Source organism: Passer domesticus, chromosome W (genome assembly GCF_036417665.1).
Source record: "Passer domesticus isolate bPasDom1 chromosome W, bPasDom1.hap1, whole genome shotgun sequence".
NCBI lineage: Eukaryota > Metazoa > Chordata > Aves > Passeriformes > Passeridae > Passer > Passer domesticus.
Window position 1 is genome coordinate 5,363,071 of NC_087511.1, and position 71,325 is coordinate 5,434,395.

Sequence of the window (71,325 nt, forward strand, 5' to 3'; positions counted from 1 at the left end):
CCTGTGGCGGCATCTTGCATCTGGGAGGCATCCTGATCCGTGCGGAATTTCAGCAGGCAGCCGGGCACTCCGGGCCACCGGGCACTGGACACCAACCATGGCCTTTCCCCAGAGAAACAAAAGTCACCAGGCCTGGAACCTCATGTCAGTTTGCAGGAGGCACGTGGCACTGTCAAACCAGCCACAGTTGCCTGTGGGGGCACCTTGCATCTGGGCGGCATCCTGACCCGTTCGGAATTTCAGCAGGCAGCCGGCCACTCCGGTCCTACTGGTCAAGGATATGAATGATGGCCTTTCCCCAGAGAAACAAATGTCAGCAGGCCAGGTTCCTGATGTCAGTTTGCAGGAGGCACTTGGCACTGCCAAACCAGCCACAGTTGCCTGTGGGGGCCCCTTGCGTCTGGGAGGAATCCTCAACCGTGAGGAATTTCAGCAGGCAGCCGGCCACTCAGGGCCACCGGGCACTGGACACGAACGATGGCCTTTCCCCAGAGAAACAAAAGTCACCAGGCCAGGTTCCTGATGTCAGTTTGCAGGAGGCACTTGGCACTGTCAAACCAGCCACAGTTGCCTGTGGGGGCACCTTGCCTCTGGGAGGTATCCTGATCCGTTCGGAATTTCAGCAGGCAGCCGGCCACTCCGGGCCACCGGGCCCTGGAGAGGAACGATGGCCTTTCCCCAGAGAAACAAAAGTCACCAGGCCAGGTTCCTGATGTCAGTTTGCAGGAGGCACTTGGCACTGTCAAACCAGCCACAGTTGCTTGTGGGGGCTCCTTTCATCTGGGAGCTATCCTGATCCGTTCGGAATTTCAGCAGGCAGCCGGCCCCTCCGAGCCACCGGGCACTGGACACGAACGATGGCCTTTCCCCAGAGAAACAAAAGTCACCAGGCCAGGTTCCTGATGTCAGTTTGCAGGAGGCACGTGGCACTGTCAAACCAGCCACAGTTGCCTGTGGGGGCACCTTGCATCTGGGAGGTATCCTCAACCGTGAGGAATTTCAGCAGGCAGCCGGCCACTCTGGGCCAGTGGGCCCCGGACAAGAATGATGGCGTTTCCCTAGAAAAAAATATGTCACTAGGCCAGGTTGCTGATGTCAGTTTGCAGGAGGCACTTGGCACTGTCAAACCAGCCACAGGTGCCTGTGGTGGCACCTAGCATCTAGGCGGTATCCTGAACCGTGTGGAATTTCAGCAGGCAGCCAGCCACTCCTGGCCCAAAGGTCCAATATATGAACCATGGCCTTTCCCCTGAGAAACAAAAGTCACCAGGACAGGTTCCTGATGTCAGTTTGCAGGAGGCACTTGGCATTGTCAAACCAGCCACAGGTGCCTGTGGGGGCACCTTGCATCTGGGCGGCATCCTGATCCGTGCGGAATTTCAGCAGGCGGCTGGCCACAACGGGCAACCAGGCCCTGGACACGTACAATGGCCTTTCCCCAGAGAAACAAAAGTTACCAGGTCAGGTTCCTGATGTCTGTTTGCAGGAGGCACTTGGCACTGTCAAACCAGCCACAATTGCCTGTGGCGGCATCTTGCATCTGGGAGGTATCCTCAACCGTGAGGAATTTCAGCAGGCAGCCGGCCACTCTGGGCCAGTGGGCCCCGGACAAGAATGATGGCGTTTCCCTAGAAAAAAATATGTCACTAGGCCAGGTTGCTGATGTCAGTTTGCAGGAGGCACTTGGCACTGTCAAACCAGCCACAGGTGCCTGTGGTGGCACCTAGCATCTAGGCGGTATCCTGATCCGTGCGGAATTTCAGCAGGCAGCCGGCCTCTCCGGTCCTACTGGCCCAGGATATGAACCATGGCCTTTCCCCAGAGAAACAAAAGTCACCAGGCCAGGTTCCTGATGTCAGTTTGCAGGAGGCACTTGGCACTGTCAAACCAGCCACAGGTGCCTGTGGGGGCACCTTGCCTCTGGGAGGTATCCTGATCCGTTCGGAATTTCAGCAGGCAGCCGGCCACTCCGGGCCACCGGGCACTGGACACGAACGATGGCCTTTCCCCAGAGAAACAAAAGTCACCAGGCCAGGTTCCTGATGTCAGTTTGCAGGAGGCACTTGGCACTGTCAAACCAGCCACAGTTGCTTGTGGGGGCTCCTTTCATCTGGGAGCTATCCTGATCCGTTCAGAATTTCAGCAGGCAGCCGGCCACTCCGGGCCACCGGGCCCTGGAGAGGAACGATGGCCTTTCCCCAGAGAAACAAAAGTCACCAGGCCAGGTTCCTGATGTCAGTTTGCAGGAGGCACTTGGCACTTTCAAACCAGCCACAGGTGCCTGTGGGGGCACCTTGCCTCTGGGAAATATCCTCAACCGTGAGGAATTTCAGCAGGCAGCCGGCCACTCCGGGCCACCGGGCCCCGGACAAGAATGATGGCCTTTCCCCAGAGAAACAAAAGTCAGCAGGCCAGGTTCCTGATGTCAGTTTGCAGGAGGCACTTGGCACTGTCAGACCAGCCACGGTTGCCTGTGATGGTACTTTCAGTCTGGTCGGTATCCTGATCCGTTCGGAATTTCAGCAGGCGGCTGGCCACGACGGGCAACCAGGCCCTGGACACGTACAATGGCCTTTCCCCAGAGAAACAAAAGTCACCAGGCCAGGTTCCTGATGTCAGTTTGCAGGAGGCACTTGGCACTGTCAAACCAGCCACAGTTGCCTGTGGGGGCATCTTGCATCCTGGTGGTATCCTCATACGTGCGGAATTTCAGCAGGCAGCCGGCCACTCCGGGCCACCAGGCATGGGACACTAACCATGGCCTTTCCCCAGAGAAACAAAAGTCACCTGGCCAGGTTCCTAATGTCAGTTTGCAGGAGGCACTTGGCACTGTCAAACCAGCCGCAGGTGCCTGTGGGGGCTCTTTGCATCTGGGCGGCATTCTGATCTGTTCGGAATTTCAGCAGGCAGCCGGCCACTCCGGTCCTACTGGTCCAGGATATGAACCATGGCCTTTCCCCAGAGAAACAAAAGTCACCAGGCCAGGTTCCTGATGTCAGTTTGCAGGAGGCACTTGGCACTGTCAAACCAGCCACAGTTGCCTGTGGGGGCACCTTGCCTCTGGGAGGTATCCTCAACCATGTGGAATTTCAGCAGGCAGCCGGGCACTCCGGGCCACCGGGCACTGGACACCAACCATGGCCTTTCCCCAGAGAAACAAAAGTCACCTGGCCAGGTTCCTGATGTCAGTTTGCAGGAGGCACTTGGCACTGTCAAACCAGCCACAGTTGCCTGTGGGGGCACCTTGCCTCTGGGAGGTATCCTCAACCGTGAGGAATTTCAGTAGGCAGCCGGCCACTCCGGGCCACCGGGCCCCGGACAAAAATGATGGCCTTTCCCTAGAGAAAAATATGTCATTAGGCCAGGTTTCTGATGTCAGTTTGCAGGAGTCACTTGGCACTGTCAAACCAGCCACAGGTGCCGGTGGTGGTATCTTCGGTCTGGGAGGCATCCTGATCCGTGCGGAATTTCAGCAGGCAGCCGGCCACTCCGGGCCACCGGGCACTGGACACGAACCATGGCCTTTCCCCAGAGAAACAAAAGTCACCAGGCCAGGTTGCTGATGTCAGTTTGCAGGAGGCACTTGGCACTGTCAAACCAGCCACAGTTGCCTGTGGGGGCACCTTGCCTCTGGGAGGTATCCTCAACCGTGAGGAATTTCAGCAGGCAGCCGGCCACTCAGGGCCACCGGGCACTGGACACGAACGATGGCCTTTCCCCAGAGAAACAAATGTCAGCAGGCCAGGTTCCTGATGTCAGTTTGCAGGAGGCACTTGGCATTGTCAAACCAGCCACAGTTGCCTGTGGGGGCATCTTGCCTCTGGGAGGTGTCCTCAACGGTGAGGAATTTCAGCAGGCAGCCGGCCAATCCGGGCCAACGGCCCCCGGACAAGAATGATGGCCTTTCCCCAGAGAAACAAAAGTCACCAGGCCAGGTTCCTGATGTCAGTTTTCAGGAGGCACTCGGCACTGTCAAACCAGCCACAGGTGCCTGTGGGGGCACCTTGCATCTGGGCGGCATCCTGATCCGTGCGGAATTTCAGCAGGCGGCTGGCCACAACGGGCAACCAGGCCCTGGACACGTACAATGGCCTTTCCCCAGAGAAACAAAAGTTACCAGGTCAGGTTCCTGATGTCTGTTTGCAGGAGGCACTTGGCACTGTCAAACCAGCCACAATTGCCTGTGGCGGCATCTTGCATCTGGGAGGCATCCTGATCCGTGCGGAATTTCAGCAGGCAGCCGGGCACTCCGGGCCACCGGGCACTGGACACTAACCATGGCCTTTCCCCAGAGAAACAAAAGTCACCAGGCCTGGAACCTCATGTCAGTTTGCAGGAGGCACGTGGCACTGTCAAACCAGCCACAGTTGCCTGTGGGGGCACCTTGCATCTGGGCGGCATCCTGACCCGTTCGGAATTTCAGCAGGCAGCCGGCCACTCCGGTCCTACTGGTCCAGGATATGAATGATGGCCTTTCCCCAGAGAAACAAAAGTCACCAGGCCAGGTTCCTGATGTCAGTTTGCAGGAGGCACTTGGCACTGTCAAACCAGCCGCAGTTGCCTGTGGGGGCACCTTGCATCTGGGAGGAATCCTCAACCGTGAGGAATTTCAGCAGGCAGCCGGCCACTCAGGGCCACCGGGCACTGGACACGAACGATGGCCTTTCCCCAGAGAAACAAAAGTCACCAGGCCAGGTTGCTGATGTCAGTTTGCAGGAGGCACTTGGCACTGCCAAACCAGCCACAGTTGCCTGTGGGGGCCCCTTGCGTCTGGGAGGAATCCTCAACCGTGAGGAATTTCAGCAGGCAGCCGGCCACTCAGGGCCACGGGGCACTGGACACGAACGATGGCCTTTCCCCAGAGAAACAAAAGTCACCAGGCCAGGTTCCTGATGTCAGTTTGCAGGAGGCACTTGGCACTGTCAAACCAGCCACAGTTGCCTGTGGGGGCACCTTGCCTCTGGGAGGTATCCTGATCCGTTCGGAATTTCAGCAGGCAGCCGGCCACTCCGGGCCACCGGGCCCTGGAGAGGAACGATGGCCTTTCCCCAGAGAAACAAAAGTCACCAGGCCAGGTTCCTGATGTCAGTTTTCAGGAGGCACTTGGCACTGTCAAACCAGCCACAGTTGCTTGTGGGGGCTCCTTTCATCTGGGAGCTATCCGGATCCGTTCGGAATTTCAGCAGGAAGCCGGCCACTCCGAGCCACCGGGCCCTGGAGAGGAACGATGGCCTTTCCCCAGAGAAACAAAAGTCACCAGGCCAGGTTCCTGATGTCAGTTTGCAGGAGGCACTTGGCACTTTCAAACCAGCCACAGTTGCCTGTGGGGGCACCTTGCCTCTGGGAGGTATCCTCAACCGTGTGGAATTTCAGCAGGCAGCCGGCCACTCCGGGCCACCGGGCCCCGGACAAGAATGATGGCCTTTCCCTAGAGAAACAAAAGTCAGCAGGCCAGGTTCCTGATGTCAGTTTGCAGGAGGCACTTGGCACTGTCAGACCAGCCACAGTTGCCTGTGATGGTACTTTCAGTCTGGTCGGTATCCTGATCCGTTCGGAATTTCAGCAGGCGGCTGGCCACTACGGGCAACCAGGCCCTGGACACGTACAATGGCCTTTCCCCAGAGAAACAAAAGTCACCAGGCCAGGTTCCTGATGTCAGTTTGCAGGAGGCACTTGGCACTGTCAAACCTGCCACAGTTGCCTGTGGGGGCATCTTGCATCCTGGTGGTATCCTCATCCGTGCGGAATTTCAGCAGGCAGCCGGCCACTCGGGGCCACCGGGCACTGGACACGAACGATGGCCTTTCCCCAGAGAAACAAAAGTCACCAGGCCAGGTTCCTGATGTCAGTTTGCAGGAGGCACTTGGCACTGTCAAACCAGCCACAGTTGCCTGTGGGGGCACCTTGCCTCTGGGAGGTATCCTCAACCGTGTGGAATTTCAGCAGGCAGCCGGGCACTCCGGGCCACCGGGCACTGGACACCAACCATGGCCTTTCCCCAGAGAAACAAAAGTCACCTGGCCAGGTTCCTGATGTCAGTTTGCAGGAGGCACTTGGCACTGTCAAACCAGCCACAGTTGCCTGTGGGGGCACCTTGCCTCTGGGAGGTATCCTCAACCGTGAGGAATTTCAGTAGGCAGCCGGCCACTCCGGGCCAGCGGGCCCCGGACAAAAATGATGGCCTTTCCCTAGAGAAAAATATGTCATTAGTCCAGGTTTCTGATGTCAGTTTGCAGGAGGCACTTGGCACTGTCAAACCAGCCACAGGTGCCGGTGGTGGTATCTTCGGTCTGGGAGGCATCCTGATCCGTGCGGAATTTCAGCAGGCAGCCGGCCACTCCGGGCCACCAGGCATGGGACACGAACCACGGCCTTTCCCCAGAGAAACAAAAGTCACCAGGCCAGGTTCCTGATGTCAGTTTGCAGGAGGCAGTTGGCACTGTCAAACCAGCCACAGGTGCCTGTGGGGGCACCTTGCATCTGGGCGGCATCCTGATCCGTGCGGAATTTCAGCAGGCGGCTGGCCACAACGGGCAACCAGGCCCTGGACACGTACAATGGCCTTTCCCCAGAGAAACAAAAGTTACCAGGTCAGGTTCCTGATGTCTGTTTGCAGGAGGCACTTGGCACTGTCAAACCAGCCACAATTGCCTGTGGCGGCATCTTGCATCTGGGAGGCATCCTGATCCGTGCGGAATTTCAGCAGGCAGCCGGGCACTCCGGGCCACCGGGCACTGGACACCAACCATGGCCTTTGCCCAGAGAAACAAAAGTCACCTGGCCAGGTTCCTCACGTCAGTTTGCAGGAGGCACATGGCACTGTCAAACCAGCCACAGTTGCCTGTGGGGGCACATTGCATCTGGGAGGTATCCTCAACCGTGAGGAATTTCAGCAGGCAGCCGGCCACTCCGGGCCAGCGGGCCCCGGACAAAAATGATGGCCTTTCCCTAGAGAAAAATATGTCACTAGGCCAGGTTCCTGATGTCAGTTTGCAGGAGGCACTTGGCACTGTCAAACCAGCCACAGTTGCCTGTGGTGGTACCTTCGGGCTGGAAGGCATCCTGATCCGTGCGGAATTTCAGCAGGCAGCCGGCCACTCCGGGCCACCAGGCATGGGACACTAACCATGGCCTTTCCCCAGAGAAACAAAAGTCACCAGGCCAGGTTCCTGATGTCAGTTTGCAGGAGGCACTTGGCACTGTCAAACCTGCCACAGTTGCCTGTGGGGGCATCTTGCATCCTGGTGGTATCCTCATCCGTGCGGAATTTCAGCAGGCAGCCGGCCACTCCGGGCCACCAGGCATGGGACACTAACCATGGCCTTTCCCCAGAGAAACAAAAGTCACCTGGCCAGGTTCCTGATGTCAGTTTGCAGGAGGCACTTGGCACTGTCAAACCAGCCACAGTTGCTTGTGGGGGCTCCTTTCATCTGGGAGCTATCCTGATCCGTTCGGAATTTCAGCAGGCAGCCGGCCACTCCGAGCCACCGGGCCCTGGAGAGGAACGATGGCCTTTCCCCAGTGAAACAAAAGTCACCAGGCCAGGTTCCTGATGTCAGTTTGCATGAGGCACTTGGCACTGTCAAACCAGCCGCAGGTGCCTGTGGGGGCTCTTTGCATCTGGGCGGCATTCTGATCTGTTCGGAATTTCAGCAGGCAGCCGGCCACTCCGGTCCTACTGGTCCAGGATATGAACCATGGCCTTTCCCCAGAGAAACAAAAGTCACCAGGCCAGGTTCCTGATGTCAGTTTGCAGGAGGCACTTGGCACTTTCAAACCAGCCACAGTTGCCTGTGGGGGCACCTTGCCTCTGGGAGGTATCCTCAACCGTGAGGAATTTCAGCAGGCAGCCGGCCACTCCGGGCCACCGGGCCCCGGACAAGAATGATGGCCTTTCCCCAGAGAAACAAAAGTCAGCAGGCCAGGTTCCTGATGTCAGTTTGCAGGAGGCACTTGGCACTGTCAGACCAGCCACAGTTGCCTGTGATGGCACTTTCAGTCTGGTCGGTATCCTGATCCGTTCGGAATTTCAGCAGGCGGCTGGCCACTACGGGCAACCAGGCCCTGGACACGTACAATGGCCTTTCCCCAGAGAAACAAAAGTCACCAGGCCAGGTTCCTGATGTCAGTTTGCAGGAGGCACTTGGCACTGTCAAACCTGCCACAGTTGCCTGTGGGGGCATCTTGCATCCTGGTGGTATCCTCATCCGTGCGGAATTTCAGCAGGCAGCCGGCCACTCCGGGCCACCAGGCATGGGACACTAACCATGGCCTTTCCCCAGAGAAACAAAAGTCACCTGGCCAGGTTCCTGATGTCAGTTTGCAGGAGGCACTTGGCACTGTCAAACCAGCCACAGATGCCTGTGGGGGCACCTTGCATCTGGGCGGCATCCTGATCCGTTCGGAATTTCAGCAGGCAGCCGGCCACTCCGGGCCACCGGGCCCTGGAGAGGAACGATGGCCTTTCCCCAGAGAAACAAAAGTCACCAGGCCAGGTTCCTGATGTCAGTTTGCAGGAGGCACTTGGCACTGTCAAACCAGCCGCAGGTGCCTGTGGGGGCTCTTTGCATCTGGGCGGCATTCTGATCTGTTCGGAATTTCAGCAGGCAGCCGGCCACTCCGGTCCTACTGGTCCAGGATATGAACCATGGCCTTTCCCCAGAGAAACAAAAGTCACCAGGCCAGGTTCCTGATGTCAGTTTGCAGGAGGCACTTGGCACTTTCAAACCAGCCACAGTTGCCTGTGGGGGCACCTTGCCTCTGGGAGGTATCCTCAACCGTGAGGAATTTCAGCAGGCAGCCGGCCACTCCGGGCCACCGGGCCCCGGACAAGAATGATGGCCTTTCCCCAGAGAAACAAAAGTCAGCAGGCCAGGTTCCTGATGTCAGTTTGCAGGAGGCACTTGGCACTGTCAAACCAGCCACAGGTGCCTGTGGGGGCACCTTGCATCTGGGAGGTATCCTCATCCGTTCGGAATTTCAGCAGGCAGCCGGCCACTCCGGGCCACCGGGCCCTGGAGAGGAACGATGGCCTTTCCCCAGAGAAACAAAAGTCACCAGGCCAGGTTGCTGATGTCAGTTTGCAGGAGGCACTTGGCACTGCCAAACCAGCCACAGTTGCCTGTGGGGGCCCCTTGCGTCTGGGAGGAATCCTCAACCGTGAGGAATTTCAGCAGGCAGCCGGCCACTCAGGGCCACGGGGCACTGGACACGAACGATGGCCTTTCCCCAGAGAAACAAAAGTCACCAGGCCAGGTTCCTGATGTCAGTTTGCAGGAGGCACTTGGCACTGTCAAACCAGCCACAGTTGCCTGTGGGGGCACCTTGCCTCTGGGAGGTATCCTGATCCGTTCGGAATTTCAGCAGGCAGCCGGCCACTCCGGGCCACCGGGCCCTGGAGAGGAACGATGGCCTTTCCCCAGAGAAACAAAAGTCACCAGGCCAGGTTCCTGATGTCAGTTTTCAGGAGGCACTTGGCACTGTCAAACCAGCCACAGTTGCTTGTGGGGGCTCCTTTCATCTGGGAGCTATCCGGATCCATTCGGAATTTCAGCAGGCAGCCGGCCACTCCGAGCCACCGGGCCCTGGAGAGGAACGATGGCCTTTCCCCAGAGAAACAAAAGTCACCAGGCCAGGTTCCTGATGTCAGTTTGCAGGAGGCACTTGGCACTTTCAAACCAGCCACAGTTGCCTGTGGGGGCACCTTGCCTCTGGGAGGTATCCTCAACCGTGTGGAATTTCAGCAGGCAGCCGGCCACTCCGGGCCACCGGGCCCCGGACAAGAATGATGGCCTTTCCCCAGAGAAACAAAAGTCAGCAGGCCAGGTTCCTGATGTCAGTTTGCAGGAGGCACTTGGCACTGTCAGACCAGCCACAGTTGCCTGTGATGGTACTTTCAGTCTGGTCGGTATCCTGATCCGTTCGGAATTTCAGCAGGCGGCTGGCCACTACGGGCAACCAGGCCCTGGACACGTACAATGGCCTTTCCCCAGAGAAACAAAAGTCACCAGGCCAGGTTCCTGATGTCAGTTTGCAGGAGGCACTTGGCACTGTCAAACCTGCCACAGTTGCCTGTGGGGGCATCTTGCATCCTGGTGGTATCCTCATCCTTGCGGAATTTCAGCAGGCAGCCGGCCACTCGGGGCCACCGGGCACTGGACACGAACGATGGCCTTTCCCCAGAGAAACAAAAGTCACCAGGCCAGGTTCCTGATGTCAGTTTGCAGGAGGCACTTGGCACTGTCAAACCAGCCACAGTTGCCTGTGGGGGCACCTTGCCTCTGGGAGGTATCCTCAACCGTGTGGAATTTCAGCAGGCAGCCGGGCACTCCGGGCCACCGGGCACTGGACACCAACCATGGCCTTTCCCCAGAGAAACAAAAGTCACCTGGCCAGGTTCCTGATGTCAGTTTGCAGGAGGCACTTGGCACTTTCAAACCAGCCACAGGTGCCTGTGGGGGCACCTTGCATCTGGGCGGCATCCTGATCCGTGCGGAATTTCAGCAGGCGGCTGGCCACAACGGGCAACCAGGCCCTGGACACGTACAATGGCCTTTCCCCAGAGAAACAAAAGTTACCAGGTCAGGTTCCTGATGTCTGTTTGCAGGAGGCACTTGGCACTGTCAAACCAGCCACAATTGCCTGTGGCGGCATCTTGCATCTGGGAGGCATCCTGATCCGTGCGGAATTTCAGCAGGCAGCCGGGCACTCCGGGCCACCGGGCACTGGACACCAACCATGGCCTTTCCCCAGAGAAACAAAAGTCACCTGGCCAGGTTCCTCATGTCAGTTTGCAGGAGGCACATGGCACTGTCAAACCAGCCACAGTTGCCTGTGGGGGCACATTGCATCTGGGAGGTATCCTCAACCGTGAGGAATTTCAGCAGGCAGCCGGCCACTCCGGGCCAGCGGGCCCCGGACAAAAATGATGGCCTTTCCCGAGAGAAAAATATGTCACTAGGCCAGGTTCCTGATGTCAGTTTGCAGGAGGCACTTGGCACTGTCAAACCAGCCACAGTTGCCTGTGGTGGTACCTTCGGGCTGGAAGGCATCCTGATCCGTGCGGAATTTCAGCAGGCAGCCGGCCACTCCGGGCCACCAGGCATGGGACACTAACCATGGCCTTTCCCCAGAGAAACAAAAGTCACCAGGCCAGGTTCCTGATGTCAGTTTGCAGGAGGCACTTGGCACTGTCAAACCTGCCACAGTTGCCTGTGGGGGCATCTTGCATCCTGGTGGTATCCTCATCCGTGCGGAATTTCAGCAGGCAGCCGGCCACTCCGGGCCACCAGGCATGGGACACTAACCATGGCCTTTCCCCAGAGAAACAAAAGTCACCTGGCCAGGTTCCTGATGTCAGTTTGCAGGAGGCACTTGGCACTGTCAAACCAGCCACAGTTGCTTGTGGGGGCTCCTTTCATCTGGGAGCTATCCTGATCCGTTCGGAATTTCAGCAGGCAGCCGGCCACTCCGAGCCACCGGGCCCTGGAGAGGAACGATGGCCTTTCCCCAGAGAAACAAAAGTCACCAGGCGAGGTTCCTGATGTCAGTTTGCATGAGGCACTTGGCACTGTCAAACCAGCCGCAGGTGCCTGTGGGGGCTCTTTGCATCTGGGCGGCATTCTGATCTGTTCGGAATTTCAGCAGGCAGCCGGCCACTCCGGTCCTACTGGTCCAGGATATGAACCATGGCCTTTCCCCAGAGAAACAAAAGTCACCAGGCCAGGTTCCTGATGTCAGTTTGCAGGAGGCACTTGGCACTTTCAAACCAGCCACAGTTGCCTGTGGGGGCACCTTGCCTCTGGGAGGTATCCTCAACCGTGAGGAATTTCAGCAGGCAGCCGGCCACTGCGGGCCACCGGGCCCCGGACAAGAATGATGGCCTTTCCCCAGAGAAACAAAAGTCAGCAGGCCAGGTTCCTGATGTCAGTTTGCAGGAGGCACTTGGCACTGTCAGACCAGCCACAGTTGCCTGTGATGGTACTTTCAGTCTGGTCGGTATCCTGATCCGTTCGGAATTTCAGCAGGCGGCTGGCCACTACGGGCAACCAGGCCCTGGACACGTACAATGGCCTTTCCCCAGAGAAACAAAAGTCACCAGGCCAGGTTCCTGATGTCAGTTTGCAGGAGGCACTTGGCACTGTCAAACCTGCCACAGTTGCCTGTGGGGGCATCTTGCATCCTGGTGGTATCCTCATCCGTGCGGAATTTCAGCAGGCAGCCGGCCACTCCGGGCCACCAGGCATGGGACACTAACCATGGCCTTTCCCCAGAGAAACAAAAGTCACCTGGCCAGGTTCCTGATGTCAGTTTGCAGGAGGCACTTGGCACTGTCAAACCAGCCACAGATGCCTGTGGGGGCACCTTGCATCTGGGCGGCATCCTGATCCGTTCTGAATTTCAGCAGGCAGCCGGCCACTCCGGGCCACCGGGCCCTGGAGAGGAACGATGGCCTTTCCCCAGAGAAACAAAAGTCACCAGGCCAGGTTCCTGATGTCAGTTTGCAGGAGGCACTTGGCACTGTCAAACCAGCCACAGTTGCTTGAGGGGGCTCCTTTCATCTGGGAGCTATCCTGATCCGTTCGCAATTTCAGCAGGCAGCCGGCCACTCCGAGCCACCGGGCCCTGGAGAGGAACGATGGCCTTTCCCCAGAGAAACAAAAGTCACCAGGCCAGGTTCCTGATGTCAGTTTGCAGGAGGCACTTGGCACTGTCAAACCAGCCGCAGGTGCCTGTGGGGGCTCTTTGCATCTGGGCGGCATTCTGATCTGTTCGGAATTTCAGCAGGCAGCCGGCCACTCCGGTCCTACTGGTCCAGGATATGAACCATGGCCTTTCCCCAGAGAAACAAAAGTCACCAGGCCAGGTTCCTGATGTCAGTTTGCAGGAGGCACTTGGCACTTTCAAACCAGCCACAGTTGCCTGTGGGGGCACCTTGCCTCTGGGAGGTATCCTCAACCGTGAGGAATTTCAGCAGGCAGCCGGCCACTCCGGGCCACCGGGCCCCGGACAAGAATGATGGCCTTTCCCCAGAGAAACAAAAGTCAGCAGGCCAGGTTCCTGATGTCAGTTTGCAGGAGGCACTTGGCACTGTCAAACCAGCCACAGGTGCCTGTGGGGGCACCTTGCATCTGGGAGGTATCCTCATCCGTTCGGAATTTCAGCAGGCAGCCGGCCACTCCGGGCAACCAGGCCCTGGACACGTACAATGGCCTTTCCCCAGAGAAACAAAAGTCACCTGGCCAGGTTCCTGATGTCAGTTTGCAGGAGGCACATGGCACTGTCAAACCAGCCACAGTTGCCTGTGGGGGCATCTTGCATCCTGGTGGTATGCTCATCCGTGCGGAATTTCAGCAGGCAGCCGGCCACTCCGGGCCACCAGGCATGGGACACTAACCATGGCCTTTCCCCAGAGAAACAAAAGTCACCTGGCCAGGTTCCTGATGTCAGTTTGCAGGAGGCACTTGGCACTGTCAAACCAGCCGCAGGTGCCTGTGGGGGCTCTTTGCATCTGGGCGGCATTCTGATCTGTTCGGAATTTCAGCAGGCAGCCGGCCACTCCGGTCCTACTGGTCCAGGATATGAACCATGGCCTTTCCCCAGAGAAACAAAAGTCACCAGGCCAGGTTCCTGATGTCAGTTTGCAGGAGGCACTTGGCACTGTCAAACCAGCCACAGGTGCCTGTGGGGGCACCTTGCATCTGGGCGGCATCCTGATCCGTTCGGAATTTCAGCAGGCAGCCGGCCACTCGGGGCCACCGGGCACTGGACACGAACCATGGCCTTTCCCCAGAGAAACAAAAGTCACCAGGCCAGGTTCCTGATGTCAGTTTGCAGGAGGCACTTGGCACTGTCACACCCGCCGCAGTTGCCTGTGGGGGCACCTTGCCTCTGGGAGGTATCCTCAACCGTGCGGAATTTCAGCGGGCAGCCGGGCACTCCGGGCCACCGGGCACTGGACACCAACCATGGCCTTTCCCCAGAGAAACAAAAGTCACCTGGCCAGGTTCCTGATGTCAGTTTGCAGGAGGCACTTGGCACTGTCAAACCAGCCACAGTTGCCTGTGGGGGCACCTTGCCTCTGGGAGGTATCCTCAACCGTGAGGAATTTCAGTAGGCAGCCGGCCACTCCGGGCCAGCGGGCCCCGGACAAAAATGATGGCCTTTCCCTAGAGAAAAATATGTCATTAGGCCAGGTTTCTGATGTCAGTTTGCAGGAGGCACTTGGCACTGTCAAACCAGCCACAGGTGCCGGTGGTGGTATCTTCGGTCTGGGAGGCATCCTGATCCGTGCGGAATTTCAGCAGGCAGCCGGCCACTCCGGGCCACCAGGCATGGGACACGAACCACGGCCTTTCCCCAGAGAAACAAAAGTCACCCGGCCAGGTTGCTGATGTCAGTTTGCAGGAGGCACTTGGCACTGTCAAACCAGCCACAGTTGCCTGTGGGGGCACCCTGCCTCTGGGAGGTATCCTCAACCGTGAGGAATTTCAGCAGGCAGCCGGCCACTCAGGGCCACCGGGCACTGGACACGAACGATGGCCTTTCCCCAGAGAAACAAAAGTCACCAGGCCAGGTTCCTGATGTCAGTTTGCAGGAGGCACTTGGCACTGTCAAACCAGCCGCAGGAGCCTGTGGGGGCTCTTTGCATCTGGGCGGCATTCTGATCTGTTCGGAATTTCAGCAGGCAGCCGGCCACTCCGGTCCTACTGGTCCAGGATATGAACCATGGCCTTTCCCCAGAGAAACAAAAGTCACCAGGCCAGGTTCCTGATGTCAGTTTGCAGGAGGCACTTGGCACTGTCAAACCAGCCACAGGTGCCTGTGGGGGCACCTTGCATCTGGGCGGCATCCTGATCCGTTCGGAATTTCAGCAGGCAGCCGGCCACTCGGGGCCACCGGGCACTGGACACGAACGATGGCCTTTCCCCAGAGAAACAAAAGTCACCAGGCCAGGTTCCTGATGTCAGTTTGCAGGAGGCACTTGGCACTGTCAAACCAGCCACAGTTGCCTGTGGGGGCACCTTGCCTCTGGGAGGTATCCTCAACCGTGTGGAATTTCAGCAGGCAGCCGGGCACTCCGGGCCACCGGGCACTGGACACCAACCATGGCCTTTCCCCAGAGAAACAAAAGTCACCTGGCCAGGTTCCTGATGTCAGTTTGCAGGAGGCACTTGGCACTGTCAAACCAGCCACAGTTGCCTGTGGGGGCACCTTGCCTCTGGGAGGTATCCTCAACCGTGAGGAATTTCAGTAGGCAGCCAGCCACTCCGGGCCAGCGGGCCCCGGACAAAAATGATGGCCTTTCCCTAGAGAAAAATATGTCATTAGGCCAGGTTTCTGATGTCAGTTTGCAGGAGGCACTTGGCACTGTCAAACCAGCCACAGGTGCCGGTGGTGGTATCTTCGGTCTGGGAGGCATCCTGATCCGTGCGGAATTTCAGCAGGCAGCCGGCCACTCCGGGCCACCAGGCATGGGACACGAACCACGGCCTTTCCCCAGAGAAACAAAAGTCACCAGGCCAGGTTGCTGATGTCAGTTTGCAGGAGGCACTTGGCACTGTCAAACCAGCCATAGGTGCCTGTGGGGGCACCTTGCATCTGGGAGCTATCCTCAACTGTGAGGAATTTCAGCAGGCAGCCGGCCACTCAGGGCCACCGGGCACTGGACACGAACGATGGCCTTTCCCCAGAGAAACAAAAGTCACCAGGCCAGGTTCCTGATGTCAGCTTGCAGGAGGCACTTGGCACTGTCAAACCAGCCACAGTTGCCTGTGGGGGCATCTTGCATCCTGGTGGTATCCTCATCCGTGCGGAATTTCAGCAGGCAGCCGGCCACTCCGGGCCACCAGGCATGGGACACTAACCATGGCCTTTCCCCAGAGAAACAAAAGTCACCTGGCCAGGTTCCTGATGTCAGTTTGCAGGAGGCACTTGGCACTGTCAAACCAGCCACAGATGCCTGTGGGGGCACCTTGCATCTGGGCGGCATCCTGATCCGTTCGGAATTTCAGCAGGCAGCCGGCCACTCCGGGCCACCGGGCCCTGGAGAGGAACGATGGCCTTTCCCCAGAGAAACAAAAGTCACCAGGCCAGGTTCCTGATGTCAGTTTGCAGGAGGCACTTGGCACTGTCAAACCAGCCGCAGGTGCCTGTGGGGGCTCTTTGCATCTGGGCGGCATTCTGATCTGTTCGGAATTTCAGCAGGCAGCCGGCCACTCCGGTCCTACTGGTCCAGGATATGAACCATGGCCTTTCCCCAGAGAAACAAAAGTCACCAGGCCAGGTTCCTGATGTCAGTTTGCAGGAGGCACTTGGCACTTTCAAACCAGCCACAGTTGCCTGTGGGGGCACCTTGCCTCTGGGAGGTATCCTCAACCGTGAGGAATTTCAGCAGGCAGCCGGCCACTCCGGGCCACCGGGCCCCGGACAAGAATGATGGCCTTTCCCCAGAGAAACAAAAGTCAGCAGGCCAGGTTCCTGATGTCAGTTTGCAGGAGGCACTTGGCACTGTTAGACCAGCCACAGTTGCCTGTGATGGTACTTTCAGTCTGGTCGGTATCCTGATCCATTCGGAATTTCAGCAGGCGGCTGGCCACTACGGGCAACCAGGCCCTGGACACGTACAATGGCCTTTCCCCAGAGAAACAAAAGTCACCAGGCCAGGTTCCTGATGTCAGTTTGCAGGAGGCACTTGGCACTGTCAAACCTGCCACAGTTGCCTGTGGGGGCATCTTGCATCCTGGTGGTATCCTCATCCGTGCGGAATTTCAGCAGGCAGCCGGCCACTCCGGGCCACCAGGCATGGGACACTAACCATGGCCTTTCCCCAGAGAAACAAAAGTCACCTGGCCAGGTTCCTGATGTCAGTTTGCAGGAGGCACTTGGCACTGTCAAACCAGCCGCAGGTGCCTGTGGGGGCTCTTTGCATCTGGGCGGCATTCTGATCTGTTCGGAATTTCAGCAGGCAGCCGGCCACTCCGGTCCTACTGGTCCAGGATATGAACCATGGCCTTTCCCCAGAGAAACAAAAGTCACCAGGCCAGGTTCCTGATGTCAGTTTGCAGGAGGCACTTGGCACTGTCAAACCAGCCACAGGTGCCTGTGGGGGCACCTTGCATCTGGGCGGCATCCTGATCCGTTCGGAATTTCAGCAGGCAGCCGGCCACTCGGGGCCACCGGGCACTGGACACGAACCATGGCCTTTCCCCAGAGAAACAAAAGTCACCAGGCCAGGTTCCTGATGTCAGTTTGCAGGAGGCACTTGGCACTGTCAAACCAGCCACAGTTGCCTGTGGGGGCACCTTGCCTCTGGGAGGTATCCTCAACCGTGTGGAATTTCAGCAGGCAGCCGGGCACTCCGGGCCACCGGGCACTGGACACCAACCATGGCCTTTCCCCAGAGAAACAAAAGTCACCTGGCCAGGTTCCTGATGTCAGCTTGCAGGAGGCACTTGGCACTGTCAAACCAGCCACAGTTGCCTGTGGGGGCACCTTGCCTCTGGGAGGTATCCTCAACCGTGAGGAATTTCAGTAGGCAGCCGGCCACTCCGGGCCAGCGGGCCCCGGACAAAAATGATGGCCTTTCCCTAGAGAAAAATATGTCATTAGGCCAAGTTTCTGATGTCAGTTTGCAGGAGGCACTTGGCACTGTCAAACCAGCCACAGGTGCCGGTGGTGGTATCTTCGGTCTGGGAGGCATCCTGATCCGTGCGGAATTTCAGCAGGCAGCCGGCCACTCCGGGCCACCAGGCATGGGACACGAACCACGGCCTTTCCCCAGAGAAACAAAAGCCACCAGGCCAGGTTCCTGATGTCAGTTTGCAGGAGGCAGTTGGCATTGTCAAACCAGCCACAGGTGCCTGTGGGGGCACCGTGCATCTGGGCGGCATCCTGATCCGTGCGGAATTTCAGCAGGCGGCTGGCCACTCCGGGCCAACGGGCCCCGGACAAGAATGATGGCCTTTCCCCAGAGAAACAAAAGTCACCAGGCCAGGTTCCTGATGTCAGTTTGCAGGAGGCACTTGGCATTGTCAAACCAGCCACAGGTGCCTGTGGGGGCACCTTGCATCTGGGCGGCATCCTGATCCGTGCGGAATTTCAGCAGGCGGCTGGCCACAACGGGCAACCAGGCCCTGGACACGTACAATGGCCTTTCCCCAGAGAAACAAAAGTTACCAGGTCAGGTTCCTGATGTCTGTTTGCAGGAGGCACTTGGCACTGTCAAACCAGCCACAATTGCCTGTGGCGGCATCTTGCATCTGGGAGGCATCCTGATCCGTGCGGAATTTCAGCAGGCAGCCGGGCACTCCGGGCCACCGGGCACTGGACACCAACCATGGCCTTTGCCCAGAGAAACAAAAGTCACCAGGCCAGGTTCCTCATGTCAGTTTGCAGGAGGCACGTGGCACTGTCAAACCAGCCACAGTTGCCTGTGGGGGCACATTGCATCTGGGAGGTATCCTCAACCGTGAGGAATTTCAGCAGGCAGCCGGCCACTCCGGGCCAGCGGGCCCCGGACAAAAATGATGGCCTTTCCCTAGAGAAAAATATGTCACTAGGCCAGGTTCCTGATGTCAGTTTGCAGGAGGCACTTGGCACTGTCAAACCAGCCACAGTTGCCTGTGGTGGTACCTTCGGGCTGGAAGGCATCCTGATCCGTGCGGAATTTCAGCAGGCAGCCGGCCACTCCGGGCCACCAGGCATGGGACACTAACCATGGCCTTTCCCCAGAGAAACAAAAGTCACCAGGCCAGGTTCCTGATGTCAGTTTGCAGGAGGCACTTGGCACTGTCAAACCAGCCACAGGTGCCTGTGGGGGCACCTTGCATCTGGGCGGCATCCTGATCCGTTCGGAATTTCAGCAGGCAGCCGGCCACTCCGGGCCACCGGGCCCTGGAGAGGAACGATGGCTTTTCCCCAGAGAATCAAAAGTCATCACGCCAGGTTCCGCATGTCAGTTTGCAGGAGGCACGTGGCACTGTCAAACCAGCCACAGTTGCCTGTGGGGGCACCTTGCATCTGGGAGGTATCCTCAACCGTGAGGAATTTCAGCAGGCAGCCGGCCACTCTGGGCCAGTGGGCCCCGGACAAGAATGATGGCGTTTCCCTAGAAAAAAATATGTCACTAGGCCAGGTTGCTGATGTCAGTTTGCAGGAGGCACTTGGCACTGTCAAACCAGCCACAGGTGCCTGTGGTGGCACCTAGCATCTAGGCGGTATCCTGATCCGTGCGGAATTTCAGCAGGCAGCCGGCCTCTCCGGTCCTACTGGCCCAGGATATGAACCATGGCCTTTCCCCAGAGAAACAAAAGTCACCAGGCCAGGTTCCTGATGTCAGTTTGCAGGAGGCACTTGGCACTGTCAAAGCAGCCGCAGTTGCCGGTGGGGGCTCCTTTCATCTGAGAGCTATCCTGAACCGTGTGGAATTTCAGCAGGCAGCCAGCCACTCCTGGCCCAAAGGTCCAATATATGAACCATGGCCTTTCCCCTGAGAAACAAAAGTCACCAGGACAGGTTCCTGATGTCAGTTTGCAGGAGGCACTTGGCACTGTCAAACCAGCCACAGGTGCCTGTGGGGGCACCTTCCATCTGGGAGGTATCCTCATCCGTTCGGAATTTCAGCAGGCAGCCGGCCACTCCGGGCCACCGGGCACTGGACACGAACGATGGCCTTTCCCCAGAGAAACAAAAGTCACCAGGCCAGGTTCCTGATGTCAGTTTGCAGGAGGCACTTGGCACTGTCAGACCAGCCACAGTTGCCTGTGATGGTACTTTCAGTCTGGTCGGTATCCTGATCCGTTCGGAATTTCAGCAGGCGGCTGGCCACGACGGGCAACCAGTCCCTGGACACGTACAATGGCCTTTCCCCAGAGAAACAAAAGTCACCTGGCCAGGTTCCTGATGTCAGTTTGCAGGAGGCACTTGGCACTGTCAAACCAGCCACAGTTGCCTGTGGGGGCATCTTGCATCCTGGTGGTATCCTCATACGTGCGGAATTTCAGCAGGCAGCCGGCCACTCCGGGCCACCAGGCATGGGACACTAACCATGGCCTTTCCCCAGAGAAACAAAAGTCACCTGGCCAGGTTCCTAATGACAGTTTGCAGGAGGCACTTGGCACTGTCAAACCAGCCGCAGGTGCCTGTGGGGGCTCTTTGCATCTGGGCGGCATTCTGATCTGTTCGGAATTTCAGCAGGCAGCCGGCCACTCCGGTCCTACTGGTCCAGGATATGAACCATGGCCTTTCCCCAGAGAAACAAAAGTCACCAGGCCAGGTTCCTGATGTCAGTTTGCAGGAGGCACTTGGCACTGTCAAACCAGCCACAGGTGCCTGTGGGGGCACCTTGCATCTGGGCGGCATCCTGATCCGTTCGGAATTTCAGCAGGCAGCCGGCCACTCGGGGCCACCGGGCACTGGACACGAACCATGGCCTTTCCCCAGAGAAACAAAAGTCACCAGGCCAGGTTCCTGATGTCAGTTTGCAGGAGGCACTTGGCACTGTCAAACCCGCCGCAGTTGCCTGTGGGGGCACCTTGCCTCTGGGAGGTATCCTCAACCGTGCGGAATTTCAGCAGGCAGCCGGGCACTCCGGGCCACCGGGCACTGGACACCAACCATGGCCTTTCCCCAGAGAAACAAAAGTCGCCTGGCCAGGTTCCTGATGTCAGTTTGCAGGAGGCACGTGGCACTGTCAAACCAGCCACAGTTGCCTGTGGGGGCACCTTGCCTCTGGGAGGTATCCTCAACCGTGAGGAATTTCAGTAGGCAGCCGGCCACTCCGGGCCAGCGGGCCCCGGACAAAAATGATGGCCTTTCCCTAGAGAAAAATATGTCATTAGGCCAGGTTTCTGATGTCAGTTTGCAGGAGGCACTTGGCACTGTCAAACCAGCCACAGGTGCCGGTGGTGGTATCTTCGGTCTGGGAGGCATCCTGATCCGTGCGGAATTTCAGCAGGCAGCCGGCCACTCCGGGCCACCAGGCATGGGACACGAACCACGGCCTTTCCCCAGAGAAACAAAAGTCACCCGGCCAGGTTGCTGATGTCAGTTTGCAGGAGGCACTTGGCACTGTCAAACCAGCCACAGTTGCCTGTGGGGGCACCCTGCCTCTGGGAGGTATCCTCAACCGTGAGGAATTTCAGCAGGCAGCCGGCCACTCAGGGCCACCGGGCACTGGACACGAACGATGGCCTTTCCCCAGAGAAACAAAAGTCACCAGGCCAGGTTCCTGATGTCAGTTTGCAGGAGGCACTTGGCACTGTCAAACCAGCCGCATGAGCCTGTGGGGGCTCTTTGCATCTGGGCGGCATTCTGATCTGTTCGGAATTTCAGCAGGCAGCCGGCCACTCCGGTCCTACTGGTCCAGGATATGAACCATGGCCTTTCCCCAGAGAAACAAAAGTCACCAGGCCAGGTTCCTGATGTCAGTTTGCAGGAGGCACTTGGCACTGTCAAACCAGCCACAGTTGCCTGTGGGGGCACCTTGCCTCTGGGAGGTATCCTCAACCGTGTGGAATTTCAGCAGGCAGCCGGGCACTCCGGGCCACCGGGCACTGGACACCAACCATGGCCTTTCCCCAGAGAAACAAAAGTCACCTGGCCAGGTTCCTGATGTCAGTTTGCAGGAGGCACTTGGCACTGTCAAACCAGCCACAGTTGCCTGTGGGGGCACCTTGCCTCTGGGAGGTATCCTCAACCGTGAGGAATTTCAGTAGGCAGCCGGCCACTCCGGGCCAGCGGGCCCCGGACAAAAATGATGGCCTTTCCCTAGAGAAAAATATGTCATTAGGCCAGGTTTCTGATGTCAGTTTGCAGGAGGCACTTGGCACTGTCAAACCAGCCACAGGTGCCGGTGGTGGTATCTTCGGTCTGGGAGGCATCCTGATCTATGCGGAATTTCAGCAGGCAGCCGGCCACTCCGGGCCACCAGGCATGGGACACGAACCACGGCCTTTCCCCAGAGGAACAAAAGTCACCAGGCCAGGTTGCTGATGTCAGTTTGCAGGAGGCACTTGGCACTTTCAAACCAGCCACAGTTGCCTGTGGGGGCATCTTGCATCCTGGTGGTATCCTCATCCGTGCGGAATTTCAGCAGGCAGCCGGCCACTCCGGGCCACCAGGCATGGGACACTAACCATGGCCTTTCCCCAGAGAAACAAAAGTCACCTGGCCAGGTTCCTGATGTCAGTTTGCAGGAGGCACTTGGCACTGTCAAACCAGCCACAGATGCCTGTGGGGGCACCTTGCATCTGGGCGGCATCCTGATCCGTTCGGAATTTCAGCAGGCAGCCGGCCACTCCGGGCCACCGGGCCCTGGAGAGGAACGATGGCCTTTCCCCAGAGAAACAAAAGTCACCAGGCCAGGTTCCTGATGTCAGTTTGCAGGAGGCACTTGGCACTGTCAAACCAGCCACAGTTGCTTGTGGGGGCTCCTTTCATCTGGGAGCTATCCTGATCCGTTCGGAATTTCAGCAGGCAGCCGGCCACTCCGAGCCACCGGGCCCTGGAGAGGAACGATGGCCTTTCCCCAGAGAAACAAAAGTCACCAGGCCAGGTTCCTGATGTCAGTTTGCAGGAGGCACTTGGCACTGTCAAACCAGCCGCAGGTGCCTGTGGGGGCTCTTTGCATCTGGGCGGCATTCTGATCTGTTCGGAATTTCAGCAGGCAGCCGGCCACTCCGAGCCACCGGGCCCTGGAGAGGAACGATGGCCTTTCCCCAGAGAAACAAAAGTCACCAGGCCAGGTTCCTGATGTCAGTTTGCAGGAGGCACTTGGCACTGTCAAACCAGCCGCAGGTGCCTGTGGGGGCTCTTTGCATCTGGGCGGCATTCTGATCTGTTCGGAATTTCAGCAGGCAGCCGGCCACTCCGGTCCTACTGGTCCAGGATATGAACCATGGCCTTTCCCCAGAGAAACAAAAGTCACCAGGCCAGGTTCCTGATGTCAGTTTGCAGGAGGCACTTGGCACTTTCAAACCAGCCACAGTTGCCTGTGGGGGCACCTTGCCTCTGGGAGGTATCCTCAACCGTGAGGAATTTCAGCAGGCAGCCGGCCACTCCGGGCCACCGGGCCCCGGACAAGAATGATGGCCTTTCCCCAGAGAAACAAAAGTCAGCAGGCCAGGTTCCTGATGTCAGTTTGCAGGAGGCACTTGGCACTGTCAGGCCAGCCACAGTTGCCTGTGATGGTACTTTCAGTCTGGTCGGTATCCTGATCCGTTCGGAATTTCAGCAGGCGGCTGGCCACTACGGGCAACCAGGCCCTGGACACGTACAATGGCCTTTCCCCAGAGAAACAAAAGTCACCAGGCCAGGTTCCTGATGTCAGTTTGCAGGAGGCACTTGGCACTGTCAAACCTGCCACAGTTGCCTGTGGGGGCATCTTGCATCCTGGTGGTATCCTCATCCGTGCGGAATTTCAGCAGGCAGCCGGCCACTCCGGTCCTACTGGTCCAGGATATGAACCATGGCCTTTCCCCAGAGAAACAAAAGTCACCAGGCCAGGTTCCTGATGTCAGTTTGCAGGAGGCACTTGGCACTGTCAAACCAGCCACAGGTGCCTGTGGGGGCACCTTGCATCTGGGCGGCATCCTGATCCGTTCGGAATTTCAGCAGGCAGCCGGCCACTCGGGGCCACCGGGCACTGGACACGAACCATGGCCTTTCCCCAGAGAAACAAAAGTCACCAGGCCAGGTTCCTGATGTCAGTTTGCAGGAGGCACTTGGCACTGTCAAACCAGCCGCAGGTGCCTGTGGGGGCACCTTGCCTCTGGGAGGTATCCTCAACCGTGTGGAATTTCAGCAGGCAGCCGGGCACTCCGGGCCACCGGGCACTGGACACCAACCATGGCCTTTCCCCAGAGAAACAAAAGTCACCTGGCCAGGTTCCTGATGTCAGCTTGCAGGAGGCACTTGGCACTGTCAAACCAGCCACAGTTGCCTGTGGGGGCACCTTGCCTCTGGGAGGTATCCTCAACCGTGAGGAATTTCAGTAGGCAGCCGGCCACTCCGGGCCAGCGGGCCCCGGACAAAAATGATGGCCTTTCCCTAGAGAAAAATATGTCATTAGGCCAAGTTTCTGATGTCAGTTTGCAGGAGGCACTTGGCACTGTCAAACCAGCCACAGGTGCCGGTGGTGGTATCTTCGGTCTGGGAGGCATCCTGATCCGTGCGGAATTTCAGCAGGCAGCCGGCCACTCCGGGCCACCAGGCATGGGACACGAACCACGGCCTTTCCCCAGAGAAACAAAAGCCACCAGGCCAGGTTCCTGATGTCAGTTTGCAGGAGGCAGTTGGCATTGTCAAACCAGCCACAGGTGCCTGTGGGGGCACCTTGCATCTGGGCGGCATCCTGATCCGTGCGGAATTTCAGCAGGCGGCTGGCCACAACGGGCAACCAGGCCCTGGACACGTACAATGGCCTTTCCCCAGAGAAACAAAAGTCTCCAGGTCAGGTTCCTGATGTCTGTTTGCAGGAGGCACTTGGCACTGTCAAACCAGCCACAATTGCCTGTGGCGGCGTCTTGCATCTGGGAGGCATCCTGATCCGTGCGGAATTTCAGCAGGCAGCCGGGCACTCCGGGCCACCGGGCACTGGACACCAACCATGGCCTTTGCCCAGAGAAACAAAAGTCACCAGGCCAGGTTCCTCATGTCAGTTTGCAGGAGGCACGTGGCACTGTCAAACCAGCCACAGTTGCCTGTGGGGGCACATTGCATCTGGGAGGTATCCTCAACCGTGAGGAATTTCAGCAGGCAGCCGGCCACTCCGGGCCAGCGGGCCCCGGACAAAAATGATGGCCTTTCCCTAGAGAAAAATATGTCACTAGGCCAGGTTCCTGATGTCAGTTTGCAGGAGGCACTTGGCACTGTCAAACCAGCCACAGGTGCCTGTGGGGGCACCTTGCATCTGGGCGGCATCCTGATCCGTTCGGAATTTCAGCAGGCAGCCGGCCACTCCGGGCCACCGGGCCCTGGAGAGGAACGATGGCTTTTCCCCAGAGAATCAAAAGTCATCACGCCAGGTTCCGCATGTCAGTTTGCAGGAGGCACGTGGCACTGTCAAACCAGCCACAGTTGCCTGTGGGGGCACCTTGCATCTGGGAGGTATCCTCAACTGTGAGGAATTTCAGCAGGCAGCCGGCCACTCTGGGCCAGTGGGCCCCGGACAAGAATGATGGCGTTTCCCTAGAAAAAAATATGTCACTAGGCCAGGTTGCTGATGTCAGTTTGCAGGAGGCACTTGGCACTGTCAAACCAGCCACAGGTGCCTGTGGTGGCACCTAGCATCTAGGCGGTATCCTGATCCGTGCGGAATTTCAGCAGGCAGCCGGCCTCTCCGGTCCTACTGGCCCAGGATATGAACCATGGCCTTTCCCCAGAGAAACAAAAGTCACCAGGCCAGGTTCCTGATGTCAGTTTGCAGGAGGCACTTGGCACTGTCAAAGCAGCCGCAGTTGCCGGTGGGGGCTCCTTTCATCTGAGAGCTATCCTGAACCGTGTGGAATTTCAGCAGGCAGCCGGCCACTCCTGGCCCAAAGGTCCAATATATGAACCATGGCCTTTCCCCTGAGAAACAAAAGTCACCAGGACAGGTTCCTGATGTCAGTTTGCAGGAGGCACTTGGCACTGTCAAACCAGCCACAGGTGCCTGTGGGGGCACCTTGCATCTGGGAGGTATCCTCATCCGTTCGGAATTTCAGCAGGCAGCCGGCCACTCCGGGCCACCGGGCCCTGGAGAGGAACGATGGCCTTTCCCCAGAGAAGCAAAAGTCACCAGGCCAGGTTCCTGATGTCCGTTTGCAGGAGGCACTTGGCACTGTCAGACCAGCCACAGTTGCCTGTGATGGTACTTTCAGTCTGGTCGGTATCCTGATCCGTTCGGAATTTCAGCAGGCGGCTGGCCACGACGGGCAACCAGGCCCTGGACACGTACAATGGCCTTTCCCCAGAGAAACAAAAGTCACCTTGTCGCTACAGGACACAAGACAACACGACGCAGACACGCTGCTGCTCTCAGACAGGAAAAAGAGAGAGTTTATTTTCTGACTCCTACATTTATAGATTTCCAAAGGTGACAGAGGATTGGAAGGTGAAAGTGCCACCTCTCCAGGGACACTGGACAAACCAACAGTCCATCAAATTTCTCCTCCTCCATAAAAGAATGCAAACAATAAGTTGTTTACAGAAAAGTGTGTGAGAAAGTTTCATACAAGAATGCAAACATCAGAAGGCTTTAGAAAGTCTTAAAAAATCAGGGCGACATCTCACCCTTCTCAGTTTTAAAAAGAAAAGGAAAAAATGAACAACGTGAAAAGAAAAAAAACCCATGAACAAAATTCAGCATCCATCCATGGAGGAATCATCGGAGTGATCACCCGCATCATCTGCATCCGAATCATCACTCCATGATTCACCCACTTGACGCCTTTCAGGTTGGTCACGGCTTCTATTTTGCCTGTCAGCCGGATTCTGTCTCTGCGGTTGCAGGTCAGGGCGAACACACTTTGAAGGTACCCAGCGCACCCCGGTATCTGTGGATACACAAGCATACCCACGCCCCGAAGCGATAAGATCATAGGGACCTTCCCACTCTTTGGTGACTAAATTCCGCACCCGAACCTTCGCTCGAGGCTGATGTGCTTCGTCCGCAGCCTGCAACGAGAGATGGTGATTCAAAACAACAGGGTTATTTGAGTTCTGCGGCACCGTAAGATGATTGATGGTGTACAGTGCCTTTGCCAACCGACTGTGCGGGGTTTCACCCTGCATTCCCCGTTTTTGTTTTTGAAGAACCCGCTTCAGAGTACCATGAGCACGTTCTACAATAGCTTGGCCAGTCGGAGAATGAGGGATACCAAACTTGTGTGACACACCCCACAACTGCAGGAACTGCCGCACCTTTTGCGATGCGTAAGCAGGACCATTGTCGGTCTTCACAGCAGAAGGTACGCCCAGAACGGCAAAGGCCTGCCTCCAGTGGGCAAGGACATCACGGGCCTTCTCTCTGGTGTGAGCAGAAGCCCACATTGCAGAGGAGAATGTGTCCACCGTGACATGCACATACTTGAGCCGGCCAAACTCGGCAATCTGGGTGACATCGGTCTGCCAAAGCTCCAAGGCCCTAAGGCCCCTGGGGTTTACCCCTGCCGGTAAAGGCGGAGCCAGTGCATGGCAGTCATCACATGACTCAACAATGTCACGAGCCTCTGTTGGCGTCAGCTGAAACTGCTTCTGCAGAGTATGTGCGTTCTGGTGGAAAAACCCATGAGATGCCTTGGCCTGCGCGAGTGTATCAGGCTGAGGGGCTACCCACGCTGGGTTAGCTAACTTGTCAGCCCTCGCGTTACCTTCCACTATAAAGCCTGGCAAATTGGTGTGACTCCTCACATGCAGAACGTAGAAAGGATGAACCCGAGCCTGAATGGCACACCACAAGGCCTTCAGCAAATGAAACAAGGCAGGGTTACTGACCTCTTTCAAGACCGAGTGACCCAACCGCTGTGCAATGTCGGCCACATAGGCAGAATCCGTGACCAAGTTGAAAGGTTCCAGGGAAAATTTCTCAAATGCCATGACAGCAGCCTTCAATTCAACCAATTGGGCTGACCCATCCTCATGACCTTCCAGAACCTGCCACTCAGATCCGTCCCTCCAGGTAACAATGGCCTTTCCTGTCCTCCCTGAACCGTCGGTAAAGACGGTGGGTCCTTGCACAGGTTCCTGACTATTTTTGGGCCGCAAAGAGATTTGTGTGGACTTCGCCATATGCAACAGCCTATGGCTGGGCAGATGATAAGTGATCTGCCCTGAAAAGTTTTCCAGAGCACTCTGCAGGGACACACTGTTTGCAAAGCTCCAGTCAAAATCCTCCCGCTGTACTGGGAGTATGATCTTTGCGGGATCCGCACCCATCAATTGCAAGCACCGTTGCCGGCATTTGATTATCAAACGAGCAAAAAGCTCAGACAATGGGGTTGCCGTCTTTTGCGGCTGATGGGGCAGGAAAACCCATTCCAAAACGTGCAAGGAATCGGACCATTTGTCACTCCATTGGCCAATGATACCTGTGGGATGCGAATCTGGAGCGGTGATGAACACAGTGACATCAATGGAGGGATCAATGCGGTAAACTTGGCAAGCCGAAACGGCCTGCTGAACCACCTCCAGCACCTGACGTGCCTCAGGGGTCAATGAACGAGGCGACTTTAGATCAGAGTCTCCTTTTAGTAGATCATACAACGGAGACAGTTGTGCATCGGTTAGCCCCAGGTATGGACGTAACCAAGTGATGACACCTACCAACTTTTGGGCATCATTCAGTGTCTTCACAGGATGCACGAATTGCACCTCCTGGTGACAGATTGTCTGTTCCAGAATTTTGACCCCCAAATACTTCCAAGGCGGTTGTTGCTGGACCTTTTCTGGAGCCACCTGCAGTCCATGTGCATTTAAAGCATCGAGCAACTGAGGCTGAATTCTCAGCAGCTCATCCTGGGTGGGCGCAGCCACCAAAATGTCGTCCATATAATGATACAGACGTGCACCAGGAAACTGCTCACGAACTCCAGACAAGGCACGGGCCACATACCACTGGCATATGGCCGGAGAATTGCGCATGCCCTGAGGAAGGGTCCTCCATTGATACCTCTGTGCGGGCTCAGCGTTGTTAATTGCTGGCACTGAGAAGGCAAATTTCGGCCTGTCATTGGGATGCAAAGGAATCGTGAAGAAACAATCCTTCAGATCCACAATGAGGACCGGCCAATCGGCAGGCAGCATGGCAGGCGATGGCATGCCCGCCTGCAATGTTCCCATGCCTTCCATCACGGCATTGACCTTTCGGAGGTCTTGCAACAACCTCCATTTCCCAGATTTCTTCTTGATGCAAAAGACAGGAGTGTTCCAGGGACTGGTAGAAGGCTCCAAATGACCCTGGTCCAACTGCTCCTGCACCAGATTCCGAAGGGCGACCAATTTATCTCGAGGGAGGGGCCACTGGTTCTCCCAAACAGGTTTGTCCACCAACCACCGTATAGGAGGCGTAGGACAGTCCGCGCCCTTCATCGCAGTGGCCCCCATCAAAAACCCGTCCCGATGCGCACCCCCCACGCTGACAGAACATCCCTCCCCCAGAGGTTAACAGGAGTAGAAGTAACATGCGGCCTGATCCAGGCCGTCTGTCCCTCTGGGTTCGTGACCAGCACGGACTGCTGGCTCACGTAACACTGCGCCGTTCCCCCCAGCCCCCTGACAGGCGTCTCCACCGGATCCAGGGGCCAGTCCGGAGGCCAGGCAGCAAGAGAGAGAATCGTGATGTCAGCGCCGCTGTCAAGAAGCCCGCGAAGGCGAGTCTCCGACGGCGTCACACCAGGAATGGACAGGGCACACATCATCTCAGGACGTTCCTTGGTCAGAACAGCAGTCCAGTGCACTTGAGGCGGCCCAGTGGATCCGAAACCGCCAGCTCCACGCGACCGGTCCGCTGCCCTGCAAACAGAGGACTTAAAGGGCACAAGTTGAGCAAGTCGTGTCCCTTTCGGGATCGTGACCGGGGGGGTGGGTGTGGAAACCATGGCACAAATCTGCCCTGTAAAGTCTGCATCAATGAGCCCCAGATGCACAACGATGCCCTGAAGGGTGGCACTAGACCTCCCCATCAGGAGAGCACTCATGCCCCCACCCAAGGGACCAAAGGCATCTAGGGGAACCTTGTGTACTTCACAAGATTCTAACACAGCTGTTGCTGCTGTGCAGACGTCTACACCCGCTGAGCCGCGGGTGCTGGCTGCAAGCCGGCTGAGCAAACCTCCATCGGCTCCGGGGTCTGGAGAGAAGCTTGTGTCTGAGCGCGTCTCCCCTTCGCGCTTCGCTTCCCGTTTCCCGAGCCCGGCAGTGCCTGGCCATTAGCATGAACCGTTGCCTTGCAGACATTAGTCATATGGTTCGGTCTTCCACACCGACCACACAGAAACATAGGAATCTTTTCCTTCTGTTCTTTCTTCCCCCGTTTCTTGCTGCCCTGAGCATTCCCCTGCTGCTTCTGCCAGCCCTGTGGCGCTGCCCAGGCTGGCTGCGCAGCAGTAGCCCAGGCAGCCATCTTCTGAACAGGGGGACCTATGACCGAACAGGCCTCCGTCATTTGTGAGACAGTAGCCCCACCAGGAAGAGCGTCTATGACTCTCTTACAGTCTGCTGTACAGTTGCTCCTCGCTAGGTCCGCAATCACAGCCTCTCTTGTCAGCGGATTTGTCAGCTGCCTCTCCACTGAGGCAGTCAGCCTCCCCACGAATGTCATGAAAGGCTCATCAGCCTTCTGGACAATGGTTGAAAATGGTTGCCGTGGAGCAGCCATTTCTACAGTCTGAATCACTGCCGACATGCCTAGTGCTTGACACTGCTCAAGCACGGAGGGAGAGAAACCAGCCTGTCCCTGAGGCTCAGTGTAATTGCCTGTACCCATCAGCATGTCAACGTCAGCCACTCTCCTGGGATCCTGCGGCCCCAGTGTAGCATTATGCTGTGCTGTAGTGGCTGCCAAGCGAGCCCACTTGGTCTCAAAGACGCCAAATTGCACGGGATCAAAAAGAGCACGCGCAACATCACGGACATCGGCAGGCGTGCGCACCTCAGGAGAAATCATGCGAAGCATGTGCATGACTTCAGAAGAGCCCAGACCATGTCGAGCAACCGTCTCACGGAGTTTTGTCTTTGTCTTGAAGGGCAGAGGCTCATAAGTGTTATGAGCAAGACCCCTGATCACAGGAAAAGCCTGGGGGCCTTCTGGCAAGGCCGCAATACCTGCCATGTCCCGTCCCGTGGGCCCCACGGGAACAAGAGCAGCTGCCTGACTGCGAGGCACTGCGACAGCACTCGACCCCGCATCCCCCGCAGCACCAGCAGAGCCAGAGGAGCCCCCTCCGTGATCCTGCAGACGCTGCGAGGAGACAGGCTCACGCATCTCATCAGCCGTAGCTCCGACTTCCCCCCAGAATCGTCTGGGATCCTTCGGACGCACGGTCACCTGGCACGGGGGAAGAGTCCACACACCCGGCAGGGAGGACCTGCGACCCCGGGAGAACACCGGTTTCCCGCTGGCCAAGTCAGCAGTCGCGCTAAAGGTGAACACCCCAGCGCCCTGGCGCGCCGCAGCCCCCGCAGAAGACGGGGACTGCGGGGCCGAACCAGCTGCTCCCCCGGCAGCGCCGTCCGCCTCGGCACCGGCAGAGGGCGCCGCAGTGGACGCAGGCGCCGGCACAGACCGCAAACCCGACGCGGAGCCACCCGTCTCCCGCGCAGGGGAGGGGCGGGACACAGGGAGAGATGCGGCTCGCGGAGCCACGTCAGCGCGGGGCGGCACAAGGGAGGTTGGCACAGCCCCTAGCAGCACCCGCCCCATCTCACGGGAGGCCGCAGCCGACTCCGCCTCCGCTGTACACAGCGAGGCAGGCATGCCGCCCACCATGATGGGACGAGATCGAGCACCGACCAACGCCCCGCCTCCGGCAGCCTCCACCGCCTGCGCATGCCCGGCGGGCTGCTCAGGCTCAGAAACAGGAGAAAGTGTCCCCCCGCGAGACGGGCCCGAATCTGAAGCGGGTGAACCCGCTTCCGCCGGCCGCAGGGAATATGTTGTGGACTTACCACAATGCGAACAGAGCGTTGTCACCAAATCAGACCCGAACAAAACCGGGCACTGATCCAGGGGCCCCTCATCGCCCCCGAGCGCCGGGAAGGCACAGGGGGACGACGGCTGCCCCTCCACACCGCGGTTCGGGGCAGGGCGAGTCAGCCGAGCTGCCTCCCCGGGACCCCCAGAAACCCGCGGGATTCCGCCCCCCGGCTGATCACTCTGGAACCGAGGGGTGAGAGACCGATCCTCCTCCGAGGACCAACCACCACCCTCGGAGGCGGAATCATGCTCCAGCTCCCCCCACCGGGAAGCGGAGGAAGCCTCTGCGTCGCTCAAAAGCTCAGATTCCCTTTCATCCCCCTCCGAGACGGACAGGTCCTTCCGGGAACCTGCAGAGCTGCAGGATTCAGACCCCCATACAGCCCGAGCAACATCCTGCAATGTGTGCCACATCAATTTCACGCTGGCAGGACCACCAGCAATCATCTCCTGCACGAGGTGGTCATTCACGCAAGACCACGCCGCCTCAGAGAACGACTCCGTAGCGTCGGAAAAGAATCCCCGCTGTGTAGCCCAGCAAAGGAGTGTTTCGAAATCACTCCAGGGCACGGAGATCTTACTGTTCTCCAGGACCCGTCTCCACGAACCCAACATACCAAACGCACTCATGATACCCACAGGAGTGCCGCTATCACAGGACAGCAAGCCAAGCTCCCAGCAGGGAAGGGGCAAACGGCACAATCTCACCCGACAGCCCGAACTCTCTGCCTCCAGCCTAGGCTGCAGTACACTTCGGCGGTCACCAGATGTCGCTACAGGACACAAGACAACACGACGCAGACACGCTGCTGCTCTCAGACAGGAAAAAGAGAGAGTTTATTTTCTGACTCCTACATTTATAGATTTCCAAAGGTGACAGAGGATTGGAAGGTGAAAGTGCCACCTCTCCAGGGACACTGGACAAACCAACAGTCCATCAAATTTCTCCTCCTCCATAAAAGAATGCAAACAATAAGTTGTTTACAGAAAAGTGTGTGAGAAAGTTTCATACAAGAATGCAAACATCAGAAGGCTTTAGAAAGTCTTAAAAAATCAGGGCGACATCACCTGGCCAGGTTCCTGATGTCAGTTTGCAGGAGGCACTTGGCACTGTCAAACCAGCCACAGTTGCCTGTGGGGGCATCTTGCATCCTGGTGGTATCCTCATACGTGCGGAATTTCAGCAGGCAGCCGGCCACTCCGGGCCACCAGGCATGGGACACTAACCATGGCCTTTCCCCAGAGAAACAAAAGTCACCTGGCCAGGTTCCTAATGTCAGTTTGCAGGAGGCACTTGGCACTGTCAAACCAGCCGCAGGTGCCTGTGGGGGCTCTTTGCATCTGGGCGGCATTCTGATCTGTTCGGAATTTCAGCAGGCAGCCGGCCACTCCGGTCCTACTGGTCCAGGATATGAACCATGGCCTTTCCCCAGAGAAACAAAAGTCACCAGGCCAGGTTCCTGATGTCAGTTTGCAGGAGGCACTTGGCACTGTCAAACCAGCCACAGGTGCCTGTGGGGGCACCTTGCATCTGGGCGGCATCCTGATCCGTTCGGAATTTCAGCAGGCAGCCGGCCACTCGGGGCCACCGGGCACTGGACACGAACGATGGCCTTTCCCCAGAGAAACAAAAGTCACCAGGCCAGGTTCCTGATGTCAGTTTGCAGGAGGCACTTGGCACTGTCAAACCCGCCGCAGTTGCCTGTGGGGGCACCTTGCCTCTGGGAGGTATCCTCAACCGTGCGGAATTTCAGCAGGCAGCCGGGCACTCCGGGCCACCGGGCACTGGACACCAACCATGGCCTTTCCCCAGAGAAACAAAAGTCACCTGGCCAGGTTCCTGATGTCAGTTTGCAGGAGGCACTTGGCACTGTCAAACCAGCCACAGTTGCCTGTGGGGGCACCTTGCCTCTGGGAGGTATCCTCAACCGTGAGGAATTTCAGTAGGCAGCCGGCCACTCCGGGCCAGCGGGCCCCGGACAAAAATGATGGCCTTTCCCTAGAGAAAAATATGTCATTAGGCCAGGTTTCTGATGTCAGTTTGCAGGAGGCACTTGGCACTGTCAAACCAGCCACAGGTGCCGGTGGTGGTATCTTCGGTCTGGGAGGCATCCTGATCCGTGCGGAATTTCAGCAGGCAGCCGGCCACTCCGGGCCACCAGGCATGGGACATGAACCACGGCCTTTCCCCAGAGAAACAAAAGTCACCAGGCCAGGTTGCTGATGTCAGTTTGCAGGAGGCACTTGGCACTGTCAAACCAGCCACAGTTGCCTGTGGGGGCACCCTGCCTCTGGGAGGTATCCTCAACCGTGAGGAATTTCAGCAGGCAGCCGGCCACTCAGGTCCACAGGGAACTGGACACGAACGATGGCCTTTCCCCAGAGAAACAAAAGTCACCAGGCCAGGTTCCTGATGTCAGTTTGCAGGAGGCACTTGGCACTGTCAAACCAGCCGCAGGAGCCTGTGGGGGCTCTTTGCATCTGGGAGGTATCCTCAACCGTGAGGAATTTCAGCAGGCAGCCGGCCAATCCGGGCCAACGGGCCCCGGAAAAGAATGATGGCCTTTCCCCAGAGAAACAAAAGTCACCAGGCCAGGTTCCTGATGTCAGTTTGCAGGAGGCACTTGGCATTGTCAAACCAGCCACAGGTGCCTGTGGGGGCACCTTGCATCTGGGCGGCATCCTGATCCGTGCGGAATTTCAGCAGGCGGCTGGCCACAACGGGCAACCAGGCCCTGGACACGTACAATGGCCTTTCCCCAGAGAAACAAAAGTTACCAGGTCAGGTTCCTGATGTCTGTTTGCAGGAGGCACTTGGCACTGTCAAACCAGCCACAATTGCCTGTGGCGGCATCTTGCATCTGGGAGGCATCCTGATCCGTGCGGAATTTCAGCAGGCAGCCGGGCACTCCAGGCCACCGGGCACTGGACACCAACCATGGCCTTTGCCCAGAGAAACAAAAGTCACCAGGCCAGGTTCCTCATGTCAGTTTGCAGGAGGCACGTGGCACTGTCAAACCAGCCACAGTTGCCTGTGGGGGCACGTTGCATCTGGGAGGTATCCTCAACCGTGAGGAATTTCAGCAGGCAGCCGGCCACTCCGGGCCAGCGGGCCCCGGACAAAAATGATGGCCTTTCCCTAGAGAAAAATATGTCACTAGGCCAGGTTCCTGATGTCAGTTTGCAGGAGGCACTTGGCACTGTCAAACCAGCCACAGTTGCCTGTGGTGGTACCTTCGGGCTGGAAGGCATCCTGATCCGTGCGGAATTTCAGCAGGCAGCCGGCCACTCCGGGCCACCAGGCATGGGACACTAACCATGGCCTTTCCCCAGAGAAACAAAAGTCACCAGGCCAGGTTCCTGATGTCAGTTTGCAGGAGGCACTTGGCACTGTCAAACCAGCCACAGGTGCCTGTGGGGGCACCTTGCATCTGGGCGGCATCCTGATCCGTTCGGAATTTCAGCAGGCAGCCGGCCACTCCGGGCCACCGGGCCCTGGAGAGGAACGATGGCTTTTCCCCAGAGAATCAAAAGTCATCAGGCCAGGTTCCTCATGTCAGTTTGCAGGAGGCACGTGGCACTGTCAAACCAGCCACAGTTGCCTGTGGGGGCACCTTGCCTCTGGGAGGTATCCTCAACCGTGAGGAATTTCAGTAGGCAGCCGGCGACTCCGGGCCAGCGGGCCCCGGACAAAAATGATGGCCTTTCCCTAGAGAAAAATATGTCATTAGGCCAGGTTTCTGATGTCAGTTTGCAGGAGGCACTTGGCACTGTCAAACCAGCCACAGGTGCCGGTGGTGGTATTTTCGGTCTGGGAGGCATCCTGATCCGTGCGGAATTTCAGCAGGCAGCCGGCCACTCCGGGCCACCAGGCATGGGACACGAACCACGGCCTTTCCCCAGAGAAACAAAAGTCACCAGGCCAGGTTGCTGATGTCAGTTTGCAGGAGGCACTTGGCACTGTCAAACCAGCCACAGTTGCCTGTGGGGGCACCTTGCCTCTGGGAGGTATCCTCAATCGTGAGGAATTTCAGCAGGCAGCCGGCCACTCAGGTCCACCGGGAACTGGACACGAACAATGGCCTTTCCCCAGAGAAACAAAAGTCACCAGGCCAGGTTCCTGATGTCAGTTTGCAGGAGGCACTTGGCATTGTCAAACCAGCCACAGTTGCCTGTGGGGGCACCTTGCCTCTGGGAGGTGTCCTCAACGGTGAGGAATTTCAGCAGGCAGCCGGCCAATCCGGGCCAACGGCCCCCGGACAAGAATGATGGCCTTTCCCCAGAGAAACAAAAGTCACCAGGCCAGGTTCCTGATGTCAGTTTTCAGGAGGCACTTGGCACTGTCAAACCAGCCACAGGTGCCTGTGGGGGCACCTTGCATCTGGGCGGCATCCTGATCCGTGCGGAATTTCAGCAGGCGGCTGGCCACAACGGGCAACCAGGCCCTGGACACGTACAATGGCCTTTCCCCAGAGAAACAAAAGTTACCAGGTCAGGTTCCTGATGTCTGTTTGCAGGAGGCACTTGGCACTGTCAAACCAGCCACAATTGCCTGTGGCGGCATCTTGCATCTGGGAGGCATCCTGATCCGTGCGGAATTTCAGCAGGCAGCCGGGCACTCCGGGCCACCGGGCACTGGACACCAACCATGGCCTTTCCCCAGAGAAACAAAAGTCACCAGGCCTGGAACCGCATGTCAGTTTGCAGGAGGCACGTGGCACTTTCAAACCAGCCACAGTTGCCTGTGGGGGCACCTTGCATCTGGGCGGCATCCTGACCCGTTCGGAATTTCAGCAGGCAGCCGGCCACTCCGGTCCTACTGGTCCAGGATATGAATGATGGCCTTTCCCCAGAGAAACAAAAGTCACCAGGCCAGGTTCCTGATGTCAGTTTGCAGGAGGCACTTGGCACTGTCAAACCAGCCACAGTTGCCTGTGGGGGCACCTTGCCTCTGGGAGGTATCCTCAACCGTGTGGAATTTCAGCAGGCAGCCGGGCACTCCGGGCCACCGGGCACTGGACACCAACCATGGCCTTTCCCCAGAGAAACAAAAGTCACCTGGCCAGGTTCCTGATGTCAGTTTGCAGGAGGCACTTGGCACTGTCAAACCAGCCACAGTTGCCTGTGGGGGCACCTTGCCTCTGGGAGGTATCCTCAACCGTGAGGAATTTCAGTAGGCAGCCGGCCACTCCGGGCCAGCGGGCCCCGGACAAAAATGATGGCCTTTCCCTAGAGAAAAATATGTCATTAGGCCAGGTTTCTGATGTCAGTTTGCAGGAGGCACTTGGCACTGTCAAACCAGCCACAGGTGCCGGTGGTGGTATCTTCGGTCTGGGAGGCATCCTGATCTATGCGGAATTTCAGCAGGCAGCCGGCCACTCCGGGCCACCAGGCATGGGACACGAACCACGGCCTTTCCCCAGAGGAACAAAAGTCACCAGGCCAGGTTGCTGATGTCAGTTTGCAGGAGGCACTTGGCACTTTCAAACCAGCCACAGTTGCCTGTGGGGGCATCTTGCATCCTGGTGGTATCCTCATCCGTGCGGAATTTCAGCAGGCAGCCGGCCACTCCGGGCCACCAGGCATGGGACACTAACCATGGCCTTTCCCCAGAGAAACAAAAGTCACCTGGCCAGGTTCCTGATGTCAGTTTGCAGGAGGCACTTGGCACTGTCAAACCAGCCACAGATGCCTGTGGGGGCACCTTGCATCTGGGCGGCATCCTGATCCGTTCGGAATTTCAGCAGGCAGCCGGCCACTCCGGGCCACCGGGCCCTGGAGAGGAACGATGGCCTTTCCCCAGAGAAACAAAAGTCACCAGGCCAGGTTCCTGATGTCAGTTTGCAGGAGGCACTTGGCACTGTCAAACCAGCCACAGTTGCTTGTGGGGGCTCCTTTCATCTGGGAGCTATCCTGATCCGTTCGGAATTTCAGCAGGCAGCCGGCCACTCCGAGCCACCGGGCCCTGGAGAGGAACGATGGCCTTTCCCCAGAGAAACAAAAGTCACCAGGCCAGGTTCCTGATGTCAGTTTGCAGGAGGCACTTGGCACTGTCAAACCAGCCGCAGGTGCCTGTGGGGGCTCTTTGCATCTGGGCGGCATTCTGATCTGTTCGGAATTTCAGCAGGCAGCCGGCCACTCCGAGCCACCGGGCCCTGGAGAGGAACGATGGCCTTTCCCCAGAGAAACAAAAGTCACCAGGCCAGGTTCCTGATGTCAGTTTGCAGGAGGCACTTGGCACTGTCAAACCAGCCGCAGGTGCCTGTGGGGGCTCTTTGCATCTGGGCGGCATTCTGATCTGTTCGGAATTTCAGCAGGCAGCCGGCCACTCCGGTCCTACTGGTCCAGGATATGAACCATGGCCTTTCCCCAGAGAAACAAAAGTCACCAGGCCAGGTTCCTGATGTCAGTTTGCAGGAGGCACTTGGCACTTTCAAACCAGCCACAGTTGCCTGTGGGGGCACCTTGCCTCTGGGAGGTATCCTCAACCGTGAGGAATTTCAGCAGGCAGCCGGCCACTCCGGGCCACCGGGCCCCGGACAAGAATGATGGCCTTTCCCCAGAGAAACAAAAGTCAGCAGGCCAGGTTCCTGATGTCAGTTTGCAGGAGGCACTTGGCACTGTCAGGCCAGCCACAGTTGCCTGTGATGGTACTTTCAGTCTGGTCGGTATCCTGATCCGTTCGGAATTTCAGCAGGCGGCTGGCCACTACGGGCAACCAGGCCCTGGACACGTACAATGGCCTTTCCCCAGAGAAACAAAAGTCACCAGGCCAGGTTCCTGATGTCAGTTTGCAGGAGGCACTTGGCACTGTCAAACCTGCCACAGTTGCCTGTGGGGGCATCTTGCATCCTGGTGGTATCCTCATCCGTGCGGAATTTCAGCAGGCAGCCGGCCACTCCGGTCCTACTGGTCCAGGATATGAACCATGGCCTTTCCCCAGAGAAACAAAAGTCACCAGGCCAGGTTCCTGATGTCAGTTTGCAGGAGGCACTTGGCACTGTCAAACCAGCCACAGGTGCCTGTGGGGGCACCTTGCATCTGGGCGGCATCCTGATCCGTTCGGAATTTCAGCAGGCAGCCGGCCACTCGGGGCCACCGGGCACTGGACACGAACCATGGCCTTTCCCCAGAGAAACAAAAGTCACCAGGCCAGGTTCCTGATGTCAGTTTGCAGGAGGCACTTGGCACTGTCAAACCAGCCGCAGGTGCCTGTGGGGGCACCTTGCCTCTGGGAGGTATCCTCAACCGTGTGGAATTTCAGCAGGCAGCCGGGCACTCCGGGCCACCGGGCACTGGACACCAACCATGGCCTTTCCCCAGAGAAACAAAAGTCACCTGGCCAGGTTCCTGATGTCAGCTTGCAGGAGGCACTTGGCACTGTCAAACCAGCCACAGTTGCCTGTGGGGGCACCTTGCCTCTGGGAGGTATCCTCAACCGTGAGGAATTTCAGTAGGCAGCCGGCCACTCCGGGCCAGCGGGCCCCGGACAAAAATGATGGCCTTTCCCTAGAGAAAAATATGTCATTAGGCCAAGTTTCTGATGTCAGTTTGCAGGAGGCACTTGGCACTGTCAAACCAGCCACAGGTGCCGGTGGTGGTATCTTCGGCCTGGGAGGCATCCTGATCCGTGCGGAATTTCAGCAGGCAGCCGGCCACTCCGGGCCACCAGGCATGGGACACGAACCACGGCCTTTCCCCAGAGAAACAAAAGCCACCAGGCCAGGTTCCTGATGTCAGTTTGCAGGAGGCAGTTGGCATTGTCAAACCAGCCACAGGTGCCTGTGGGGGCACCTTGCATCTGGGCGGCATCCTGATCCGTGCGGAATTTCAGCAGGCGGCTGGCCACAACGGGCAACCAGGCCCTGGACACGTACAATGGCCTTTCCCCAGAGAAACAAAAGTCTCCAGGTCAGGTTCCTGATGTCTGTTTGCAGGAGGCACTTGGCACTGTCAAACCAGCCACAATTGCCTGTGGCGGCATCTTGCATCTGGGAGGCATCCTGATCCGTGCGGAATTTCAGCAGGCAGCCGGGCACTCCGGGCCACCGGGCACTGGACACCAACCATGGCCTTTGCCCAGAGAAACAAAAGTCACCAGGCCAGGTTCCTCATGTCAGTTTGCAGGAGGCACGTGGCACTGTCAAACCAGCCACAGTTGCCTGTGGGGGCACATTGCATCTGGGAGGTATCCTCAACCGTGAGGAATTTCAGCAGGCAGCCGGCCACTCCGGGCCAGCGGGCCCCGGACAAAAATGATGGCCTTTCCCTAGAGAAAAATATGTCACTAGGCCAGGTTCCTGATGTCAGTTTGCAGGAGGCACTTGGCACTGTCAAACCAGCCACAGTTGCCTGTGGTGGTACCTTCGGGCTGGAAGGCATCCTGATCCGTGCGGAATTTCAGCAGGCAGCCGGCCACTCCGGGCCACCAGGCATGGGACACTAACCATGGCCTTTCCCCAGAGAAACAAAAGTCACCAGGCCAGGTTCCTGATGTCAGTTTGCAGGAGGCACTTGGCACTGTCAAACCAGCCACAGGTGCCTGTGGGGGCACCTTGCATCTGGGCGGCATCCTGATCCGTTCGGAATTTCAGCAGGCAGCCGGCCACTCCGGGCCACCGGGCCCTGGAGAGGAACGATGGCTTTTCCCCAGAGAATCAAAAGTCATCACGCCAGGTTCCGCATGTCAGTTTGCAGGAGGCACGTGGCACTGTCAAACCAGCCACAGTTGCCTGTGGGGGCACCTTGCATCTGGGAGGTATCCTCAACTGTGAGGAATTTCAGCAGGCAGCCGGCCACTCTGGGCCAGTGGGCCCCGGACAAGAATGATGGCGTTTCCCTAGAAAAAAATATGTCACTAGGCCAGGTTGCTGATGTCAGTTTGCAGGAGGCACTTGGCACTGTCAAACCAGCCACAGGTGCCTGTGGTGGCACCTAGCATCTAGGCGGTATCCTGATCCGTGCGGAATTTCAGCAGGCAGCCGGCCTCTCCGGTCCTACTGGCCCAGGATATGAACCATGGCCTTTCCCCAGAGAAACAAAAGTCACCAGGCCAGGTTCCTGATGTCAGTTTGCAGGAGGCACTTGGCACTGTCAAAGCAGCCGCAGTTGCCGGTGGGGGCTCCTTTCATCTGAGAGCTATCCTGAACCGTGTGGAATTTCAGCAGGCAGCCGGCCACTCCTGGCCCAAAGGTCCAATATATGAACCATGGCCTTTCCCCTGAGAAACAAAAGTCACCAGGACAGGTTCCTGATGTCAGTTTGCAGGAGGCACTTGGCACTGTCAAACCAGCCACAGGTGCCTGTGGGGGCACCTTGCATCTGGGAGGTATCCTCATCCGTTCGGAATTTCAGCAGGCAGCCGGCCACTCCGGGCCACCGGGCCCTGGAGAGGAACGATGGCCTTTCCCCAGAGAAGCAAAAGTCACCAGGCCAGGTTCCTGATGTCCGTTTGCAGGAGGCACTTGGCACTGTCAGACCAGCCACAGTTGCCTGTGATGGTACTTTCAGTCTGGTCGGTATCCTGATCCGTTCGGAATTTCAGCAGGCGGCTGGCCACGACGGGCAACCAGGCCCTGGACACGTACAATGGCCTTTCCCCAGAGAAACAAAAGTCACCTTGTCGCTACAGGACACAAGACAACACGACGCAGACACGCTGCTGCTCTCAGACAGGAAAAAGAGAGAGTTTATTTTCTGACTCCTACATTTATAGATTTCCAAAGGTGACAGAGGATTGGAAGGTGAAAGTGCCACCTCTCCAGGGACACTGGACAAACCAACAGTCCATCAAATTTCTCCTCCTCCATAAAAGAATGCAAACAATAAGTTGTTTACAGAAAAGTGTGTGAGAAAGTTTCATACAAGAATGCAAACATCAGAAGGCTTTAGAAAGTCTTAAAAAATCAGGGCGACATCTCACCCTTCTCAGTTTTAAAAAGAAAAGGAAAAAATGAACAACGTGAAAAGAAAAAAAACCCATGAACAAAATTCAGCATCCATCCATGGAGGAATCATCGGAGTGATCACCCGCATCATCTGCATCCGAATCATCACTCCATGATTCACCCACTTGACGCCTTTCAGGTTGGTCACGGCTTCTATTTTGCCTGTCAGCCGGATTCTGTCTCTGCGGTTGCAGGTCAGGGCGAACACACTTTGAAGGTACCCAGCGCACCCCGGTATCTGTGGATACACAAGCATACCCACGCCCCGAAGCGATAAGATCATAGGGACCTTCCCACTCTTTGGTGACTAAATTCCGCACCCGAACCTTCGCTCGAGGCTGATGTGCTTCGTCCGCAGCCTGCAACGAGAGATGGTGATTCAAAACAACAGGGTTATTTGAGTTCTGCGGCACCGTAAGATGATTGATGGTGTACAGTGCCTTTGCCAACCGACTGTGCGGGGTTTCACCCTGCATTCCCCGTTTTTGTTTTTGAAGAACCCGCTTCAGAGTACCATGAGCACGTTCTACAATAGCTTGGCCAGTCGGAGAATGAGGGATACCAAACTTGTGTGACACACCCCACAACTGCAGGAACTGCCGCACCTTTTGCGATGCGTAAGCAGGACCATTGTCGGTCTTCACAGCAGAAGGTACGCCCAGAACGGCAAAGGCCTGCCTCCAGTGGGCAAGGACATCACGGGCCTTCTCTCTGGTGTGAGCAGAAGCCCACATTGCAGAGGAGAATGTGTCCACCGTGACATGCACATACTTGAGCCGGCCAAACTCGGCAATCTGGGTGACATCGGTCTGCCAAAGCTCCAAGGCCCTAAGGCCCCTGGGGTTTACCCCTGCCGGTAAAGGCGGAGCCAGTGCATGGCAGTCATCACATGACTCAACAATGTCACGAGCCTCTGTTGGCGTCAGCTGAAACTGCTTCTGCAGAGTATGTGCGTTCTGGTGGAAAAACCCATGAGATGCCTTGGCCTGCGCGAGTGTATCAGGCTGAGGGGCTACCCACGCTGGGTTAGCTAACTTGTCAGCCCTCGCGTTACCTTCCACTATAAAGCCTGGCAAATTGGTGTGACTCCTCACATGCAGAACGTAGAAAGGATGAACCCGAGCCTGAATGGCACACCACAAGGCCTTCAGCAAATGAAACAAGGCAGGGTTACTGACCTCTTTCAAGACCGAGTGACCCAACCGCTGTGCAATGTCGGCCACATAGGCAGAATCCGTGACCAAGTTGAAAGGTTCCAGGGAAAATTTCTCAAATGCCATGACAGCAGCCTTCAATTCAACCAATTGGGCTGACCCATCCTCATGACCTTCCAGAACCTGCCACTCAGATCCGTCCCTCCAGGTAACAATGGCCTTTCCTGTCCTCCCTGAACCGTCGGTAAAGACGGTGGGTCCTTGCACAGGTTCCTGACTATTTTTGGGCCGCAAAGAGATTTGTGTGGACTTCGCCATATGCAACAGCCTATGGCTGGGCAGATGATAAGTGATCTGCCCTGAAAAGTTTTCCAGAGCACTCTGCAGGGACACACTGTTTGCAAAGCTCCAGTCAAAATCCTCCCGCTGTACTGGGAGTATGATCTTTGCGGGATCCGCACCCATCAATTGCAAGCACCGTTGCCGGCATTTGATTATCAAACGAGCAAAAAGCTCAGACAATGGGGTTGCCGTCTTTTGCGGCTGATGGGGCAGGAAAACCCATTCCAAAACGTGCAAGGAATCGGACCATTTGTCACTCCATTGGCCAATGATACCTGTGGGATGCGAATCTGGAGCGGTGATGAACACAGTGACATCAATGGAGGGATCAATGCGGTAAACTTGGCAAGCCGAAACGGCCTGCTGAACCACCTCCAGCACCTGACGTGCCTCAGGGGTCAATGAACGAGGCGACTTTAGATCAGAGTCTCCTTTTAGTAGATCATACAACGGAGACAGTTGTGCATCGGTTAGCCCCAGGTATGGACGTAACCAAGTGATGACACCTACCAACTTTTGGGCATCATTCAGTGTCTTCACAGGATGCACGAATTGCACCTCCTGGTGACAGATTGTCTGTTCCAGAATTTTGACCCCCAAATACTTCCAAGGCGGTTGTTGCTGGACCTTTTCTGGAGCCACCTGCAGTCCATGTGCATTTAAAGCATCGAGCAACTGAGGCTGAATTCTCAGCAGCTCATCCTGGGTGGGCGCAGCCACCAAAATGTCGTCCATATAATGATACAGACGTGCACCAGGAAACTGCTCACGAACTCCAGACAAGGCACGGGCCACATACCACTGGCATATGGCCGGAGAATTGCGCATGCCCTGAGGAAGGGTCCTCCATTGATACCTCTGTGCGGGCTCAGCGTTGTTAATTGCTGGCACTGAGAAGGCAAATTTCGGCCTGTCATTGGGATGCAAAGGAATCGTGAAGAAACAATCCTTCAGATCCACAATGAGGACCGGCCAATCGGCAGGCAGCATGGCAGGCGATGGCATGCCCGCCTGCAATGTTCCCATGCCTTCCATCACGGCATTGACCTTTCGGAGGTCTTGCAACAACCTCCATTTCCCAGATTTCTTCTTGATGCAAAAGACAGGAGTGTTCCAGGGACTGGTAGAAGGCTCCAAATGACCCTGGTCCAACTGCTCCTGCACCAGATTCCGAAGGGCGACCAATTTATCTCGAGGGAGGGGCCACTGGTTCTCCCAAACAGGTTTGTCCACCAACCACCGTATAGGAGGCGTAGGACAGTCCGCGCCCTTCATCGCAGTGGCCCCCATCAAAAACCCGTCCCGATGCGCACCCCCCACGCTGACAGAACATCCCTCCCCCAGAGGTTAACAGGAGTAGAAGTAACATGCGGCCTGATCCAGGCCGTCTGTCCCTCTGGGTTCGTGACCAGCACGGACTGCTGGCTCACGTAACACTGCGCCGTTCCCCCCAGCCCCCTGACAGGCGTCTCCACCGGATCCAGGGGCCAGTCCGGAGGCCAGGCAGCAAGAGAGAGAATCGTGATGTCAGCGCCGCTGTCAAGAAGCCCGCGAAGGCGAGTCTCCGACGGCGTCACACCAGGAATGGACAGGGCACACATCATCTCAGGACGTTCCTTGGTCAGAACAGCAGTCCAGTGCACTTGAGGCGGCCCAGTGGATCCGAAACCGCCAGCTCCACGCGACCGGTCCGCTGCCCTGCAAACAGAGGACTTAAAGGGCACAAGTTGAGCAAGTCGTGTCCCTTTCGGGATCGTGACCGGGGGGGTGGGTGTGGAAACCATGGCACAAATCTGCCCTGTAAAGTCTGCATCAATGAGCCCCAGATGCACAACGATGCCCTGAAGGGTGGCACTAGACCTCCCCATCAGGAGAGCACTCATGCCCCCACCCAAGGGACCAAAGGCATCTAGGGGAACCTTGTGTACTTCACAAGATTCTAACACAGCTGTTGCTGCTGTGCAGACGTCTACACCCGCTGAGCCGCGGGTGCTGGCTGCAAGCCGGCTGAGCAAACCTCCATCGGCTCCGGGGTCTGGAGAGAAGCTTGTGTCTGAGCGCGTCTCCCCTTCGCGCTTCGCTTCCCGTTTCCCGAGCCCGGCAGTGCCTGGCCATTAGCATGAACCGTTGCCTTGCAGACATTAGTCATATGGTTCGGTCTTCCACACCGACCACACAGAAACATAGGAATCTTTTCCTTCTGTTCTTTCTTCCCCCGTTTCTTGCTGCCCTGAGCATTCCCCTGCTGCTTCTGCCAGCCCTGTGGCGCTGCCCAGGCTGGCTGCGCAGCAGTAGCCCAGGCAGCCATCTTCTGAACAGGGGGACCTATGACCGAACAGGCCTCCGTCATTTGTGAGACAGTAGCCCCACCAGGAAGAGCGTCTATGACTCTCTTACAGTCTGCTGTACAGTTGCTCCTCGCTAGGTCCGCAATCACAGCCTCTCTTGTCAGCGGATTTGTCAGCTGCCTCTCCACTGAGGCAGTCAGCCTCCCCACGAATGTCATGAAAGGCTCATCAGCCTTCTGGACAATGGTTGAAAATGGTTGCCGTGGAGCAGCCATTTCTACAGTCTGAATCACTGCCGACATGCCTAGTGCTTGACACTGCTCAAGCACGGAGGGAGAGAAACCAGCCTGTCCCTGAGGCTCAGTGTAATTGCCTGTACCCATCAGCATGTCAACGTCAGCCACTCTCCTGGGATCCTGCGGCCCCAGTGTAGCATTATGCTGTGCTGTAGTGGCTGCCAAGCGAGCCCACTTGGTCTCAAAGACGCCAAATTGCACGGGATCAAAAAGAGCACGCGCAACATCACGGACATCGGCAGGCGTGCGCACCTCAGGAGAAATCATGCGAAGCATGTGCATGACTTCAGAAGAGCCCAGACCATGTCGAGCAACCGTCTCACGGAGTTTTGTCTTTGTCTTGAAGGGCAGAGGCTCATAAGTGTTATGAGCAAGACCCCTGATCACAGGAAAAGCCTGGGGGCCTTCTGGCAAGGCCGCAATACCTGCCATGTCCCGTCCCGTGGGCCCCACGGGAACAAGAGCAGCTGCCTGACTGCGAGGCACTGCGACAGCACTCGACCCCGCATCCCCCGCAGCACCAGCAGAGCCAGAGGAGCCCCCTCCGTGATCCTGCAGACGCTGCGAGGAGACAGGCTCACGCATCTCATCAGCCGTAGCTCCGACTTCCCCCCAGAATCGTCTGGGATCCTTCGGACGCACGGTCACCTGGCACGGGGGAAGAGTCCACACACCCGGCAGGGAGGACCTGCGACCCCGGGAGAACACCGGTTTCCCGCTGGCCAAGTCAGCAGTCGCGCTAAAGGTGAACACCCCAGCGCCCTGGCGCGCCGCAGCCCCCGCAGAAGACGGGGACTGCGGGGCCGAACCAGCTGCTCCCCCGGCAGCGCCGTCCGCCTCGGCACCGGCAGAGGGCGCCGCAGTGGACGCAGGCGCCGGCACAGACCGCAAACCCGACGCGGAGCCACCCGTCTCCCGCGCAGGGGAGGGGCGGGACACAGGGAGAGATGCGGCTCGCGGAGCCACGTCAGCGCGGGGCGGCACAAGGGAGGTTGGCACAGCCCCTAGCAGCACCCGCCCCATCTCACGGGAGGCCGCAGCCGACTCCGCCTCCGCTGTACACAGCGAGGCAGGCATGCCGCCCACCATGATGGGACGAGATCGAGCACCGACCAACGCCCCGCCTCCGGCAGCCTCCACCGCCTGCGCATGCCCGGCGGGCTGCTCAGGCTCAGAAACAGGAGAAAGTGTCCCCCCGCGAGACGGGCCCGAATCTGAAGCGGGTGAACCCGCTTCCGCCGGCCGCAGGGAATATGTTGTGGACTTACCACAATGCGAACAGAGCGTTGTCACCAAATCAGACCCGAACAAAACCGGGCACTGATCCAGGGGCCCCTCATCGCCCCCGAGCGCCGGGAAGGCACAGGGGGACGACGGCTGCCCCTCCACACCGCGGTTCGGGGCAGGGCGAGTCAGCCGAGCTGCCTCCCCGGGACCCCCAGAAACCCGCGGGATTCCGCCCCCCGGCTGATCACTCTGGAACCGAGGGGTGAGAGACCGATCCTCCTCCGAGGACCAACCACCACCCTCGGAGGCGGAATCATGCTCCAGCTCCCCCCACCGGGAAGCGGAGGAAGCCTCTGCGTCGCTCAAAAGCTCAGATTCCCTTTCATCCCCCTCCGAGACGGACAGGTCCTTCCGGGAACCTGCAGAGCTGCAGGATTCAGACCCCCATACAGCCCGAGCAACATCCTGCAATGTGTGCCACATCAATTTCACGCTGGCAGGACCACCAGCAATCATCTCCTGCACGAGGTGGTCATTCACGCAAGACCACGCCGCCTCAGAGAACGACTCCGTAGCGTCGGAAAAGAATCCCCGCTGTGTAGCCCAGCAAAGGAGTGTTTCGAAATCACTCCAGGGCACGGAGATCTTACTGTTCTCCAGGACCCGTCTCCACGAACCCAACATACCAAACGCACTCATGATACCCACAGGAGTGCCGCTATCACAGGACAGCAAGCCAAGCTCCCAGCAGGGAAGGGGCAAACGGCACAATCTCACCCGACAGCCCGAACTCTCTGCCTCCAGCCTAGGCTGCAGTACACTTCGGCGGTCACCAGATGTCGCTACAGGACACAAGACAACACGACGCAGACACGCTGCTGCTCTCAGACAGGAAAAAGAGAGAGTTTATTTTCTGACTCCTACATTTATAGATTTCCAAAGGTGACAGAGGATTGGAAGGTGAAAGTGCCACCTCTCCAGGGACACTGGACAAACCAACAGTCCATCAAATTTCTCCTCCTCCATAAAAGAATGCAAACAATAAGTTGTTTACAGAAAAGTGTGTGAGAAAGTTTCATACAAGAATGCAAACATCAGAAGGCTTTAGAAAGTCTTAAAAAATCAGGGCGACATCACCTGGCCAGGTTCCTGATGTCAGTTTGCAGGAGGCACTTGGCACTGTCAAACCAGCCACAGTTGCCTGTGGGGGCATCTTGCATCCTGGTGGTATCCTCATACGTGCGGAATTTCAGCAGGCAGCCGGCCACTCCGGGCCACCAGGCATGGGACACTAACCATGGCCTTTCCCCAGAGAAACAAAAGTCACCTGGCCAGGTTCCTAATGTCAGTTTGCAGGAGGCACTTGGCACTGTCAAACCAGCCGCAGGTGCCTGTGGGGGCTCTTTGCATCTGGGCGGCATTCTGATCTGTTCGGAATTTCAGCAGGCAGCCGGCCACTCCGGTCCTACTGGTCCAGGATATGAACCATGGCCTTTCCCCAGAGAAACAAAAGTCACCAGGCCAGGTTCCTGATGTCAGTTTGCAGGAGGCACTTGGCACTGTCAAACCAGCCACAGGTGCCTGTGGGGGCACCTTGCATCTGGGCGGCATCCTGATCCGTTCGGAATTTCAGCAGGCAGCCGGCCACTCGGGGCCACCGGGCACTGGACACGAACGATGGCCTTTCCCCAGAGAAACAAAAGTCACCAGGCCAGGTTCCTGATGTCAGTTTGCAGGAGGCACTTGGCACTGTCAAACCCGCCGCAGTTGCCTGTGGGGGCACCTTGCCTCTGGGAGGTATCCTCAACCGTGCGGAATTTCAGCAGGCAGCCGGGCACTCCGGGCCACCGGGCACTGGACACCAACCATGGCCTTTCCCCAGAGAAACAAAAGTCACCTGGCCAGGTTCCTGATGTCAGTTTGCAGGAGGCACTTGGCACTGTCAAACCAGCCACAGTTGCCTGTGGGGGCACCTTGCCTCTGGGAGGTATCCTCAACCGTGAGGAATTTCAGTAGGCAGCCGGCCACTCCGGGCCAGCGGGCCCCGGACAAAAATGATGGCCTTTCCCTAGAGAAAAATATGTCATTAGGCCAGGTTTCTGATGTCAGTTTGCAGGAGGCACTTGGCACTGTCAAACCAGCCACAGGTGCCGGTGGTGGTATCTTCGGTCTGGGAGGCATCCTGATCCGTGCGGAATTTCAGCAGGCAGCCGGCCACTCCGGGCCACCAGGCATGGGACATGAACCACGGCCTTTCCCCAGAGAAACAAAAGTCACCAGGCCAGGTTGCTGATGTCAGTTTGCAGGAGGCACTTGGCACTGTCAAACCAGCCACAGTTGCCTGTGGGGGCACCCTGCCTCTGGGAGGTATCCTCAACCGTGAGGAATTTCAGCAGGCAGCCGGCCACTCAGGTCCACAGGGAACTGGACACGAACGATGGCCTTTCCCCAGAGAAACAAAAGTCACCAGGCCAGGTTCCTGATGTCAGTTTGCAGGAGGCACTTGGCACTGTCAAACCAGCCGCAGGAGCCTGTGGGGGCTCTTTGCATCTGGGAGGTATCCTCAACCGTGAGGAATTTCAGCAGGCAGCCGGCCAATCCGGGCCAACGGGCCCCGGAAAAGAATGATGGCCTTTCCCCAGAGAAACAAAAGTCACCAGGCCAGGTTCCTGATGTCAGTTTGCAGGAGGCACTTGGCATTGTCAAACCAGCCACAGGTGCCTGTGGGGGCACCTTGCATCTGGGCGGCATCCTGATCCGTGCGGAATTTCAGCAGGCGGCTGGCCACAACGGGCAACCAGGCCCTGGACACGTACAATGGCCTTTCCCCAGAGAAACAAAAGTTACCAGGTCAGGTTCCTGATGTCTGTTTGCAGGAGGCACTTGGCACTGTCAAACCAGCCACAATTGCCTGTGGCGGCATCTTGCATCTGGGAGGCATCCTGATCCGTGCGGAATTTCAGCAGGCAGCCGGGCACTCCAGGCCACCGGGCACTGGACACCAACCATGGCCTTTGCCCAGAGAAACAAAAGTCACCAGGCCAGGTTCCTCATGTCAGTTTGCAGGAGGCACGTGGCACTGTCAAACCAGCCACAGTTGCCTGTGGGGGCACGTTGCATCTGGGAGGTATCCTCAACCGTGAGGAATTTCAGCAGGCAGCCGGCCACTCCGGGCCAGCGGGCCCCGGACAAAAATGATGGCCTTTCCCTAGAGAAAAATATGTCACTAGGCCAGGTTCCTGATGTCAGTTTGCAGGAGGCACTTGGCACTGTCAAACCAGCCACAGTTGCCTGTGGTGGTACCTTCGGGCTGGAAGGCATCCTGATCCGTGCGGAATTTCAGCAGGCAGCCGGCCACTCCGGGCCACCAGGCATGGGACACTAACCATGGCCTTTCCCCAGAGAAACAAAAGTCACCAGGCCAGGTTCCTGATGTCAGTTTGCAGGAGGCACTTGGCACTGTCAAACCAGCCACAGGTGCCTGTGGGGGCACCTTGCATCTGGGCGGCATCCTGATCCGTTCGGAATTTCAGCAGGCAGCCGGCCACTCCGGGCCACCGGGCCCTGGAGAGGAACGATGGCTTTTCCCCAGAGAATCAAAAGTCATCAGGCCAGGTTCCTCATGTCAGTTTGCAGGAGGCACGTGGCACTGTCAAACCAGCCACAGTTGCCTGTGGGGGCACCTTGCCTCTGGGAGGTATCCTCAACCGTGAGGAATTTCAGTAGGCAGCCGGCGACTCCGGGCCAGCGGGCCCCGGACAAAAATGATGGCCTTTCCCTAGAGAAAAATATGTCATTAGGCCAGGTTTCTGATGTCAGTTTGCAGGAGGCACTTGGCACTGTCAAACCAGCCACAGGTGCCGGTGGTGGTATTTTCGGTCTGGGAGGCATCCTGATCCGTGCGGAATTTCAGCAGGCAGCCGGCCACTCCGGGCCACCAGGCATGGGACACGAACCACGGCCTTTCCCCAGAGAAACAAAAGTCACCAGGCCAGGTTGCTGATGTCAGTTTGCAGGAGGCACTTGGCACTGTCAAACCAGCCACAGTTGCCTGTGGGGGCACCTTGCCTCTGGGAGGTATCCTCAATCGTGAGGAATTTCAGCAGGCAGCCGGCCACTCAGGTCCACCGGGAACTGGACACGAACAATGGCCTTTCCCCAGAGAAACAAAAGTCACCAGGCCAGGTTCCTGATGTCAGTTTGCAGGAGGCACTTGGCATTGTCAAACCAGCCACAGTTGCCTGTGGGGGCACCTTGCCTCTGGGAGGTGTCCTCAACGGTGAGGAATTTCAGCAGGCAGCCGGCCAATCCGGGCCAACGGCCCCCGGACAAGAATGATGGCCTTTCCCCAGAGAAACAAAAGTCACCAGGCCAGGTTCCTGATGTCAGTTTTCAGGAGGCACTTGGCACTGTCAAACCAGCCACAGGTGCCTGTGGGGGCACCTTGCATCTGGGCGGCATCCTGATCCGTGCGGAATTTCAGCAGGCGGCTGGCCACAACGGGCAACCAGGCCCTGGACACGTACAATGGCCTTTCCCCAGAGAAACAAAAGTTACCAGGTCAGGTTCCTGATGTCTGTTTGCAGGAGGCACTTGGCACTGTCAAACCAGCCACAATTGCCTGTGGCGGCATCTTGCATCTGGGAGGCATCCTGATCCGTGCGGAATTTCAGCAGGCAGCCGGGCACTCCGGGCCACCGGGCACTGGACACCAACCATGGCCTTTCCCCAGAGAAACAAAAGTCACCAGGCCTGGAACCGCATGTCAGTTTGCAGGAGGCACGTGGCACTTTCAAACCAGCCACAGTTGCCTGTGGGGGCACCTTGCATCTGGGCGGCATCCTGACCCGTTCGGAATTTCAGCAGGCAGCCGGCCACTCCGGTCCTACTGGTCCAGGATATGAATGATGGCCTTTCCCCAGAGAAACAAAAGTCACCCGGCCAGGTTCCTGATGTCAGTTTGCAGGAGGCACTTGGCACTGTCAAACCAGCTGCAGGTGCCTGTGGGGGCACCTTGCATCTGGGAGGAATCCTCAACCGTGAGGAATTTCAGCAGGCAGCCGGCCACTCAGGGCCACCGGGCACTGGACACGAACGATGGCCTTTCCCCAGAGAAACAAAAGTCACCAGGCCAGGTTGCTGATGTCAGTTTGCAGGAGGCACTTGGCACTGCCAAACCAGCCACAGTTGCCTGTGGGGGCCCCTTGCGTCTGGGAGGAATCCTCAACCGTGAGGAATTTCAGCAGGCAGCCGGCCACTCAGGGCCACCGGGCACTGGACACGAACGATGGCCTTTCCCCAGAGAAACAAAAGTCACCTGGCCAGGTTCCTGATGTCAGTTTGCAGGAGGCACTTGGCACTGTCAAACCAGCCACAGTTGCCTGTGGGGGCACCTTGCCTCTGGGAGGTATCCTGATCCGTTCGGAATTTCAGCAGGCAGCCGGCCACTCCGGGCCACCGGGCCCTGGAGAGGAACGATGGCCGTACCCCAGAGAAACAAAAGTCACCAGGCCAGGTTCCTGATGTCAGTTTGCAGGAGGCACTTGGCACTGTCAAACCAGCCACAGTTGCTTGTGGGGGCTCCTTTCATCTGGGAGCTATCCTGATCCGTTCGGAATTTCAGCAGGCAGCCGGCCACTCCGGTCCTACTGGTCCAGGATATGAACCATGGCCTTTCCCCAGAGAAACAAAAGTCACCAGGCCAGGTTCCTGATGTCAGTTTGCAGGAGGCACTTGGCACTGTCAAACCAGCCACAGGTGCCTGTGGGGGCACCTTGCATCTGGGCGGCATCCTGATCCGTGCGGAATTTCAGCAGGCGGCTGGCCACAACGGGCAACCAGGCCCTGGACACGTACAATGGCCTTTCCCCAGAGAAACAAAAGTTACCAGGTCAGGTTCCTGATGTCTGTTTGCAGGAGGCACTTGGCACTGTCAAACCAGCCACAATTGCCTGTGGCGGCATCTTGCATCTGGGAGGCATCCTGATCCGTGCGGAATTTCAGCAGGCAGCCGGGCACTCCGGGCCACCGGGCACTGGACAACAACCATGGCCTTTCCCCAGAGAAACAAAAGTCACCAGGCCTGGAACCGCATGTCAGTTTGCAGGAGGCACGTGGCACTTTCAAACCAGCCACAGTTGCCTGTGGGGGCACCTTGCATCTGGGCGGCATCCTGACCCGTTCGGAATTTCAGCAGGCAGCCGGCCACTCCGGTCCTACTGGTCCAGGATATGAACCATGGCCTTTCCCCAGAGAAACAAAAGTCACCAGGCCAGGTTCCTGATGTCAGTTTGCAGGAGGCACTTGGCACTGTCAAACCAGCCACAGTTGCCTGTGGGGGCACCTTGCATCTGGGAGGAATCCTCAACCGTGAGGAATTTCAGCAGGCAGCCGGCCACTCAGGGCCACCGGGCACTGGACACGAACGATGGCCTTTCCCCAGAGAAACAAAAGTCACCAGGCCAGGTTGCTGATGTCAGTTTGCAGGAGGCACTTGGCACTGCCAAACCAGCCACAGTTGCCTGTGGGGGCCCCTTGCGTCTGGGAGGAATCCTCAACCGTGAGGAATTTCAGCAGGCAGCCGGCCACTCAGGGCCACCGGGCACTGGACACGAACGATGGCCTTTCCCCAGAGAAACAAAAGTCACCTGGCCAGGTTCCTGATGTCAGTTTGCAGGAGGCACTTGGCACTGTCAAACCAGCCACAGTTGCCTGTGGGGGCACCTTGCCTCTGGGAGGTATCCTGATCCGTTCGGAATTTCAGCAGGCAGCCGGCCACTCCGGGCCACCGGGCCCTGGAGAGGAACGATGGCCGTACCCCAGAGAAACAAAAGTCACCAGGCCAGGTTCCTGATGTCAGTTTGCAGGAGGCACTTGGCACTGTCAAACCAGCCACAGTTGCTTGTGGGGGCTCCTTTCATCTGGGAGCTATCCTGATCCGTTCGGAATTTCAGCAGGCAGCCGGCCACTCCGGTCCTACTGGTCCAGGATATGAACCATGGCCTTTCCCCAGAGAAACAAAAGTCACCAGGCCAGGTTCCTGATGTCAGTTTGCAGGAGGCACTTGGCACTGTCAAACCAGCCACAGGTGCCTGTGGGGGCACCTTGCATCTGGGCGGCATCCTGATCCGTTCGGAATTTCAGCAGGCAGCCGGCCACTCCGGGCCACCGGGCCCTGGAGAGGAACGATGGCTTTTCCCCAGAGAATCAAAAGTCATCAGGCCAGGTTCCTCATGTCAGTTTGCAGGAGGCACGTGGCACTGTCAAACCAGCCACAGTTGCCTGTGGGGGCACCTTGCCTCTGGGAGGTATCCTCAACCGTGAGGAATTTCAGTAGGCAGCCGGCGACTCCGGGCCAGCGGGCCCCGGACAAAAATGATGGCCTTTCCCTAGAGAAAAATATGTCATTAGGCCAGGTTTCTGATGTCAGTTTGCAGGAGGCACTTGGCACTGTCAAACCAGCCACAGGTGCCGGTGGTGGTATTTTCGGTCTGGGAGGCATCCTGATCCGTGCGGAATTTCAGCAGGCAGCCGGCCACTCCGGGCCACCAGGCATGGGACACGAACCACGGCCTTTCCCCAGAGAAACAAAAGTCACCAGGCCAGGTTGCTGATGTCAGTTTGCAGGAGGCACTTGGCACTGTCAAACCAGCCACAGTTGCCTGTGGGGGCACCTTGCCTCTGGGAGGTATCCTCAATCGTGAGGAATTTCAGCAGGCAGCCGGCCACTCAGGTCCACCGGGAACTGGACACGAACGATGGCCTTTCCCCAGAGAAACAAAAGTCACCAGGCCAGGTTCCTGATGTCAGTTTGCAGGAGGCACTTGGCATTGTCAAACCAGCCACAGTTGCCTGTGGGGGCACCTTGCCTCTGGGAGGTGTCCTCAACGGTGAGGAATTTCAGCAGGCAGCCGGACAATCCGGGCCAACGGCCCCCGGACAAGAATGATGGCCTTTCCCCAGAGAAACAAAAGTCACCAGGCCAGGTTCCTGATGTCAGTTTTCAGGAGGCACTTGGCACTGTCAAACCAGCCACAGGTGCCTGTGGGGGCACCTTGCATCTGGGCGGCATCCTGATCCGTGCGGAATTTCAGCAGGCGGCTGGCCACAACGGGCAACCAGGCCCTGGACACGTACAATGGCCTTTCCCCAGAGAAACAAAAGTTACCAGGTCAGGTTCCTGATGTCTGTTTGCAGGAGGCACTTGGCACTGTCAAAACAGCCACGATTGCCTGTGGCGGCATCTTGCATCTGGGAGGCATCCTGATCCGTGCGGAATTTCAGCAGGCAGCCGGGCACTCCGGGCCACCGGGCACTGGACACCAACCATGGCCTTTCCCCAGAGAAACAAAAGTCACCAGGCCTGGAACCGCATGTCAGTTTGCAGGAGGCACGTGGCACTTTCAAACCAGCCACAGTTGCCTGTGGGGGCACCTTGCATCTGGGCGGCATCCTGACCCGTTCGGAATTTCAGCAGGCAGCCGGCCACTCCGGTCCTAATGGTCCAGGATATGAATGATGGCCTTTCCCCAGAGAAACAAAAGTCACCAGGCCAGGTTCCTGATGTCAGTTTGCAGGAGGCACTTGGCACTGTCAAACCAGCTGCAGGTGCCTGTGGGGGCACCTTGCATCTGGGAGGAATCCTCAACCGTGAGGAATTTCAGCAGGCAGCCGGCCACTCAGGGCCACCGGGCACTGGACACGAACGATGGCCTTTCCCCAGAGAAACAAAAGTCACCAGGCCAGGTTGCTGATGTCAGTTTGCAGGAGGCACTTGGCACTGCCAAACCAGCCACAGTTGCCTGTGGGGGCCCCTTGCGTCTGGGAGGAATCCTCAACCGTGAGGAATTTCAGCAGGCAGCCGGCCACTCAGGGCCACCGGGCACTGGACACGAACGATGGCCTTTCCCCAGAGAAACAAAAGTCACCTGGCCAGGTTGCTGATGTCAGTTTGCAGGAGGCACTTGGCACTGTCAAACCAGCCACAGTTGCCTGTGGGGGCACCTTGCCTCTGGGAGGTATCCTGATCCGTTCGGAATTTCAGCAGGCAGCCGGCCACTCCGGGCCACCGGGCCCTGGAGAGGAACGATGGCCGTACCCCAGAGAAACAAAAGTCACCAGGCCAGGTTCCTGATGTCAGTTTGCAGGAGGCACTTGGCACTGTCAAACCAGCCACAGTTGCTTGTGCGGGCTCCTTTCATCTGGGAGCTATCCTGATCCGTTCGGAATTTCAGCAGGCAGCCGGCCACTCCGGTCCTACTGGTCCAGGATATGAACCATGGCCTTTCCCCAGAGAAACAAAAGTCACCAGGCCAGGTTCCTGATGTCAGTTTGCAGGAGGCACTTGGCACTTTCAAACCAGCCACAGTTGCCTGTGGGGGCACCTTGCCTCTGGGAGGTATCCTCAACCGTGAGGAATTTCAGCAGGCAGCCGGCCACTCCGGGCCACCGGGCCCCGGACAAGAATGATGGCCTTTCCCCAGAGAAACAAAAGTCAGCAGGCCAGGTTCCTGATGTCAGTTTGCAGGAGGCACTTGGCACTGTCAAACCAGCCACAGGTGCCTGTGATGGTACTTTCAGTCTGGTCGGTATCCTGATCCGTTCGGAATTTCAGCAGGCGGCTGGCCAGTACGGGCAACCAGGCCCTGGACACGTACAATGGCCTTTCCCCAGAGAAACAAAAGTCACCAGGCCAGGTTCCTGATGTCAGTTTGCAGGAGGCACTTGGCACTGTCAAACCTGCCACAGTTGCCTGTGGGGGCATCTTGCATCCTGGTGGTATCCTCATCCGTGCGGAATTTCAGCAGGCAGCCGGCCACTCCGGGCCACCAGGCATGGGACACTAACCATGGCCTTTCCCCAGAGAAACAAAAGTCACCTGGCCAGGTTCCTAATGTCAGTTTGCAGGAGGCACTTGGCACTGTCAAACCAGCCGCAGGTGCCTGTGGGGGCTCTTTGCATCTGGGCGGCATTCTGATCTGTTCGGAATTTCAGCAGGCAGCCGGCCACTCCGGTCCTACTGGTCCAGGATATGAACCATGGCCTTTCCCCAGAGAAACAAAAGTCACCAGGCCAGGTTCCTGATGTCAGTTTGCAGGAGGCACTTGGCACTGTCAAACCAGCCACAGGTGCCTGTGGGGGCACCTTGCATCTGGGCGGCATCCTGATCCGTTCGGAATTTCAGCAGGCAGCCGGCCACTCGGGGCCACCGGGCACTGGACACGAACGATGGCCTTCCTCCAGAGAAACAAAAGTCACCAGGCCAGGTTCCTGATGTCAGTTTGCAGGAGGCACTTGGCACTGTCAAACCAGCCACAGTTGCCTGTGGGGGCACCTTGCCTCTGGGAGGTATCCTCAACCGTGTGGAATTTCAGCAGGCAGCCGGGCACTCCGGGCCACCGGGCACTGGACACCAACCATGGCCTTTCCCCAGAGAAACAAAAGTCACCTGGCCAGGTTCCTGATGTCAGTTTGCAGGAGGCACTTGGCACTGTCAAACCAGCCACAGTTGCCTGTGGGGGCACCTTGCCTCTGGGAGGTATCCTCAACCGTGAGGAATTTCAGTAGGCAGCCGGCCACTCCGGTCCAGCGGGCCCCGGACAAAAATGATGGCCTTTCCCTAGAGAAAAATATGTCATTAGGCCAGGTTTCTGATGTCAGTTTGCAGGAGGCACTTGGCACTGTCAAACCAGCCACAGGTGCCGGTGGTGGTATCTTCGGTCTGGGAGGCATCCCGATCCGTGCGGAATTTCAGAAGGCAGCCGGCCACTCCGGGCCACCAGGCATGGGACACGAACCACGGCCTTTCCCCAGAGAAACAAAAGTCACCAGGCCAGGTTCCTGATGTCAGTTTGCAGGAGGCAGTTGGCACTGTCAAACCAGCCACAGGTGCCTGTGGGGGCACCTTGCATCTGGGCGGCATCCTGATCCGTTCGGAATTTCAGCAGGCAGCCGGCCACTCCGGGCCACCGGGCCCTGGAGAGGAACGATGGCCTTTCCCCAGAGAAACAAAAGTCACCAGGCCAGGTTCCTGATGTCAGTTTGCAGGAGGCACTTGGCACTGTCAAACCAGCCACAGTTGCTTGTGGGGGCTCCTTTCATCTGGGAGCTATCCTGATCCGTTCGGAATTTCAGCAGGCAGCCGGCCACTCCGAGCCACCGGGCCCTGGAGAGGAACGATGGCCTTTCCCCAGAGAAACAAAAGTCACCAGGCCAGGTTCCTGATGTCAGTTTGCAGGAGGCACTTGGCACTGTCAAACCAGCCGCAGGTGCCTGTGGGGGCACCTTGCATCTGGGCGGCATCCTGATCCGTTCGGAATTTCAGCGGGCAGCCGGCCACTCCGGTCCTACTGGTCCAGGATATGAACCATGGCCTTTCCCCAGAGAAACAAAAGTCACCAGGCCAGGTTCCTGATGTCAGTTTACAGGAGGCACTTGGCACTGTCAAACCAGTCTCTGTTGCCTGTGGGGGCATCTTGCATCTCGGACGTATCCGCATCCGAGCGGAATTTCAGCAGGCAGCCGGCCACTGCAGGCCACCAGGCACTGGACGCGAACGATGGCCTTTCCCCAGAGAAACAAAAGTCACCAGGCCAGGTTCCTGATGTCAGTTTGCAGGAGGCACTTGGCACTGTCAAACCAGCCACAGTTGCCTGTGGGGCCACATTTCATCTCGGTGGCATCCTTATACGCGCAGAATTTCAGCAGGCAGCCGGCCACTGCGGGCCACCGGGCCCTGGACACGACCGATGGCCTTTCCCCAGAGAAACAAAAGTCACCAGGCCAGGTTCCTGATGTCAGTTTGCCGGAGGCACTTGGCACGGTCAAACCAGACACAGTTGCCTGTGGGGGCATCTTGCATCTCGGAGGTATCCTGACCCGAGCGGAATTTTAGCAGGAAGCAGGCCACACCGGGCCACCGGGCCCTGGAGAGGAACGATGGCCGTAACCCAGAGTAACAAAAGTCACCAGGCCAGGTTCCTGATGTCAGTTTGCAGGAGGCACTTGGTACTGTCAAACCAGCCACAGTTGCCTGTGGGGGCACCTTGCATCAGGGAGCTATACGTATCCGTTCGGAATTTCAGCAGGCAGCCGGCCACTCCGGGCCACCAGGCACTGGACACGAACGATGGCCTTATCCCAGAGAAACAAAAGTCACCAGGCCAGGTTCCTGATGTCAGTTTGCAGGAGGCACTTGGCACTGTCAAACCAGGACAGGTGCCTGTGGGGGCACCTTGCATCTGGGCGGCATCCTGATCCGTTTTTGAATTTCAGCAGGCAGCCGGCCACTCCGGGCCACCAGGCACGGGACACTAACCATGGCCTTTCCCCAGAGAAACAAAAGCCACAAGGCCAGGTTCCTGATGTCAGTTTGCAGGAGGCACTTGGCACTGTCAAACCAGCCGCAGGTGCCTGTGGGGGCACCTTGCATCTGGGAGGTATCCTCAACCGTGAGGAATTTCAGCAGGCAGCCGGCCACTCCGGGCCACCGGGCCCTGGAGAGGAACGATGGCTTTTCCCCAGAGAATCAAAAGTCATCAGGCCAGGTTCCTGATGTCAGTTTGCAGGAGGCACGTGGCACTGTCAAACCAGCCACAGTTGCCTGTGGGGGCATCTTGCATCTGGGAGGTATCCTCAACCGTGAGGAATTTCAGCAGGCAGCCGGCACTCTGGGCCACTGGGCCCCGGACAAGAATGATGGCGTTTCCCTAGAAAAAAATATGTCACTAGGCCAGGTTCCTGATGTCAGTTTGCAGGAGGCACTTGGCACTGTCAAACCAGCCACAGGTGCCAGTGGGGGCACCTAGCATCTAGGCGGTTTCCTGATCCGTGCGGAATTTCAGCAGGCAGCCGGCCTCTCCGGTCCACCGGGCCCAGGATATGAACCATGGCCTTTCCCCAGAGAAACAAAAGTCACCAGGCCAGGTTCCTGATGTCAGTATGCAGGAGGCACTTGGCACTGTCAAACCAGCCGCAGTTGCCGGTGGAGGCTGCTTTCATCTGGGAGCTATCCTGAACCGTGTGGAATTTCAGCAGGCAGCCGGCCACTCCTGGCCCAAAGGTCCAATATATGAACCATGGCCTTTCCCCAGAGAAACAAAAGTCACCAGGACAGGTTCCTGATGTCAGTTTGCAGGAGGCACTTGGCACTGTCAAACCAGCCACAGGTGCCTGTGGGGGCACCTTGAATCCGGGCGGCATCCTGATCAGTTCGGAATTTCAGCAGGCAGCCGGCCACTCCTGGCCCAAAGGTCCAATATACGAACCATGGCCTTTCCCCAGAGAAACAAAAGTCACCAGGCCAGGTTCCTGATGTCAGTTTGCAGGAGGCAGTTGGCACTGTCAAACCAGCCACAGGTGCCTGTGGGGGCACCTTGCATCTGGGCGGCATCCTGATCCGTTCGGAATTTCAGCAGGCAGCCGGCCACTCCGGGCCACCGGGCCCTGGAGAGGAACGATGGCCTTTCCCCAGAGAAACAAAAGTCACCAGGCCAGGTTCCTGATGTCAGTTTGCAGGAGGCACTTGGCACTGTCAAACCAGCCACAGTTGCTTGTGGGGGCTCCTTTCATCTGGGAGCTATCCTGATCCGTTCGGAATTTCAGCAGGCAGCCGGCCACTCCGAGCCACCGGGCCCTGGAGAGGAACGATGGCCTTTCCCCAGAGAAACAAAAGTCACCAGGCCAGGTTCCTGATGTCAGGTTGCAGGAGGCACTTGGCACTGTCAAACCAGCCGCAGGTGCCTGTGGGGGCACCTTGCATCTGGGCGGCATCCTGATCCGTTCGGAATTTCAGCGGGCAGCCGGCCACTCCGGTCCTACTGGTCCAGGATATGAACCATGGCCTTTCCCCAGAGAAACAAAAGTCACCAGGCCAGGTTCCTGATGTCAGTTTACAGGAGGCACTTGGCACTGTCAAACCAGTCTCTGTTGCCTGTGGGGGCATCTTGCATCTCGGACGTATCCGCATCCGAGCGGAATTTCAGCAGGCAGCCGGCCACTGCAGGCCACCAGGCACTGGACGCGAACGATGGCCTTTCCCCAGAGAAACAAAAGTCACCAGGCCAGGTTCCTGATGTCAGTTTGCAGGAGGCACTTGGCACTGTCAAACCAGCCACAGTTGCCTGTGGGGCCACATTTCATCTCGGTGGCATCCTTATACGCGCAGAATTTCAGCAGGCAGCCGGCCACTCCGGGCCACCGGGCCCTGGACACGACCGATGGCCTTTCCCCAGAGAAACAAAAGTCACCAGGCCAGGTTCCTGATGTCAGTTTGCCGGAGGCACTTGGCACGGTCAAACCAGACACAGTTGCCTGTGGGGGCATCTTGCATCTCGGAGGTATCCTGACCCGAGCGGAATTTTAGCAGGAAGCAGGCCACACCGGGCCACCGGGCCCTGGAGAGGAACGATGGCCGTAACCCAGAGTAACAAAAGTCACCAGGCCAGGTTCCTGATGTCAGTTTGCAGGAGGCACTTGGTACTGTCAAACCAGCCACAGTTGCCTGTGGGGGCACCTTGCATCAGGGAGCTATACGTATCCGTTCGGAATTTCAGCAGGCAGCCGGCCACTCCGGGCCACCAGGCACTGGACACGAACGATGGCCTTATCCCAGAGAAACAAAAGTCACCAGGCCAGGTTCCTGATGTCAGTTTGCAGGAGGCACTTGGCACTGTCAAACCAGGACAGGTGCCTGTGGGGGCACCTTGCATCTGGGCGGCATCCTGATCCGTTTTTGAATTTCAGCAGGCAGCCGGCCACTCCGGGCCACCAGGCACGGGACACTAACCATGGCCTTTCCCCAGAGAAACAAAAGCCACAAGGCCAGGTTCCTGATGTCAGTTTGCAGGAGGCACTTGGCACTGTCAAACCAGCCGCAGGTGCCTGTGGGGGCACCTTGCATCTGGGAGGTATCCTCAACCGTGAGGAATTTCAGCAGGCAGCCGGCCACTCCGGGCCACCGGGCCCTGGAGAGGAACGATGGCTTTTCCCCAGAGAATCAAAAGTCATCAGGCCAGGTTCCTGATGTCAGTTTGCAGGAGGCACGTGGCACTGTCAAACCAGCCACAGTTGCCTGTGGGGGCATCTTGCATCTGGGAGGTATCCTCAACCGTGAGGAATTTCAGCAGGCAGCCGGCACTCTGGGCCACTGGGCCCCGGACAAGAATGATGGCGTTTCCCTAGAAAAAAATATGTCACTAGGCCAGGTTCCTGATGTCAGTTTGCAGGAGGCACTTGGCACTGTCAAACCAGCCACAGGTGCCAGTGGGGGCACCTAGCATCTAGGCGGTTTCCTGATCCGTGCGGAATTTCAGCAGGCAGCCGGCCTCTCCGGTCCACCGGGCCCAGGATATGAACCATGGCCTTTCCCCAGAGAAACAAAAGTCACCAGGCCAGGTTCCTGATGTCAGTATGCAGGAGGCACTTGGCACTGTCAAACCAGCCGCAGTTGCCGGTGGAGGCTGCTTTCATCTGGGAGCTATCCTGAACCGTGTGGAATTTCAGCAGGCAGCCGGCCACTCCTGGCCCAAAGGTCCAATATATGAACCATGGCCTTTCCCCAGAGAAACAAAAGTCACCAGGACAGGTTCCTGATGTCAGTTTGCAGGAGGCACTTGGCACTGTCAAACCAGCCACAGGTGCCTGTGGGGGCACCTTGAATCCGGGCGGCATCCTGATCAGTTCGGAATTTCAGCAGGCAGCCGGCCACTCCTGGCCCAAAGGTCCAATATACGAACCATGGCCTTTCCCCAGAGAAACAAAAGCCACCAGGACAGGTTCCTGATGTCACTTTGCAGGAGGCACTTGGCACTGTCAAACCAGCCACAGTTGCCTGTGGGGGCACCTTGCATCTGGGAGCTATACTGATCCGTGCGTAATTTCAGCAGCCAGCCGGCCACTCTGGGCCACCGGGCCCTAGAGAGGAACGATGGCTTTTCCGCAGAGAAACAAAAGTCACTAGGCCAGGTTCCTGATGTTAGTTTGCAGGAGGCACTTGGCACTGTCAGACCAGCCAAAGTTGCCTCTGGGGGAACCTTGCATCTGGGAGGTATCCTCATCCGCGCGGAATTTCAGCAGGCAGCCGGCCACTCCAGGCCACCGTGCCCCTGACAAGAATGATGGCCTTGACGCAGAAAAAGAAAAGTCACCAGGCCAGGTTGCTGATGTCAGTTTGCAGGAGGCACTTGGCACTGTCAAACCAGCCACAGTTGCCTGAGGGGTCACCTTTCATCTAAGTGGCATCCTGATCCATGCGGAATTTCAGCAGGCAGCCGGCAACTCCAGGCCACCGTGCCCCGGACAAGAATGATGCCCTTTCCCCAGAGAAACAAAAGTCACCGGGCCAGGTTCCTGATGTCAGTTTGCAGGAGGAACTTGGCACTGTCAAACCAGCCACAGTTGCCTGTGGGGGCACCTTGCACCAGGGAGCTATACGTATCCGTTCCGAATTTCTGCAGGCAGCCGGCCACTCCGGGCCACCAGGCCCTGGACAAGAACGATGGCCTTTCCCCAGAGAAACAAAACTCACCAGGCCAGTTTCCTGATGTCAGTTTGCAGGAGGCACTTGGCACTGTCAAACCAGCCACAGTTGCCTGTGGGGGCACCTTGCATCTGGGGGGTATCCTGATGTGTGCGGAATTTCAGCAGGCAGCCGGCCACTCCGGGCCACCAGGCACGGGACACTAACCATGGCCTTTCCCCAGAGAAACAAAAGTCACCAGGCCAGGTTCCTGATGTCAGTTTGCAGGAGGCACTTGGCACTGTCAAACCAGTCACAGTTGCCTGTGGGGGCATCTTGCATCCTGGTGGTATCCTCATACGTGCGGAATTTCAGCAGGCAGCCGGCCACTCCGGGCCACCAGGCATGGGACACGAACCACGGCCTTTCCCCAGAGAAACAAAAGTCACCAGGCCAGGTTCCTGATGTCAGTTTGCAGGAGGCACTTGGCACTGTCAAACCAGCCACAGTTGCCTGTGGGGGCACCTTGCCTCTGGGAGGTATCCTCAACTGTGAGGAATTTCAGCAGGCAGCCGGCCACTCAGGGCCACCGGGCACTGGACACGAACGATGGCCTTTCCCCAGAGAAACAAAAGTCACCAGGCCAGGTTCCTGATGTCAGCTTGCAGGAGGCACTTGGCTCTGTCAAACCAGCCACAGTTGCCTGTGGGGGCACCTTGCCTCTGGGAGGTATCCTCAACCGTGAGGAATTTCAGCAGGCAGCCGGCCACTCCGGGCCAACGGGCCCCGGACAAGAATGATGGCCTTTCCCCAGAGAAACAAAAGTCACCAGGCCAGGTTCCTGATGTCAGTTTGCAGGAGGCACTTGGCATTGTCAAACCAGCCACAGGTGCCTGTGGGGGCACCTTGCATCTGGGCGGCATCCTGATCCGTGCGGAATTTCAGCAGGCGGCTGGCCACAACGGGCAACCAGGCCCTGGACACGTACAATGGCCTTTCCCCAGAGAAACAAAAGTTACCAGGTCAGGTTCCTGATGTCTGTTTGCAGGAGGCACTTGGCACTGTCAAACCAGCCACAGTTGCCTGTGGGGGCATCTTGCATCCTGGTGGTATCCTCATACGTGCGGAATTTCAGCAGGCAGCCGGCCACTCCGGGCCACCAGGCACGGGACACTAACCATGGCCTTTCCCCAGAGAAACAAAAGTCACCAGGCCAGGTTCCTGATGTCAGTTTGCAGGAGGCACTTGGCACTGTCAAACCAGCCACAGTTGCCTGTGGGGGCATCTTGCATCCTGGTGGTATCCTCATACGTGCGGAATTTCAGCAGGCAGCCGGCCACTCCGGGCCACCAGGCATGGGACACTAACCATGGCCTTTCCCCAGAGAAACAAAAGTCACCTGGCCAGGTTCCTAATGTCAGTTTGCAGGAGGCACTTGGCACTGTCAAACCAGCCGCAGGTGCCTGTGGGGGCTCTTTGCATCTGGGCGGCATTCTGATCTGTTCGGAATTTCAGCAGGCAGCCGGCCACTCCGGTCCCACTGGTCCAGGATATGAACCATGGCCTTTCCCCAGAGAAACAAAAGTCACCAGGCCAGGTTCCTGATGTCAGTTTGCAGGAGGCACTTGGCACTGTCAAACCAGCCACAGGTGCCTGTGGGGGCACCTTGCATCTGGGCGGCATCCTGGTCCGTTCGGAATTTCAGCAGGCAGCCGGCCACTCGGGGCCACCGGGCACTGGACACGAACGATGGCCTTTCCCCAGAGAAACAAAAGTCACCAGGCCAGGTTCCTGATGTCAGTTTGCAGGAGGCACTTGGCACTGTCAAACCAGCCACAGTTGCCTGTGGGGGCACCTTGCCTCTGGGAGGTATCCTCAACCGTGTGGAATTTCAGCAGGCAGCCGGGCACTCCGGGCCACCGGGCACTGGACACCAACCATGGCCTTTCCCCAGAGAAACCAAAGTCACCTGGCCAGGTTCCTGATGTCAGTTTGCAGGAGGCACTTGGCACTGTCAAACCAGCCACAGTTGCCTGTGGGGGCACCTTGCCTCTGGGAGGTATCCTCAACCGTGAGGAATTTCAGTAGGCAGCCGGCCACTCCGGGCCAGCGGGCCCCGGACAAAAATGATGGCCTTTCCCTAGAGAAAAATATGTCATTAGGCCAGGTTTCTGATGTCAGTTTGCAGGAGGCACTTGGCACTGTCAAACCAGCCACAGGTGCCGGTGGTGGTATCTTCGGTCTGGGAGGCATCCTGATCCGTGCGGAATTTCAGCAGGCAGCCGGCCACTCCGGGCCACCAGGCATGGGACACGAACCACGGCCTTTCCCCAGAGAAACAAAAGTCACCAGGCCAGGTTGCTGATGTCAGTTTGCAGGAGGCACTTGGCACTGTCAAACCAGCCACAGTTGCCTGTGGGGGCACCTTGCCTCTGGGAGGTATCCTCAACTGTGAGGAATTTCAGCAGGCAGCCGGCCACTCAGGGCCACCGGGCACTGGACACGAACGATGGCCTTTCCCCAGAGAAACAAAAGTCACCAGGCCAGGTTCCTGATGTCAGCTTGCAGGAGGCACTTGGCACTGTCAAACCAGCCACAGTTGCCTGTGGGGGCACCTTGCCTCTGGGAGGTATCCTCAACCGTGAGGAATTTCAGCAGGCAGCCGGCCACTCCGGGCCAACGGGCCCCGGACAAGAATGATGGCCTTTCCCCAGAGAAACAAAAGTCACCAGGCCAGGTTCCTGATGTCAGTTTGCAGGAGGCACTTGGCATTGTCAAACCAGCCACAGGTGCCTGTGGGGGCACCTTGCATCTGGGCGGCATCCTGATCCGTGCGGAATTTCAGCAGGCGGCTGGCCACAACGGGCAACCAGGCCCTGGACACGTACAATGGCCTTTCCCCAGAGAAACAAAAGTTACCAGGTCAGGTTCCTGATGTCTGTTTGCAGGAGGCACTTGGCACTGTCAAACCAGCCACAATTGCCTGTGGCGGCATCTTGCATCTGGGAGGCATCCTGATCCGTGCGGAATTTCAGCAGGCAGCCGGGCACTCCGGGCCACCGGGCACTGGACACCAACCATGGCCTTTGCCCAGAGAAACAAAAGTCACCAGGCCAGGTTCCTCATGTCAGTTTGCAGGAGGCACGTGGCACTGTCAAACCAGCCACAGTTGCCTGTGGGGGCACATTGCATCTGGGAGGTATCCTCAACCGTGAGGAATTTCAGCAGGCAGCCGGCCACTCCGGGCCAGCCGGCCCCGGACAAAAATGATGGCCTTTCCCTAGAGAAAAATATGTCACTAGGCCAGGTTGCTAATGTCAGTTTGCAGGAGGCACTTGGCACTGTCAAACCAGCCACAGTTGCCTGTGGTGGTACCTTCGGGCTGGAAGGCATCCTGATCCGTGCGGAATTTCAGCAGGCAGCCGGCCACTGCAGGCCACCAGGCACTGGACGCGAACGATGGCCTTTCCCCAGAGAAACAAAAGTCACCAGGCCAGGTTCCTGATGTCAGTTTGCAGGAGGCACTTGGCACTGTAAAACAAGCCACAGTTGCCTGTGGGGGCACCTTGCCTCTGGGAGGTATCCTCAACCGTGTGGAATTTCAGCAGGCAGCCGGGCACTCCGGGCCACCGGGCCCTGGACACGAACGATGGCCTTTCCCCAGAGAAACAAAAGTCACCAGGCCAGGTTCCTGATGTCAGTTTGCAGGAGGCACTTGGAACTGTCAAACCAGCCACTGTTGCCGGTGGAGGCAGTTTTCATTGGGGAGGCATCATGATCCAGGCGAAATTTCAGCAGGCAGACGGCCACTCCGGGCCACTAGGCCCCGGACAAGAATGATGCCCTTTCCCCAGAGAAACAAAAGTCACCAGGCCAGGTTCCTGATGTCAGTTTGCAGGAGGCACTTGGCACTGTCAAACCAGCCACAGTTGCCTGTGGGGGCACTTTGCATCTGGGAGGCATCCTCATCCGTTCGGAATTTCAGCAGGCAGCCGGCCACTCCGGGCCACCGGGGCCCGGACAATAATGATGGCCTTTCCCCAGAGAAACAAAAGTCACCAGGCCAGGTTCCTGATGTCAGTTTGCAGGAGGCACTTGGCACTGTCAAACCAGCCACAGGTGCCTGTGGGGGCATCTTGTATCCTGGTGGTATCCTCATCCGTGCGGAATTTCAGCATGGAACCGACTACTCCAGGCCACCGGGCACTGGGCACGAACTATGGCCTTTCCCCAGAGAAACAAAAGTCACCAGGCCAGGTTCCTGATGTCAGTTTGCAGGAGGCACTTGGCACTGTCAAACCAGCCACAGGTGCCTGTGTGGGTACCTTGTATCTCGGCGGCATCCTGATACGCGCATAATTTCAGCAGGCAGCTGGCCACTTCGGGCCACCGGGCCCCGTTCAAGAATGATGGCCTTTCCCCAGAGAAACAAAACTCACCAGGCCAGGTTCCTGATGTCAGTATGCAGGAGGCACTTGACACTGTCAAACCAGCCACTGTTGCCTGTGGGGCCACATTTCATCTCGGTGGCATCTTGATACTCGCAGAATTTCGGCAGGAAGCCGGCCACACCGGGCCACCGGGCCCTGGAGAGGAACGATGGCCGTTACCCAGAGTAACAAAAGTCACCAGGCCAGGTTTCTGATGTCAGTTTGCAGGAGGCACTTGGCACTGTCAAACCAGCCACAGTTGCCTGTGGGGGCACCTTGCATCTGGGAGGCATCCTCATCCGTTCGGAATTTCAGCAGGCAGCCGGCCACTCCAGGATACTGGGCCCTGCAGAGGAACGATGGCCGTTACCCAGAGAAACAAAAGTCACCAGGCCAGGTTCCTGATGTCAGTTTGCAGGAGGCACTTGGCACTGTCAAACCAGCCACAGTTGCCTGTGGGGGCATCTTGCATCTCAAAGGTATCCTGACCCGAGCGGAATTTCAGCAGGCTGCCAGCCACTCCGGGCCACCGGGCCCTGGACACGAACTATGGCCTTTCCTCAGAGAAACAAAAGTCACCAGGCCAGGTTCCTGATGTCAGTTTGCAGGAGGCACTTGGCACTGTCAAACCAGCCACAGGTGCCTGTGGGGGCATCTTGTATCCTGGTGGTATCCTCATCCGTGCGGAATTTCAGCAGGGAACCGACTACTCCAGGCCACCGGGCACTGGACACGAACTATGGCCTTTCCCCAGAGAAACAAAAGTCACCAGGCCAGGTTCCTGATGTCAGTTTGCAGGAGGCACTTGGCACTGTCAAACAAGCCACAGGTGCCTGTGGGGGCACCTTTCATCTGGGCGGCATCCTGATCCGTTCGGAATTTCAGCAGGCAGCTGGTCACTCCGGGCTGGGTCCAGGATATGAACCATGGCCTTTCCCCAGAGAAACAAAAGTCACCAGGCCAGGTTCCTGATGTCAGTTTGCAGGAGGCACTTGGAACTGTCAAACCAGCCACTGTTGCCGGTGGAGGCAGTTTTCATTGGGGAGGCATCATGATCCATGCGAAATTTCAGCAGGCAGCCGGCCACTCCGGGCCACTAGGCCCTGGACAAGAATGATGCCCTTTCCCCAGAGAAACAAAAGTCACCAGGCCAGGTTCCTGATGTCAGTTTGCAGGAGGCACTTGGCACTGTCAAACCAGCCACAGTTGCCTGTGGGGGCACTTTGCATCTGGGAGGCATCCTCATCCGTTCGGAATTTCAGCAGGCAGCCGGCCACTCCGGGCCACCGGGGCCCGGACAATAATGATGGCCTTTCCCCAGAGAGACAAAAGTCACCAGGCCAGGTTCCTGAAGTCAGTTTGCAGGAGGCACTTGGCGCTGTCAAACCAGCCACAGGTGCCTGTGGGGGCATCTTGTATCCTGGTGGTATCCTCATCCGTGCGGAATTTCAGCATGGAACCGACTACTCCAGGCCACCGGGCACTGGGCACGAACTATGGCCTTTCCCCAGAGAAACAAAAGTCACCAGGCCAGGTTCCTGATGTCAGTTTACAGGAGGCACTTGGCACTGTCAAACCAGCCACAGTTGCCTGTGGGGGCACCTTGCATCTGGGAGGCATCCTCATCCGTTCGGAATTTCAGCAGGCAGACGGCCACTCCAGGATACTGGGCCCTGCAGAGGAACGATGGCCGTTACCCAGAGAAACAAAAGTCACCAGGCCAGGTTCCTGATGTCAGTTTGCAGGAGGCACTTGGCACTGTCAAACCAGCCACTGTTGCCTGTGGGGGCACCTTGCATCTGTGAGGTATCCTGATGCGTGCGGAATTTCAGCAGGCTGCCAGCCACTCCGGGCCACCGGGCCCTGGACACGAACTATGGCCTTTCCTCAGAGAAACAAAAGTCACCAGGCCAGGTTCCTGATGTCAGTTTGCAGGAGGCACTTGGCACTGTCAAACCAGCCACAGGTGCCTGTGGGGGCATCTTGTATCCTGGTGGTATCCTCATCCGTGCGGAATTTCAGCATGGAACCGACTACTCCAGGCCACCGGGCACTGGGCACGAACTATGGCCTTTCCCCAGAGAAACAAAAGTCACCAGGCCAGGTTCCTGATGTCAGTTTGCAGGAGGCACTTGGCACTGTCAAACCAGCCACAGTTGCCTGTGGGGCCTCCTTTCATCTGGGAGCAATCCTGATCCGTGCGGAATTTCAGCAGGCAGCCGGCCACTCCGGTCCACCGGGCACTGGTCACGAACTATGGTCTTTCCCCAGAGAAACAAAAGTCACCAGGCCAGGTTCCTGATGTCAGTTTACAGGAGGCACTTGGCACTGTCAAACCAGCCACAGTTGCCTGTGGGGGCACCTTGCATCTGGGAGGCATCCTCATCCGTTCGGAATTTCAGCAGGCAGACGGCCACTCCAGGATACTGGGCCCTGGACACGAACGATGGCCTTTCCCCAGAGAAACAAAAGTCACCAGGCCAGGTTCCTGATGTCAGTTTGCAGGAGGCACTTGGCACTGTCAAACCAGCCACAGTTGCCTGTGGGGGCATCTTGCATCTCAAAGGTATCCTGACCCGAGCGGAATTTCAGCAGGCTGCCAGCCACTCCGGGCCACCGGGCCCTGGACACGAACTATGGCCTTTCCTCAGAGAAACAAAAGTCACCAGGCCAGGTTCCTGATGTCAGTTTGCAGGAGGCACTTGGCACTGTCAAACCAGCCACAGGTGCCTGTGGGGGCATCTTGTATCCGGGTGGTATCCTCATCCGTGCGGAATTTCAGCAGGGAACCGACTACTCCAGGCCACCGGGCACTGGGCACGAACTATGGCCTTTCCCCAGAGAAACAAAAGTCACCAGGCCAGGTTCCTGATGTCAGTTTGCAGGAGGCACTTGGCACTGTCAAACAAGCCACAGGTGCCTGTGGGGGCACCTTTCATCTGGGCGGCATCCTGATCCGTTCGGAATTTCAGCAGGCAGCTGGTCACTCCGGGCTGGGTCCAGGATATGAACCATGGCCTTTCCCCAGAGAAACAAAAGTCACCAGGCCAGGTTCCTGATGTCAGTTTGCAGGAGGCACTTGGAACTGTCAAACCAGCCACTGTTGCCGGTGGAGGCAGTTTTCATTGGGGAGGCATCATGATCCATGCGAAATTTCAGCAGGCAGCCGGCCACTCCGGGCCACTAGGCCCTGGACAAGAATGATGCCCTTTCCCCAGAGAAACAAAAGTCACCAGGCCAGGTTCCTGATGTCAGTTTGCAGGAGGCACTTGGCACTGTCAAACCAGCCACAGTTGCCTGTGGGGGCACTTTGCATCTGGGAGGCATCCTCATCCGTTCGGAATTTCAGCAGGCAGCCGGCCACTCCGGGCCACCGGGGCCCGGACAATAATGATGGCCTTTCCCCAGAGAGACAAAAGTCACCAGGCCAGGTTCCTGAAGTCAGTTTGCAGGAGGCACTTGGCACTGTCAAACCAGCCACAGGTGCCTGTGGGGGCATCTTGTATCCTGGTG